Consider the following 72089-nt stretch of genomic DNA (forward strand, 5'->3'; position numbering starts at 1 on the left):
CGTCCGGCACCTTGGGTTTGGCCTGCTCCTGCTTGCAGGCACAGCTTCACAGTCAGCAATGCTGAGAATGAGGTTCTGCAGCATCAATGAACCTCCCCTTTAAGAACTGGAAAGAGCCTGTGGCAATGATGACTTGCTGTATTCTGCATACTATTGCAATGAAGAAAGGCTCGCTGCTTCTGGAAGCTGAAGGTGATGATGATGGAGAGGGGGTGCAAGGGCTTCCTTCCCCACAGCATGAAGAGGGTGCGTGGGAAGGAGAGGACATGGGATAGAACAGCCAAACAAAGGAAGGTACTATCGATAACCTGGCTTGTTCTCCTCTTCATCACAAAGTCCAAAACTGTCAGAGACTTCTGCCAGGTTCATTCATAAGACAGAAATCTACATTTCCCCAGCCATCATTGCAACCCCCAAAAGCTGAAAACATGCGCAGAAATGAACTCAGAACTCAATGTGCACAAGCCATGTTTATTTCACACAACATATTCCCCAAAAAGTGTCAACATTTCCAATCACCCTACCTGCACCTACTTTTTAACTGTGTCTACCCTTTGTATCAACTAGCTTAATTGTTATGAGGTACACCCTGAGTAAAACGAAATTGAGAGCTACTTGGCTGGGATGATCCCCTTGACGTCTTAGAGGCCTGAGATGATTCCTGTCTCAGAAGATCCAGATTTGAGCATTCCTTTCTTGCAGTGGCAAGGGGTGCCTGGCTATATCTGAAGCTTCATCATGTGGGCACTGGAGAAAGCCTTAAGGCAGCCGGCTCAATGCAACTCTCCAGAGTGACTGTGATAACTGCATTTATCCTTTGCAGCCCACTGGTGCTGGGCACAGACTCAGAAGAGCTTCTGGTCAGGGTCAGTACAGACCAAATACTCCCAACCAGGTCTTGTAATCCCTGAGTAATGCTTGTTTTCATGATTATTGAAACAATGGTAGCCACCACTCTGAAAGTCACCAATGTCCTTAGAAGCTGTTCCTGGCATCTTGATGCTGTAGAAATATTCTGGGCTATCACAGTCTCCAGAGTTTGGAGCAGGGAGGGAACGGCCAATCGTGGGGAGAAGCAGGTTAGCTTGGTAGGCAGGGGGAACCACTCCTGCTCCTTCTGGCCCACAAGCAGTGCTGGAAAGGCACTTATCCAGCAGTCCTTGCCGCTTTTCAGCTGCCGTGTTTCCCGAGGCCCGGGAAAACTGGTTGACCAGTGTTAAATTTAAAACGGAGGTTAAATCTGAGGTATGCAGCCTCATTAAAATATTTAAATGAGCGACCCGCTTCCTAGGAGCAGGTTGAATGCCCACCCCCCATACAACTCCGTTAAAACCAGAAGTGGGTGGGCTCACGGCAGGTACGGTTCGGTTTGAGATTTTTAACATTTTATCATCCCACCCAACCCAAATCCACCCATTTTTGGTGGTTAAAATTCCCCCCAATCAGTCTGATTCATGCGCTACTTCCCTCCAGGTGAGTGTCTCTATGCATGTAAGATGCAACTGGCGAGGAGGTGGCAGCAATTGAGTCTGCGATTCCAGCAGTTAACTCCCCAGTGGCAGTTACTAGATGGTCATTATTGTGGCTGGCCTTTTCCTGCAGTGACATTCCCTCTCAAAGTTGTTAAGTGCAAGACCATTGCTATACTTTGAAAATCATAAGTAGGCAGGAGAACCTGTGGGAGGAGGCAAGGCTGGTTGTTCAAGGCAAGTTTGCAACAGGAGGCTGGTAAAAGCTGGGAAGTGCTTTTCATAGGTTCTGTCAGCTTTATGTGCTTTCACAGAATCACAGAAACCCCACAGTGCAGATAGAGGCCATTTCGGCCCATCGAGCCTGCACCGACACATATCCCACCCGATCCCCGTAACCCCTACACCAACACATATCCCACCCTATCCTGTAACCCCACGTATTTAATCCCCCTAACACTAAGGGTCAATTTATCATAGCCAATCAACCTAACCTGCACATCTTTGGACTGTGGGAGGAAACCGGAGCACCCGGAGGAAACCCACGCAAACACGGGGAGAATGGTGGTGGTGGCATAGTGGCATAGTGGTTAGCACTGTGGCATAGTGGCAGCACGGTGGCATAGTGGTTAGCTCTGTTGCCTCACAGCGCCAGGGACCCGGGTTCGAATCCGGCCTCGGGCGACTGTCTGTGTGGAGTTTGCACATTCTCCCCGTGTTTGCGTGGGTTTCCTCCGGGTGCTCCGGTTTCCTCCCACAGTCCAAAGATGTGCAGGTTAGGTTGATTGGCTATGATAAATTGACCCTTAGTGTTAGGGGGATTAAATACGTGGGGTTACAGGATAGGGTGGGATATGTGTTGGTGTAGGGGTTACGGGGATCGGGTGGGATATGTGTCGGTGCAGGCTCGATGGGCCGAAATGGCCTCTATCTGCACTGTGGGGTTTCTGTGATTCTGTGAAAGCACATAAAGCTGACAGAACCTATGAAAAGCACTTCCCAGCTTTTACCAGCCTCCTGTTGCAAACTTGCCTTGAACAACCAGCCTTGCCTCCTCCCACAGGTTCTCCTGCCTACTTATGATTTTCAACACTTCTTCTTTGTGTGTGTTCAGGGTTTTCAGCACTGCTGCTCCTCCCCTGCTTGTATTTCTTTAGCACTGGTTGTAGGCCATCTTTGCCTTTGGAGGGAGAGAAGATAATGGCCCGGAATTTGCAGTTGTAATGACGGTGAAATGGTCAGCATTCACCATCATTACTGTGTAAAACTAACAGCAACTTCTGGTGTCCGCACATGCACAGTTAAATGCGGAAATCCAGAAGGTGCTGTCAGTGATACCCTGCTCCTCCATAGGGTGGGCTGTTAAAGTCTTCGCCGATGCAATCAACACAGAAGCAGTGATTTGACGTGAACTTCAACTTTTTACGCACTATTCTCGCTGTAAAAACCATTGAAAAGGTTACGGGCTAGAAATTCGGCTGGTTATCGTCTCCCGTTAGTACCTCCAGGGAGCGATAGCAGGGCGCTAACCACTTACCGCCCAGGCGGGGCGAGAATATCGCCTCCCGCTAAATTCGGCAGGTGGTTTGCGGCGGTGGTATGGCGTTGCACCCCGATTTCCTTCGCCCGGCGATTGCGACGTCATCGCCGTGCGCATCGCCCCAGACCCAAACTTCAGTTTCACCCACTGCAGCATCACCGGGCGACAACACCGGCTGCAGGAGGTGTTCATCGGGAGGCCGGGGGCTTCGGGGGCGATACTTAAAGGCGAGGTGGCCGAGATAGGAAAAAAAGTACTCAAATGTTTGTTCTCTGGTTTTTTTGGTGTTTTCCCCAGCGCTCGATCAGCCTGGCACTCTGCTGTAGTGCATCGGGATGATTGGGCCGGATCGTCGCTGCCGTCGGGGACCAGGTAAGTTGCTTTCCCTTGCAGAGCCTGCAGCGATGGCCCTTCCCTTTAAGGGAGGGAATGAGCCTTCCAACACGCCAGCGCTGCTCGGCCCAGTGTGCAGCGCTGCTCACCTACCACCCCGTCTGCTGCCTGTTGCGCTCCAGGAAGGAAGTGGAGTACTTGATTTAGCGCTCCATTTCCTTTGTGGGATGCAAAACCGAATTTTTTTTAAGTTGAGAAATATTAGCGCCTGCTGCTAATTTTTTCAACTTTTAAAAGTTAGCACCCCAAACGGGGCTATAATGAATTTCTCCCCCCTTAAACCTTGTTGAATGAGGTGTAACTGAATTTTTAACAGCAAACTAAATCATAATTACTGCTGAACAACCTCTCTGGCCCTGAAAAACTAACTTTACATATGTGGAGTCATAGGGGGAGAAATTCAGTTCTGAGCGCCACCTGTTAGCGCCTTAAGAGGGCGATAAGTGGGGCGCTAACCAACTAGCGCCCGGGTGCGGCGAGCCCTGCGCCTCTCGCGAAATTGAGCGGACATTTAGCGGCGGCACTAAACCCTACTGCCCGCTCTCCTGCGCATACAGATCTTGACGTCATTCCAGAGTGCAACGCTCTTGGGGCGCCCTGGACCGGAAATTCAGTGGCGCCCCCCTCCTTTCCACCTGTCGCTACCAACGACAGGTTGACTGGAACGCTTCCCAGTCGCTGTGGGGCTGGGGGGGCGCTATTTAAAGGGGGCTCTTCCTGTCTTCTGTGTGGTAGCCATTATTGGACCAGTCGTTCTGAGAGAGAGAGAGAGATATGCTGAGAGACAAAGGGAGAAAGAGAGACTTCTGCATTGAGTCAACGCTGTCTGAGGTAGTTTTGGCTTCTGCCCATAACTTTGTAGTTGCTTTGCTTTTTCACCGGCATAACTTTGATTGCCCACATATTATGGCGGCTGCAATGGATGGACACGTCGTGCCTCTCCATCACATTGAGAGGGCACAGAGACGCAGAGATAGAGTGGCAATCATGGCCAGACGGAGGAGGGCCAACAGGCGTCGGTACAGGAGACCTTACCATCCCAGGGTTTTTCGACAACAGTTCTCATACATCAATGTGTCTGAGGGGCAGTGTTTGCGAAGGCTGCGATTCAGCAAGGAGGTGGTCACTGAGCTCTGCCACCTCCTCCAGCCAGATCTGCAACCTCAACTGAGGAGAAGGACGTCTCTGTCAGTGGCAGTGAAGGTTACAGTGGCTCTCAAATTTTATGCCACCGGCTCCTTTCAATCTGCTACTGGGGACATTGCCAATATCTTCCAGTTCGCGGTGCATTGCTGCATCCGTCAAGTCACAAATGCCCTCTTTAAAAGGAGACGAGAGTACATCTCTTTCCCGATGACCCCCGATAAGCAGCAAGATCGTGCAGCGGGCTTTGCAAGAATAGTGGGCTTCCCCATGGAGCAGGGCGCCATTGACTGCACCCATGTGGCTTTGCGGGCACCGCAAGAGAATGCCGAGGATTTCCACAACCGAAAGGGCTTCCATTCCTTGAACGTCCAGTTGGTCTGTGACCACAGACAGCTGATACTCGCTGTCAATGCCCAATTTCCAGGCAGCAGCCACGATACCTTCATCCTGCGCCAGACTTCTGTGGCAGACCTTTTAGAGGCCCCGCTTCACCCAGGAGGCTGGCTTCTCGGGGACAAGGGCTATCCTCTGTGCACCTGGCTGATGACCCCGCTCCGTTTGCCCAGTACCCCTGCAGAAGAACGATACAACGAGAGCCATCAAGCTACCAGGAACATCATTGAGCACACAATCGGCGTGCTCAAGCAATGGTTCCGCTGTCTGGACCACTCTGGAGGAGCCCTGCAGTACTCGCCTGAGCGAGTCTCCCACTTCGTTGTTGTGTGCTGCATGCTGCATAACCTGGCAATCCTCAGGGCCCAGCCAATGCCAGCGGGCCTTGGAGCACCAGCAGAGGAGGAGGAGGAAACATAGAAACATAGAGATAGGAACAGGAGTAGGCCATTCGGCCCTTCGAGCCTGCTCCGCCATTCAATGAGATCATGGCTGATCTTCGTCTGAGATCATAGCTGATCTTACCAGTTCAGTACCCCGTCCCCGCCTTTTCTCCGTAACCCTTAATCCCCTTAGCCTTCAGAAATATATCCAATTCTCTCTTGAAAATATTTATTGAATTAGCCTTCACAGCCCTCTGTGGCAGGGAATTCCACAGGCTCACCACTCTTTGAGTGAAGAAATTCTTCCTCATCTCTGTTTTAAATGATTTGCCCGCTATTTTTAGACTGTGGCCCCTGGTTCTGTGCTCCCCTGCCATTGGAAACATTCTCTCTGAATTCAGCCTGTCCAGGCCTGCCATAATTTTATATGTTTCGATGAGATCCCCTCTCAATCTTCTAAACTCCAGTGAGTACAAGCCCAAACTATTCAATCTCTCCTCGTAGGTCATTCCCGCCATTCCAGGTATCAGCCTGGTGAATCGCCGCTGCACTCTTTCCATGGCAAGAACATCCTTCCGCAGATGGGGCGACCAAAACTGTACACAATACTCCAGATGCGGTCTCACCAGCACCTTGTACAGCTGTAGTAAGGTATCCCTATTCCTATACTCGAACCCCCTTGATATGAAGGCCAACATACCATTTGCCTTCTTAATCGCCTGTTGCACCTGCATGCTCTCCTTCAGTGACTGGTGCACAAGAACACCCAGGTCCCTCTGCACTTCCCCATCTCCCAATCTATTGCCATTTAGATAATAATCCACCCTCCTGTTTTTACCCCCAAAGTGGATAACCTCGCATTTATCCACATTATAGTGCATCTGCCACGTATCCGCCCATTCCCCCAACCTGTCCAAATCGCACTGTAGCCTCCTGACATCCTTATCAGAGCCCACCCCTCCTCCTAGTTTAGTGTCGTCAGCGAATTTGGAAATATTGCATCCAATTCCCTGATCCAGATCATTTATATATATTGTGAACAGCTGGGGTCCCAGGACAGATCCTTGCGGCACCCCGCTGGTCACTGCCTGCCACTCCGAAAACGAGCCGTTTATTCCAACTCTCTGTTTTCTATCCGCCAGCCAGTTCTCTATCCACGTTAATACTTTGCCCCCAATCCCATGAGCCTTAATTTTGCATGATAATCTTTTGTGTGGAACCTTATCGAAGGCTTTCTGGAAGTCAAGGTACACCACATCCACTGGCTCTCCCCCATCTATTTTACCAGTTACTTCCTCAAAAAATTCCAGCAGATTAGTCAAACACGATTTACCCTTTGTAAATCCATGTTGACTCTGTCCGATCCTTTCCCCATTTGTCAAGTGCTCCGCTATTTTATCCTTAATAATGGACTCTAGCATTTTGCCCACAACCGATGTAAGGCTTACTGGTCTATAATTCCCTGCTTTCTCTCTACCCCCCTTTTTAAATATTGGGGTAACATTAGCTACCCTCCAATCCACGGGTACTGTTCCCGAGTCAATGGAGTTCCGGAAGATGATCCTTAGAGCATCTGCTATCTCCAGGGCCACCTCCTTAAGTACCCTAGGATGTAGTTTATCAGGCCCCGGGGATTTGTCGGCCTTCAGTCCCCTCAACTTACCCAACACCATATCCCTAGAGATACTAATTTCTGTCAGCTCCTCCCTCTCATTAGTCCCTATGTTTGTCGCTATTCCTGGGAGGTTATTTGTGTCCTCCTTTGTGAATACAGAACCAAAGTATGAGTTTAATTGGTCTGCCATTTCCTTATTCTCCATTATATATTCTCCCGAATCGGACTGCAAGGGACCGACTTGGGATTTTACCAGTCTTTTCCTCCTGATATACCGATAAAAGCTTTTGCAGTCTGTCTTTATGTTTGCTGCAAGTTTACTTTCGTATTCTATTTTCCCCTTCCTGATTAATCCCTTTGTCCTCTTTTGCTGTATCCTGTACTGCCCCCAATCTTCCGGTCTGGTGCTTTTTTTTGCCAGTTGATATGCCCTTTTTTTTGATTTTATGCTGTCCCTAATTTCCCTCGTTATCCACGGTTGAGTCACCTTTTTAGGTTTATTTTTATGCCAAACCGGCATAAACATGTTCTGGAATTCTTCCATTCTATCTTTGAATGCTTGCCATTGTCTATCCACTGTCAATCCCCCCAGAAACACCACCCAATCAATCTTACCCAATTCCCGTCTCATACCCTCGTAATTCCCTTTATTTAAGTTCTGGACCTTAGTCTCTGATTCAATTTCCTCACTCTCCATCTCGACTGAGAGCTCGATCATATTATGATCGCTCTGACCCAAGGGGCCTCGTACAAGAAGATTGCTGATAAGTCCCTTCTCATTGCACAATACCCAGTCTAAAATGGCCTGATCTCGAGTCGGCTCCTCAACATATTGGTCCAGATAACCGTCCCGAAAACATTCCAGGAATTCCTCCTCCTCAGAATTTTTACTAATTTGGGTAGTCCAATCAATATGTAAATTAAAGTCACCCATGATGACAGCTGTGCTCTTATCGCACGCTTCTCTAATTTCCCTTTTTATGCCTTCCCTCACCTCCATATTACTATTTGGAGGCCTATATATCACACCCACTAACGTTTTCCTCCCCTTGCTATTTCTCATTTCTACCCATACAGATTCCGTTTCATCCGAGTTAATATCCTTCCTTTCCATTGCATTAATCCCCTCCTTTACCAGCAATGCTACCCCACCTCCCCTACCTTTTTGCCGATCCTTCCTAAATATTGTATATCCCTGGATGTTAAGTTCCCAGCCTTGCCCACCCTGCAGCCACGTTTCTGTAATCCCAATCAAATCATACTTGTTTACCTCTATTTCCACAACTAATTCATCCACCTTGTTCCTAATGCTTCTAGCATTAAGATACAAAGCCTTCAGGCTTGCTTTTTTCACACTCTCATTATGAATTAGTTTGGCCCTTTGTGTTTCTCTCCTTTGCTTATTGCTTCTCACCTTTCTACCATCTATTTCTAACTTCATATGACTTCCCTCTTTTCCACTACCTAGGTTCCCATCCCCCTGCCAAATTAGCTTAAATCCTCCCGAACCGCCCTAGAAAATATTACCCCGAGGACATCGGCTCCCTCACAGTTCAGGTGTAGACCGTCCCCTTGGTACAGGTCACTCCTCCCCAAGAACTGGTTCCAATGCCTCAAGAATTTAAATCCCTCTCCCTTGCACCACTGCTCAAGCCACGTATTTAGCTTATCTATCTTACTCTCTCTAAACTTATTAGCTCGTGGCACTGGTAGCAATCCAGAGATTACTACCTTTGAGGTCCTACTTTTCAATTTAGCTCCTAACTCCCTAAATTCAGCTTGTAGGACCTCCTCCCTCTTTTTACCTACATCGTTGGTACCTACATGTACCACGACAACTGGCTGATCCCCCTCCCCCTTCAGAATGCTCTGCACCCGCTCCGAGACATCCTTGACCCTTGCACCAGGGAGGCAACATACCATCTTGGAGTCTCGGTCTCGGCCACAGAAACTCCTATCTATCCCCCTTACAATTGAATCCCCTATCACTATAGCCCTATCCCTCTTTTTCCCGCCCTTCTGTGCAGCAGAGCCAGTCATGGTGCCCTGAACCTGGCTGCTGGTGCCTTCCCCTGATAAGTCATCTCCCCCAACAGTACCCAAAACGGTAAACCTGTTTTGGAGGGAGATGACCGCAGGTGACTCCTGCACTACCTTCCTGCCTTTACCCTGCCTTTTGGTCACCCATTTACTGTCTGAGCTAGCCTTTACCTGCGGTGTGACCAACTCACTGAATGTGCTATCCACAACATCCTCAGCATCGCGTATGCTCCAGAGTGAGTCCATTCGCAGCTCCAGCGCCGCCATGCGGTCTGCTAGGAGCTGCAGCTGGACACACTTCCTGCACACATAGTTGTCAGGGACAGTGTCCCTGATTTCCCACATGGCACAGGAGAAGCATGACACGGGTCCGAGCTGCCCTTCCATGACTTAACCCTTACAATACCCTTTTATTTACTACGATTTAGCTTAATTATTGAATTCTACTTAGAATAAGTTTGTGAAAGTACTCACCAACCAGTCACCTACCTGTTTTCTGGTGTTGTATTTTCACTGCCGCCTCCTGTCCTGGAACCTTTTCCACCTAGGTTAGGCTCCTGAAATAAAATAAATTGAACCTACCTTTTCAACTTCCCCTAACCCCTAAAAGGTTAGAGGAGGTGGAAGGGTGGGAGACACTACACTGTAGTGTTTCGGGTTTAGCAACAGCTCCACCTATATAAGAGTTACTGGCCTCCTGCTCTCCCGACTGCACCAGCTGTGAAAGAAAAAGCCCGCGAAAGGTGAGCTTTTAAACTCACCAGTTACTGGCCTCCTGCTCTCCCGACTGCCCCAGCAGTTACTGGCCTCCTGCTCTCCCGACTGCCCCAGCTGTGGTCTCGGGCCTCGCCTCTCTCTGGTTTTTATACCGGGCTCCGACTCACTGCTCCCGACTGGTCTCGGGCCTCGCTGGTCGCCGGGTTTTCTCCCGAGCTCCTCCTCGCTGCTCCCGCTGGTCCCGACTCCGCCTCCACCCGCTGCCGATGCCGCACTGGGGCCTACCTGAGCCTCTGGGGCCTCTTGTAGTCGCTCTGCCGCTCAGCTCCGCCTCCACCCGCTGCCGATGCCGCACTGGGGCCTACCTGAGCCTCTGGGGCCTCTTGTAGTCGCTCTGCCGCTCAGCTCCGCCTCCACCCGCTGCCGATGCCGCACTGGGGCCTACCTGAGCCTCTGGGGCCTCTTGTAGTCGCTCTGCCGCTCAGCTCCGCCTCCACCCGCTGCCGATGCCGCAGGAGGAGGAGGAGGAGCAGCAGCACCAAGACCGGAGGGAGGCACAAAGTGCAAGGACCGTCCGTCAAAGGCTTATCGCAAGTCGCTTCTAGACCCCCTCTGATGGAATGGCTTCTGCCATTCAAAGAACCAGAATGGAACCATGCCGCAACCCCTAAGCCGGTCAAGGCAACAATGAGTGCAAAGAGCAAACATGCACATTTTGAATTAACACACTTCTTTATTAACAAAACTGTGTATCCTTCCTGCATGACCAAGTAATAGAAAGAAAGACACAAAGGAACAGTCAATCACATAACTGGCTCTCACAACCTGGAGACAATGTCCAAAACAGTAACAAAGATATGACCACAATCCTCGGCCTTCAAAAAAACAATGAACCACATTTTGCCACACCTTCTACTTTTTGCCCTTTGAGGGTGATCTGCTTCCCTTGCGAAATTGCCCCCTTCCCACCCTGCAGCTCCTCCGCACTGGGACCCCAGTGGCTGCAGCAAGGCTGGGGGAAGGCTGCTGAGTGTCAGAAACTGAGACTGCAGATGCCCTTGAGGGACGGCCTGGACCAGCTCTGGGCCTGGAGGGCCCGGCTGCTGACTGCTCCAACTCTGCATGGGCGGCAGCAGTCTGCCCTACAGGCGGTGGCAACTGCAATGGAGAAGTGCCAGTGGTGGCAGCAGGAATGCTGTCATCTTGAGAGAGGACAGCAACTCCCTACTCGACCGACACACTGGCACTCCCACGGGGCAGCACTTCAGCATCCGGAGCAATCTGATGGAGCACAGATTGCTGGCCTGCTGCGGTGCGGTGAGAGCCCCGGGGAAATGTGCCTGATCCAGCGACGGTGGAAGCAGTCAGTGCTCGCGTGGCCTCAATCTGCGTCTGTGTGAGACCAACCAGTGACTGCATTGCAGCACTAAGCATTTGCGTGGCAGCCGCCTGTGCTACACTGAAGTGCTCCACACTCCTTGCCAGTGATTCAATGGATACGGGCACCTTTGACACTGCAGCCATGAACTCAGAGTGCCTGCGCTCCGCCTGGGCGCTCATTTCAGCAAGAATGCGCTCCTCCTCTGCGTCCAGTGCAGCAGGACTCAATGGCATACTCTCCCTCCGGGGAGAAGGCCCCCGAGCTTCCCTACCCCCATCGCGTTGCTGCAGCCCGCTGGGTCCTGGAGCTTCACCCTCATCAGACCATTGCCCTCTACTCCCCTCCAGGGAAGGCGTGTTCCCAGTGTGGGCATGGGCTTCCTCAGGAGAGGGTGGCGCTGATGCTCCGGCTTCCTCTTCCTCCTCGCCTTCAGCTTCACTCCCAGTGGCAGCTTCAGGGCCCGTTTCCTCACCTGGTGAATCACCATCTGAAAGCAGGGAGATACAAGAGTGGCTTTAGCATGAGGACAGGGTGGCAGCAAGGGAGGCATGAGTGCAGCGATTTAGTAATTTGGATTGAAAGTGTCAAAGGCTGGTGTTGTGAGGAACAAGTGGAAGGAGAGAGGGCAAAAAGGTGATGACCTTACCATTGCTGTCCAGAACGGGGTCGGCGTCTCCAGTGGCGATGGGACCAATCACCCGGCTTGCCACAATCCTCTGGATGCGCACCTCAAGATCGCTGAGGGGTTGCAGCTGAGGCCACCCGCTGTAAAGTCCGCGCCTCAATAATACACAGACTTCGGGAGAACAATTTAACAGGTACTTTACTGAATAGGAGGGTAACGTCAGACTGAAATACAGAAGCCTGCTAGGGCCTTTTATACAAGGGTGGTCACTGCCGGTAGTGCAGTCTAAAACCAGTTCTTCCCTTAAAGGTACATACACAACAATTCCTCCCCTTTTAGATAAACAGTACATAATATTCATTTAACAACTAAATAATAACTAATTACAATTTTCTGGGTATTATATACATCAACTGAAATAATCATTTATAAGTTCAGTCTTTGAGGAGGCTTCCTGATCCTGAGTGGATAGCGCCTTTCTCGAGTATCCTGTTCTTGCGGCGGAGTTGATTCTGGTTCATTGTCATTGGTTGGTTCGTCAGCTTCCAATACCACTGCTTCTGAGGTAGACGCAATCTGTACTTCGGGTTGATTACCAGGTGCACCTGCTCATGGTATGGGTTTGGCTTGTTCCTGTGACTCTAGAATCTGGTCAGCATGGCGCCTCACGATGCTCTCTCCAACGTCCACTGTGTACATTAGTGGTCCCTGCTGTGTGCATATCGTTCCTGGCTGCCATTTTTCTGTTCGGTAGTCGCGGGCCAAGACTGGTTGCCCTATCTTGAAGCTCCTGGTTGGCTTCTCATTTATGTGCTGGAACTGCTTATCCTCAACATCTCGTCTTATGTTTGGTTTGAGCAAATCCAGGCAACATCTTAGCCTTCGGTTTAAAAACAGTACGGCTGGAGCTTGGTTGGTGACTGCATGTGTCGCATTCCGGTAAGCAAACAAGAAATTATCCACCTTGTGCTGTAGTGGTATGTCGTCATTATACATTACCTTTATGGCCTTTTTAAAGGTCTGAACAAACCTCTCAGCCAATCCATTTGTGACTGGATGATATGGAGCAGATGTGTAATGTTTCACCCCATTATTCCTCAGAAACCTCTGGAAATCCTCAGACACCAACTGTGGCCCATTGTCGGAGCAAATCTGTTCTGGCAACCCATTCCTGGCGAAGATGGTCCTTAGGACTGCAATAGTTTTCTCCGTGGTGGTGGAGGACATTTTAATGACCTCTGGCCATTTCGAATGGGCATCCACAGCGATTAGAACATTGAGTCCATAAATGGACCAGCAAAATCAATGTGTACCCATTGCCATGGAGATGAGGGCCACTCCCATGGATGTAGCGGGGCCTGTGGTGGAGCGTTTTGGACCTTCTGGCATCCTATGCATCTCTTGGTCATATCCTCGATTTCTTTATCGATTCCCGGCCACCACACAAACGCCCTGGCTAGGCTGTTCATTTTTACCCCTCCCAGATGACCCTCATGAAGCTCATTGAGCACGCTATCTCTCAGCTTAGGTGGAATTACCACTCGGGATCCACACATCAAGGTCCCCCGGCACACTGACAGCTGTTCTCTCCTTGGCGAGAATGCTGGCAACAGTGAGTCGCCATATGCTGGCCATCCCTTCACCGTCAAATCATAGACCCGAGAGAGTGTCGGGTCATTTCGGGTTTCCTTCTCTATACTTGAGTTTGTAACAGGCAAACATTCGACTATGGTCACATGGAATATCTCAACAGGGTCCACTGCAGGTGCTTCTTCTACCGTAGGCAACAGTAGGCGCGACAGCCCATCAGCGTTTCCATGCTGTTTCGTACCCTTGTACTCTATGTCGTACTGATGTGCCCCTAGAAAAAGTGACCATCTTTGCAGCTGTTGCGCCGTCATCACCGGAACGCCCTTCTTTGGGTTAAAAATGGAGACCAGGGGCTGATGATCAGTCAGTAGGGTGAATTTCTGCCCGTGCAGATAGTGATTGAACTTCTTCACCCCCCACACCAAGCTGAGGGCCTCCCTGTCAATCTGGGCGCAGTTACGCTCGGCTGAGGCTAGCGAGCGCGATGCAAAGGCTATTGGCCTCTCTGAACCGTCAAGGAATTTGTGTGACAGCACCGCTCCAATGCCGTAAGGTGACGCATCACATGCCAACCGAATCGGTAGTGTTGGGTTGTAGTGGGCCAATATTTCTTTTGAAGTGATTAGGCATTTACATTCCTGAAAGGCACGCTTACACTCATCACTCTATTTCCATGTTACTCCAGTTTGCAGCAGGGCGTTCAGTGGGTGCAGAATTGTAGATAAATTCGGCAAGAACTTATGGTAATAGTTCACCAACCCGAGGAACGACCTCAGTTGTGACACATTTTCCGGTGCTGGAGCCTTGAATACAGCCTCAATCTTGTCCGGCGACTTATGCAACCCTTCCTCATCAATCATGTGGCCACAATACGAGATTTGTAACCTGAAGAACTCGCATTTGGGGCGGTTGGCTCGTAGCCCATATTCCTGTAATCTCGTGAGCACCTGCTCCAGGTTGGCAAGGTGTTCATTGTCATTTTCGCCCGTAACCAGATGTCGTCCAAATAACACTGGGTCCCCGGGATTCCTTGCAGGACTTGTTCCGTCGCCCTCTGCCAAATAGCCGGGGCTGATGCTACCCCGAATACCAGTCGATTGTACTGGTAAAGGCCTTTGTGAGTGTTTATCGTGAGGTATTTTCTAGATGCTTCTTCCACCTCCATTTGTAGATACGCTTGGGCCAGATCAATCTTTGTAAAACGTTTCCCTCCAGATAGTGAGGCGAAAATATCTTCTATCCGCAGAAGTGGATATTGTACTGTGTGCAGGACTGGGTTCACAGTCACCTTGAAGTCCCCACAGATACGAACCTTCTTCGGCTCCCCAGGCGTGCTGCTCAATGCTTTCTTCATTACAGGAACGATGGGTGTGGCCCACTCGCTCCAGTCCACCTTGGACAGCACACCCGAACGCTCCAGACTCTCCAGTTCAGCTTCAACGGCTGGGCGGATCGCGTATGGCACCGGTCTGGCCTTAAAACATTTTGGGTTTGCGTTATCTTCAATCTTTATGGTTGCCTTTGCTCCTTTTAGAGTCCCAAGTCCTTGTTGGAACACCTCTTCCGCGTCAGATAGAATTTGTGACAGACGTCCAGGAGCGGCGTCATCATCCTTTTTGTCCGTCACAGTTAGGGCCTGAATGGAATGCCAATCCAATTGTATTTTTCGGATCCATTCACGTCCCAATAATGGTGGTCCTCCATCTCGTAGTATATACATATATAGTTTCTGTGTTTCCTTGCCGTTATATTTAACTGGCACCCTTATTTTTCCTCTGGGGTAGACCTTTTGCCCCGTGTATGTCTTCAATACAATGGACGTGTCCTTTAAGGGTATGTGTGAGAATAGCTGCTCATAGTCTCGTCAATTCATGACAGTTAGGGCTGATCCTGTGTCCAATTCCATCTTTACTGGGAACCCTGCTATCATGAGGGTGACCCAAATGGTTCGGTGATCCTCCTTTGCGATCATGTTGTGTAACTTTAGACAACTTAGTCTCCTGCTCCCGGAGTCCTTATCACTCTCCTGATCTTCCGAACTACTGTCTGTCAGTTTCTTTACTTTCTTGTACTGTTCCTTAGTAGTTCTTGTCGTGTTGGTTTTCTTTCCCGACCTGCAGACTCTTGCTATATGTCCCATTTTTCCGCATTGCCTGCATACTTTGTCCTTAAACCAGCAGTCCTTCTGCTCATGGGTTGTTCTGCCGCAACGATAGCACTTTTCTGCTCCATACACCATTTCGTTAGCGCTGTATTCTTATGGTTTCTGTTGTATTTCCGCAGCTCCCCGTGCTGCTGCTTCGTAGGATACTGCCACGCTGAAAGCCTGTTCTAGCGTCAGGTCCTTTTTCGAAAGTAGTCGTTTCTGGGTTCCTTCACTCTGGAGCCCGCAGACAAACTTATCCCATAAGGTGTCTGCCAGTGCTGCTCCGAACTGGCAGTGCTTCGATAACTTGCGTAGTTCCGTAAGATAGTCAGCATTGCTCTCATCTTTGTGCTGGTTTCTTTTATGGAACTTGAATCTTTCTGCTATCAGCAGTGGTGTAGGGTTTAGGTGTTCCTGTAAGATATTAACAATCTCCTCAAAACTTTTCTCCATTGGTTTAGCTGGGGTAATTAAATTCCGCAATAGGCCGTACGTACTCGCGCCCATCAAATTCAATAATACCGACGCCCTCTTTCCATCGGCCACCTCATTTGCCTTGCAGTACACTTCAATTCTTTCCACATACGTGGTCCAGTCTTCTACATTGTTGTCGAAAGCAGTGATACTGCCGCTTTTTGGCATCTTGGGTGATTTAAAATGGTGCCTCCCGCGCTTTTTCTTCTTCCCCAATGGAATAAAATGGCGCCTCCCGCGCTTTTTCTTCTTCCCCAACGGGATAAAATGGCGTCTCCCGCGCTTTTCCTTCTTCCCCTTGCTGCCACGCTGCTCCTAGCATTCTACAGGGTAATGGCGGCGACCCGCGGCTTCGGCGCATCACACTTTCCTTCCCCCCATTTATTTTCTCTCCGCTGCCCGGTTCTTGAGCACCGACCGTGCCCTGTGCGCTCCACCCTCTCTCTCTTTTGTTTTCTTTTCCCGGCGACGCTGCGCGGCCCGTTTTGTAGAGCCGCTCGATCGAGCTTGAGCCCGCCGCAGTCCGGAAAGGTCAGCGCACTACCTGCTACCAGCATGATTTGCTGGAACACCTTAACTGGAGAGCCAAGCTCAGCTCTCCACAGCCTCTCCCGCAATTCTCCGAACACCGATGAATCCTTTGGGCGGTTGCCCGCGGTCGACGCCTGTTGCTCAGACTACGACCTCCAAGAAACCTCCTCTCAGGGTGAGATCCCTGTGAGATGATGCAACACTGCAGGTGAGTTCGAACTTACTCGTCGCCACTGTAAAGTCCGCGCCTCAATAATACATGGACTTCGGGAGAACAATTTAACAGGTACTTTACTGAACAGGAGGGTAACGTCAGACTGAAATACAGAAGCCTGCTAGGGCCTTTTATACAGGGGTGGTCACTGCTGGTACTGCAGTCCAAAACCAGTTCTTCCCTCAAAGGTACATACACAACACCCGCCACCGGTCCGTTGCTGCTGTCTCCTATTATGAGACAGCTTGGCCTGCAAGAAAAATGACGGCGTCTGAGTAAATATACAGCCATGGTCTTGCCTGAAATGCCTACCATAGTTGAATAGCCCTTACTGTATGCAGCCATGGTCTTGCCTGATGTGCCTGCCATAGTTGAATAGCCCTTACTGTATGCAGCCATGGTCTTGCCTGATGTGCCTCCCATAGTCGAATAGCCCTTACTGTATGCAGCCATGGTCTTGCCTGATGTGCCTCCCATAGTCGAATAGCCCTTACTGTATGCAGCCATGGTCTTGCCTGATGTGCCTCCCATAGTCGAATAGCCCTTACTGTATGCAGCCATGGTCTTGCCTGAAATGCCTGCCATAGTCGAATAGCCCTTACTGTATGCAGCCATGGTCTTGCCTGAAATGCCTGCCATAGTTGAATAGCCCTTACTGTATGCAGCCATGGTCTTGCCTGAAATGCCTGCCATAGTTGAATAGCCCTTACTGTATGCAAAGTGTGGAATGTGCATGTGTGTTTGATGAAAGGGCATAGGTGTTGGATGAGTGTTGGGTATTGGGGCTTTTAAGACCTTCTGGCCATAAAGTGAGGTTGAGATGGAGGGATGGAGAGGTTTCGAAAAAAAGGCACTCACCCTGACGACCCGAGTGAGGTCGTTGAACTTTTTCCTACATTGGAGATGGGTCCTAGGCACCATGCTGCTTGAGGAGACTCTCTGAGCCACCTCCCTCCACACTCTTCTGTACTCGCGTGGCAAAGGCCTCCTGCCACTCTTTGGGTACAGAATAGATCTTCTGCGCTCCACAGCGCCAACCAGAGCCTCCAAGGCCCGCTCGCAGGAGTGCTGTGCTCGCTCCCTGGCCCTCTCCATAGTCCTTAGCTGCAAGATTTAGCCACAGGTCTGCCCAGGCCGAGATTCAAGGCTCCAATGAGCAGGGTGTGGCTGCAGAGCAAGATCGACCCTCCCCTTTAAGAACTGACCGGCGCCAGTGTGTCTGTGTTCCATCGCTAACTGGCAGCACCTGCACTGCGCCCGCCCTCTGAGGTAGCGCCTCACTCCTCGGCCTTAGCGCCTTAAGAGAGGTGTGTAGCGCCTGATTTAGCGCTCCAATCACCTCCAGGGGCGATAAAAGCCAAGTTTGCTGTCGGAGGCAATAATTAGCGCCAGGCGCTAAACTTTGCGCACCGCCAATAATGGAGCCCCAAATGGGGCGATACCAAATTTTTCCCCCATAGAGTTATACAGCACAGACAGAGGCCATTCAGCCCATCGAGTCCGCACCAGCCATCAAGCCCTGTCTATTCTAATCCCATTTTCCAGCACTTGGATCGTAGCCTTGTATGCTATGGCGTTTCAAGTACTCATCTAAATGCTTCTTGAATTTTGTGAGGGTTCCTGCCTCGACCACCCTCTCAGGCAGTGAGTTCTAAATTCCAACCACCCTCTGGATGAAAAAGCTTTTCCTCAAATCCCCTCTAAACCTCCTGCCCCTTATCTTGAAACTATGCCTCCTGGTTATTGACCCCTCTACTAAGGGGAAAAGTTCCTTTTTATCTACCCTATCTACGCCCCTCATAATTTTGTACACCTCAATCAGGTTCCCCCCTCAGCCTTCTCTGCTCTAAGGAAAACTCCACCAGCCTGTCCAGTCTCTCTTCATAGCTGAAGCGCTCCAACCCAGGTAACATCCTGGTGAATCTCCTCTGCACCCTCTCCAATGCAATTACATCCTTCCTATAGTGTAGCGACTAAAACTGCACACAGTATTCCAGCTGTGGCCTAACTAACGTTTTGTACAGCTCCATCATAACCTCCCTGCTCTTATATTCTATGCCTCAGCTAATGAAGGCAAGTATCCCATATGCCCTTTTAACCACCTTATCTACCTGTCCTGCTGCCTTCAGGGATCTATGTGCATGCACACCAAGGTCCCTCTGATCCTCTGTCCTTCCTAGGGTCCTACCATTCATTGTGTATTCCCTTGCCTTGTTAGTCCTCCCAAAATCCATCACCTCACACTTTTCAGGGTTAAATTCCATTTGCCACTGTTCTGCCCATCTGACCAACCCATCTATATTGTCCTGTAGCCTGAGGCTTCCCTCCTCGCTATTTACCACTCCACCAATTTTCGTGTCATCTGCGAACTTACTGATCATACCTCCTACATTCATATCTAAATCATTAATGTACATTACAGACAGCAAAGGACCCAGCACCGATCCCCGCGGTACACCACTGGACACAGGCTTCCAGTCACAAAAACAACCTTCAACCATCACTCTCTGCCTCCTGCCACTAAACCAATTTTGGATCCAATGTGCCAAATTGCCCTCGATCCCATGGGCTCTTACCTTCTTGACCAGTCTCCCTTGCGGGACTTTGTCAGAAACCTTACTGAAGTCCATGTAGACTACATCAACTGCACTACCCTAATCCAAACACCTCGTCACCCCCTCGAAAAATTCAATCCAATTGGTTAGACATGATGTCCCCTTGACAAAGCCATGCTGACTATCCTTGATTAATCCTTGCCTCTAGGGCTTCCATGGTTTTTAGTCCTTTGTATCTGCCAAAAGCCACCCTTTTTTTCCGAATCCATTCTTGTATATCCCCTGACATCGAGGGTTCCCTGGGCTTGTTGGTCCCACCCTTGACCTTTACGGGAACATGTTGGCGCTGTACTCTCTCTATTTCCTTTCTGAAAGACTCCCACTGCTCTGATGTGGATTTTCCTTCAAGTATCTGATCCTAGTCCACTTTGGCCAGATCCTGCCTTATCATATTAAAATCAGCCTTCCCCCAATTTAGAACCCTTATTTCCGGTCTATCTTTATCCTTTTCCATGACTACCTTAAATCTCACCGAATTATGGTCACTGTCACCAAAATGCTCTCCGACTGACACTTCTATCACTTGCCCGGGTATGTTCCCTAGAATTAGGTCCCGTACTGCCCCCTCTCTTGTAGGACTTTCTACATGCTGGCTCAAAAAGCTCTCCTGGATGCACTTTAAGAATTCCACACCCTCTAAGCCTTTCACACACTGACTATCCCAGTTAATATTGGGGAAGTTGAAATCCCCTACTATTATTACCCTATTATTTCTACACTTCTCTGAGATTTGCCTACATATCTGTTCTTCTATCTTCCCCTGACTGTTTGGGGGCCTACAGTACACTCCCAGCAAAGTGCTTGCCCCCTTTTTGTTTTTAAGTTCTACCCATATGTCCTCATTAGAGGAACCTGTTAAGATATCATCTCTCCTTACAGCAGTAATTGACTCCTTGATTAATATTGCGACACCCCCTCCTCTTTTACACCCCCCTCTGTCTCGCCTGAAGATTCTAAACCCTGGAATATTCAGCTGCCAGTCCTGCCCCTCCCTCAACCATGTCTCTGTGTTAGCAACGATATCATACTCCCATGTGTTCATCAACACCTTCAATTCATCTGACTTACTCGCAAGACTCCTTGCATTAAAATAAATGCCATCCAGCCATGCCATACTCCCTTGCCATACTCCCTTGCCATACTCCCTTCTGAGGAGTTTCATTCCTCAGAATAACATTTTAAAATTCCATTATTTTTAAGACATTTTTGAAGTTTGTTTAATATGAAGGGCTAAATCCCTTATTGAGGGCTAAAGGAATAGTTAAGAACATAAAAACATAAGAAATAGGAGCTGGAGTAGGCCATTTGGCCCTTCGAGCCTGCTCCGCCATTCAACTACCTCAACTCCATCTTCCCACACTATCCCCATATCCCTCAATTTCCTTCGGTCCCAAAAATTAATCGACCTCTGTCTTGAATATACTCAGTGACTGAGTATCCATAGCTCTCTGGGGTAGAGAATTCCAAAGATTCACAACACTTTGAGTTTTTTAAAATTCGTTTATGGGGTGTGGGCATCGCTGGCAAGGCTAGCATTTATTGCCCATCCCTAATTCCCCTTGAGAAGGCGGTGGTGAGCTGCCTTCTTGAGCCGCTGCAGTCCGTGTGGTAAAGGTACTCACACAGTGCTGTTAAGGAGGGAGTTCCCTTTGAGTGAAGAAATTTCTCCTCATCTCAGTCCTAAATGACCTACCCCTTATCCTGTGACTGTGACCCTGTGTTCTAGATTCCCCAGCCAGGGGAAACATTTTCCCAGCATTAACCCTGTCAAGCCCCATAAGAATTTTATGGGGGAAAAATTTGGTATCGACCATTTTGGGGTGCTAATATCGCCTGGGCGCTAACTTTAGTGCCTGGCACTAATTAGCGCTGGTGACCGCGAAATTGAGTTTTAGCGCCCCAAGAGGGAGGTGGATTGTTAAATCAAGCACTACACACTTCTGTTAGGGCGCTAATGTCAGAGAGCAGGGTGCTACCTTCAGAGTGCTAATCAAGTTCTGACGCTGTCAATTAGAGAGTCCTCAGACAGACTGGCGCCTTCCAGTTCTTAAAGGGGAGGTTCAATCATGCTGCACTGCCTCACTCTGATCATTGCTACTTGTGAACTGGGCCTGCAAGGAGCTGCAAGCCTTCACTCAAAAAAGTCATGGCTGATCAGAGGCCCAGAGAGAGAACTCGCCGGTTCAGCAACCACATATTGGAGACTCTGGTCACGGCCGTGGAACGCCAACGGGCAGTGCTCTTCCCTGACACTGGCAGGAGGCCATTGCCACAGGCCTTTAGGAGGATGTGGACGGAGGTCGCCCAGCATGTGTTTGGACAGAGTGTGGTCCCCAGAATTCCCACCCAGTGCCGGATAAATTCAACGACTTCACTCGGGTGGTCAGGGTGAGTAGATGCTTCAAAAACCTCTACATGCCACCATCTCAACCTCACTCTGTGCACACAGTGTATAAACCACCACATTCCCAACACTCACCCACCAACTATGTGATACGCTTATCAATTACTTCATAAAAGGTGATGAGTCGAAGAAGAGATGATGAGTCGAAAGAAGAGATGAATAAGGCTTTTATTAGCTAAGAAGAGACCATGCTTCTTCGTGAGTGACTGAACAAGTCTGAACGAAACCCACACAGTGGTGGGTGGAGTCAGCTGAGGCATGCCTCCATACACAGCGCCACCCAGAGGTGGCAATATACAATACAGTGGTTTACCACATTCACCCCTTGTTTAATGTGAAGTCCGGCGGGGTGAAGGGTACTACAAGTTAAGTCTATCAGGAGGCCTTGTCTGACGTCCTGATCGTCGTGGTGGCGGCGGTGGTGTTGCAGCATCCGACGTCGGGTCTGGTGTCTGGGTGGTTGGCGAAGATTCCTGGGGCTTTGGCATGCCGTCTGCAGGGGTTGGGTTGGGAGGGGTGGTGGGGGATAACAGTGGTAAGGGGGATAACGGTGGTAAGGGGGATAACGGTGGTAATTCAGGGGTACCCGAGGGTGCGAGATCTCGTATGGAGACCGTGTCCTCCCGCCCGTCTGGGTATGTCACCCAGGCATACTGGGGGTTGGCATGTAGGAGGTGCACCCGCTCGACCAGGGGGTCCGTTTTATGCGTCCTCACGTGCGTCCGCAGTAGGACGGGCCCAGGAGAAGTCAACCATGCCGGTAGCGAGGTTCCCGATGTAGACTTCCGGGGGAAAACGAACATTTTCTCATGAGGGGTCGCATTAGTGGCAGTACAAAGCAGTGACCGAATGGAGTGAAGCGCTGCAGGGAGGACCTCCTGCCAGCGGGAGGTCGGAAGGCCCTTAGATTTTAGTGCTAAGAGGACTGCCTTCCAAACCGTCGCGTTCTCCCTTTCCACCTGGCCGTTCCCCCGGGGGTTGTAACTGGTGGTCCTGCTCGTGGCGATACCTCTTGTTAGCAGGTACTGCCGAAGTTCGTCGCTCATGAACGATGAGCCCCTGTCGCTATGTATATAGCTGGGGAACCCGAACAGAGCGAAGATGTCATTCAGACACTTGATGACCGTGGTACTGGTCATGTCTGGGCAAGGGATGGCAAAGGGGAAACGGGAGTACTCATCAACTATGTTGAGGAAGTACACATTGCGGTCAGCGGAGGGGAGGGGCCCTTTAAAATCGACGCTCAGGCGTTCGAAGGGGCGGGTGGCCTTGATCAGGCTTGCTCTGTCCGGCCTATAGAAGTGCGGTTTGCACTCGGCGCAGATTTGGCAGCTCTTGGTCATGGTCCTGACCTCCTCGATGGAGTAGGGCAGGTTACGGGATTTGATAAAATGGAAAAACCTGGTGACCCCCGGGTGGCAGAGGTCATTGTGGAGGGACTGCAGCCTATCACTCTGCGCGCTGGCGCATGTACCACGTGATAGGGCATCTGGGGGCTCATTGAGTTTCCCTGGCCGATACAAGATATCATAATTGTAGGTGGAGAGTTCGATTCTCCACCTCAAGATCTTGTCGTTCTTGATTTTACCCCTCTGCTTATTATTAAACATAAAAGCTACTGAACGCTGGTCAGTGAGCAGGGTAAATCGTTTCCCGGCCAGGTAATGCCTCCAGTGACGCACCGCTTCTACAATAGCCTGGGCCTCCTTTTCGACGGAGGAGTGTCTCGTCTCGGGGCCCTGGAGGGTCCTTGAGAAAAAGGCCACGGGTCTGCCCGCCTGGTTAAGGGTCGCGGCTAGGGCGAAGTCGGAGGCATCGCTCTCCACTTGGAAGGGGATGGACTCATCCACCGCGTGCATTGCGGCCTTCGCGATATCGTTCTTGATAAGAGTGAAGGCTGCACACGCCTCTGGTGTCAGGGGGAAGGAGGTGGCTTTGATGAGGGGCCTGGCTTTGTCTGCATAGAGGGGCACCCACTGGGCGTAGTAGGAGAAAAACCCCAGGCATCTCTTCAGTGCTTTTTGGCAGTGGGGAAGGGGTAGCTCCATTAGGGGGCGCATTCTGTCGGGGTCGGGCCCGATGACTCCGTTCTCCACCACGCAGCCGAGGATGGCCAGGCGCTTGGTGTGAAACATACATTTTTCCTTATTGTACGTTAGGTTCAGCCGTTGGGCCGTACGGAGGAAATTTGCTAGATTAACGTCGTGGTCCTGCTGGTCGTGGCCGCAGATGGTGACGTTATCCAAATAGGGGAAGGTTGCCCGCAGCGCGTTCTGGTCAACCATTCGGTCCATCTCCCTTTGGAAGACCGAAACCCCGTTGGTGACGCCGAAGGGGACCCTAAGGAAGTGGTAGAGGCGGCCGTTTGCCTCGAAGGCAGTATACTGGCGGTCCTCATGGCGGATGGGCAGCTGGTGGTACGCTGACTTAAGGTCGATGGTGGAGAATACTTTGTATTGCGCAATCTGATTGACCATATCAGATATGCGAGGGAGGGGGTACGCGTCCAGCTGGGTGTACCGGTTTATGGTTTGGCTGTAGTCGATTACCATGCGGCGTTTTGCAGTGGTTTTAACGACCACAACCTGGGCTCGCCAGGGGCTAGTGCTACCTTCGATAATGCCCTCCTTCAAGAGCCGCTCCACCTCAGAGCTGATAAAAGCTCTGTCCCCGGCACTGTACCGCCTGCTTTTGGTAGCGATGGGTTTACAGTCGCGGGTGAGGTTAGCGAACAGGGGAGGGGGGGGGACTTTTAATGTGGAAAGGCTGCAGGTGGTTTGCAGCGGGCGATTTAAAAGTTGTTGGTTGCAGACTGTGAGTGGGGGGAGGGGTCCACCGTATGCTAGTGTGACACTCTTAAGGTGGCACTGAAAATCCAACCCTAGCAGGACGGCAGCGCAAAGACGGGGCAGGACTAGCAGTTTAAATTTTTGATATTCAGTGCCCCCTACTGACAGGGTCACCACACAGTAGCCGCTGATGTCCATTGACTGGGACTTGGACGCCATAGAAATGCGATGGTGCGTTGGCAGAATCGTGAGGGAGTGGCTACGTACCGTGTCGGGGTGGACGAAACTCTCTGTGCTCCCGCTGTCGATCAGGCAACTGGTGGCGCGGCCGTTTACCGCGATATCCATCATGGAGCTGGATAGATGGTGAGGGTGGCCTTGATCCAGCGTCACGGAGGCCAGTATGTGGCTTAGTGAGTCACTATAGTCATCCGCCGAGACGGTGGTCGGTTCCGGTGACGAAATGGCGGTTGAGTGCGTTGGATACGATGGCGGCGGATGCCATGCGGCCGGGGGTACACAAAATGGCGGATAAGATGGCTGCTCCCACGGCCCGCACGCTGCGCTGCTGGCTGGCTTCCCCTTGCAGGCGTTAGCGTAATGGCCTTTCTTCCTGCAGCCCGAGCAGGTAGCTGTCTTAGCTGGGCAGTGCGCTCTGGGATGTTTTAACTGGCCACAGAAATAGCATTTTTGGGCCTGGTTACTGGGCATCGAAGCAGTTCTTACCGGAGGCTGCTGTCTCGGTTGGGTCGCTGCAGCGGTTGGTGCCGGGGGCGGCGGTCCCGTGTCCCACGGTTTCGATTGCCATGTCTCGGCGCCGTTACGGGGGTATGCCTCGAGGTTTCGGTGGGCCTCCTCTAACGAGAGCGCAAGGGCAATGGCCGTCTTCAGGTCGGGTTCCTTGCTTTCTAGCAGTCTCTGCCGGGTGTGGTCTGACTGGAGGCCCCTGACGAAGGCATCACAGGCGAGTCCCTGCGCGTGCTCCACAGCCGTTACCGCTTTACAATCGCAGTCTCTGCAGAGTGCCAGTAGCGCCCGTGCAAATGCCCCTACCGATTCTCCCGGTTGCTGCCTGCGGGATCCCAAGAGGTGTCGGGCGTAAATTGTGTTCACTGGGCGCGTATATTGCCCTTTTAGTAGCTCGAGGGCCGCCACGTACGTATTAGAGTCCCGGATTAGCATATATACTTGATGGCTCACCTGGGCGGTCAAAATTTTCAGTTTGTGATCCTCCTCTGTAACCTGTGAGATTGCGAGGAAGGATTCAAAGCAGCTCAGCCAGTGTTCAAACTTGGCTGATGCACCCACATCTTGAGGGTCGAGGTCCAGGCGTGGTGGTCTGAGGGCTCTCAGCAATGTCTGCTGTATCCGTTGCTGTTGTTGCTCCTCAGGTGTCGCCATTTAACTTTTAGCTAATAAAATTGATACGCTTATCAATTACTTCATAAAAGGTGATGAGTCGAAGAAGAGATGATGAGTCGAAAGAAGAGATGAATAAGGCTTTTATTAGCTAAGAAGAGACCATGCTTCTTCGTGAGTGACTGAACAAGTCTGAACGAAACCCACACAGTGGTGGGTGGAGTCAGCTGAGGCATGCCTCCATACACAGCGCCACCCAGAGGTGGCAATATACAATACAGTGGTTTACCACACTATGCCCACCTACTAAAAGTCACATCCACATCTCACGCCTTGCATACATTAACAGCTATTCAACTATGGTAGAAACATATGCCAATCACATGGCTGCACACTCACTTACACACTTTCCTTTTTCATGCAGGCCAAGCTTGCTCACAACAGGAGGGAGCAGGTATGAACGGGAGGAGGTGAGGCGGACCTGCACCCACTTACACACCTGAAGGAGCGAGTGGGCCGCATCACTGCTGCCCATGTCGTGGGCGCTGTGGCCATCAGAGACGTCGACCCCCTTGGGGACAACGATGGTATGTTCATCACCTCTCCCTCTTCTCTCGAACCACTTCCCCCTCACACCATAAGCCTTTCCTACTTTCTGATGTGCCAAATAACTGCCCGAATCCGAAGTTAAAGCTTAAGACTGAAGCCTTTTATTAAATAAGAATCATGGCAGAGTTAACAGAGTTCATCATCGACCGAGCCCTTAGTAGAACATACCAGAAGAGGGGCGGGGCCAGGGAGGAGCATTAGTGGTTCCCCCCAGTGGAACATTCCAGACATTACAAGTACAAGTACAAATATCAGAACACAGTTATTTCATCACATTCACCCCCTGCTATAGATTCAGTCTGTCAGGAGGTCTGATAATCCTCTGGGAACGACGTAACTCTTGCTGAGGCTCCTCCCGGAGTACTAACTCCGGTTCATTCGAATTCCCAGAATCATCAGTATTTTCCACACTGAGGGTTTGTGTCTCTGAAGGTCCAATACCACGATTGAAAACTCTACTCTCAGAGTCGAACTCTTTTCGAGCTCCAGCAGGTGCAAGATCTTTAATAGAGACCGTATCCTCTCGCCCATCCAAATATTGAATATACGCATACTGGGGATTAGCATGGAGGAGTTGTACTTCCTCCACCAGTGGATCAGTCTTGTGGCCTCTCACATGTCTGCGCAACAACACAGGGCCCGTGGTCGTCAACCATGTGGGTAACGATACTCCATTAGTAGCTTTTCTTGGAAAACTAAACATCCTTTCATGAGGGGTGGCATTCGTCGCTGTACACAAAAGAGACCTTATGGAATGCAGCACGTCTGGCAGGACATCCTGCCAGCGAGAGGTCGGCAGGCCTCGTGACTTCAGAGACAGTACGATAGCCTTCCACACTGTCGCATTTTCTTTCTCGGCCTGCCCATTACCACGAGGGTTATAGCTGGTAGTTCTACTCGTTGCAATCCCCTTCGATAGCAAAAACTGTCGTAATTCTTCGCTCATAAAGGAAGAACCCCTATCACTATGTATATAGTTAGGCATGCCGAACAAGGAAAACAGTTGGCAGAGGCATTTAATTACAACAGCACTAGTCACATCCGGACAGGGGATAACAAAAGGGAACCGAGAGTACTCGTCTATAATATTAAGAAAATAGACATTACGGTCGCTCGATGGAAGGGGACCTTTAAAATCGAGACTCAAACGCTCAAATGGTCGCGTTGCTTTAATAAGATGAGCTGGCTCGGACGGCTTATAGAAGCGGGGTTTGCATTCAGCACAAACATGACAGGTTCTGGTCATTGTCCGGACCTCCTCAATAGAGTAGGGTAGATTGTGGGACTTAATGAAGTGGTTCATTCTGGTAACCCCAGGGTGGCAGAGTGCGTCGTGGAGACTTTGAAGCTTATCTGTACCTAGACTAGCACATACTCCTCGTGACAAAGCATCCGATGGCTCATTAAATACTCCAGGCCTGTACTGAATATCATAGTCATATGTTGACAGTTCTATTCGCCATCTTAAAATCTTATCATTTTTGATCTTGCCTCTCTGCTTAGTGTTGAACATAAAGGCCACGGATCGCTGGTCAGTAATGAGCGTAAAACGTTGGCCAGCGAGATAATGTCTCCAATACCTGAGTGCTTCAATAATTGCCTGTGCCTCCTTTTCCACTGAAGAATGTCGAACTTCTGGTCCTTGCAATGTACGAGAGAAGAAAGCTACTGGTCTACCAGCTTGGTTAAGAGTTGCTGCCAACGCAAAATCAGATGCATCACTTTCCACTTGAAGTGGGATCTTCTCATCCACGGCACATACCACTGCCTTCTCAATGTCCCATTTGATATTAAGGAAAGCCTCCTGAGCTTCCGCCGATAGCGGAAAAGACGTCGACTTAATAAGAGGTCGGACTTTATCTGAGTAGCTAGCCACCCATTGGGCATAGTACGAGAAGAATCCCAGACACCTTCTTAAAGCTTTTACAGTGTGAGGTAAAGGTAATTCCTTAAGTGGGCGTAATCTTTCAGGGTCTGGCCCGATTACTCGAATCTCCACAACGCAACCAAGAATACACAAACGTGTAGTATTGAAGGTACACTTGTTTTCATTGTAGGTCAGGTTTAACCTCTTTGCAGTCTCTAGGAACTTCGCGAGATTTTGATCATGCTCCCGTTGGTCACGCCCACAGACGGTAACATTGTCCAGGTACGGGAATGTTGCTTCCAACGCGTATTCATCCACCATATGATCCATCTCCCGTTGGAAGACGGATACCCCATTCGTCACTCCAAAGGGCACCCGAAGGAATTGGAACAGGCGCCCATTAGCTTCGAAGGCCGTATAAGGTCGGTCTTCTATTTTGATGGGGAGTTGATGGTAGGCAGACTTTAAATCAATGGTGGAGAACACGCAGTACTGAGCTATCTGGTTCACAATCTCAGAAATACGAGGCAAAGGATAGGCGTCTAATTGGGTATACAAGTTTATAGTCTGGCTATAATCGACCACAAGTCTTTTCTTCTCATTAGTTTTAACGACCACCACCTGGGCACGCCATGGGCTACCACTGTGTTCGATGATTCTCTCCCGTTGAAGCCTTTCCACTTCCTCTTTAATAAATGTTTTATCTTCTGAACTATACCGTCGACTCTTAGTCTACAATTAGGAGCAAGGTTCGCAAACAAAGAAGGCGGACTTACGTTTAAAGTAGAAAGGCCGCAGACTGTGAGCGGAGGCTGAGATCCACCATACTTAAGGGTAACGCTCTCATGCTGACACTGGAAGTCCAAGCCTAATATTAAGTTCACACACAACTGAGGTAATATGAGGAGTTTAAAGTCTTTATACTCCGTATCCTTAGCGGTCAATGTGACTTTACAATATCCAGTTACCTCCGAAGTAAGGGATTTGGACGCCATCACAATTTCACTTCGAGTAGGATACACCTTCAATGAACAGGAGTTAACAAGGTTGGGGTGTATAAAACTTTCACTACTGCCACAGTCTATCAAACACCCAGTAGGACGACCATTAATCTTAATGTCCATCATAGATTTTGACAAGGAACACGGTATGGTCTGGTCAACCGTAGCCGAGGCCAGAGTAAAACGATAGGCGGCAGCAGAGAAGACATCGGGTACAGGATTACCCTTACACACTTTACTAAAATGTCCCCGTTTCTTACATTTAAAGCAGGTACCTCTCTGGCTGGGCAACTTTGCCTGGGGTGTTTAGATTGGCCACAAAAATAACACTTAGACCCATGTGGCACAGCCGCAACAATAGGATTAAGTGGGGGCTCCATTGGTGTTATGGATGCCTCCATACTCGGAACACACGAGGCTGAGAGAGATGCATGGGCTGATGCATACACTTCTGAATTCTTCTGGGCTACATCTAACGATCGAGCAGCAGCGGCAACCGTTTTTAAAACTAACGAGTCGTTCTCGAGGAGTCTCTGTCTAATATAATTAGATCGGAGGCCAGATATGAAAGAATCGCGCATGGCTTCTTCCTGATACACTATGGCAGAGACAGCCTTGTAGTTGCAACCCTTAGCCAAAGCCTTAAGTTCCTGCAGGAAATCGTCCAGAGATTCCTCGGGTAATTGCCTGCGAGTAGACAGGAGATACCTGGCGTATACTTCGTTAACCGACTTAAGGTACTGGGCTTTAAGAGCTGCGAGGGCCTCTTCATATGTAGTAATATCTTCAATTATAGAGTAAGTTTGATGACTTACCAAGTTGGTTAGAAGACCCAACTTGTTAACCGTCGGATCGGTCGATGATGCGATGAAGTGTTCAAAACATCGGAGCCAATGCGTAAATTTCTTCGACGCAACTGCCGAATGGGGATCCATCTTCCAAAAGTTGTTATTTAATAAAATTGATGTGCCAAATAACTGCCCGAATCCGAAGTTAAAGCTAAGGGGCTAGATTTTTAGTATAGACAGTTTTGGGGCGCTAACCTTAGCGCCCGCCCGAAGTTAGCGCCCGCCCCAAAGTAGCGCCCTGTTGCCGGAAATTCAGTGGCTTCGCCCTAAGAGGTTGGTGGAGCGCTAAAAGAGGCGTTCCACTACTATCTTTAGGCGCTAAGCCGGCGGTCCAGAGGGATAGCGCCCAGGCGGGGCGCAGCGCGGGTGCGGTCATTTTTGGACTGACAGCAGACCCCGTGGCGCCGACCAGCTCTTAAAGGGGGAAGGGACGAATTGGTCTGCTGCCACGCCCTGCGCACTGCAGCCTTGCAAAGAGGCCTCAACACTGCTGCTCAGCCCCAGGGAGTCATGGCAACGCCAGAGAAGGCCCGTCAGCGTGCCCTGCGCTTCTCAGAGGGTGATCTGGACATAATGGTCACAGCTCTGGAGGTGAGGCGCAAGATCTTGTTCCCAGAGAGTGGGAGGAATCCAACCCACCACGACTACACCAAAGCCTGGAAGCAGATCGCCCAGAGGGTGACGTTCACCGGCGATGCCCCCAGGACCCACAAACAATGTCGTAAAAAATACAACGATCTGACCAGGATTGTGAAGGTGAGTAGCCTTTCCAGTCTCCTCCTCATTCTTGCATGTACACCTGACATGATGGGCAAAGGGAGCTGAAAGTCCTATTGGCCAGCCCTCAGCCAGCAGCATTGGGACAGTCATGAGCATCACATGGCCATTCGGCACTCTACACTTTGTCCAAGCTATTCCACCATGGGAGGCAGTGCACACTACATCAGGGCTTCACTCTGTCCACGCTATTCCACCATGGGAGGCAGTGCACACCACATCAGGGCTTCACTCTGTCCACGCTATTCCACCATGGGAGGCAGTGCACACTACATCAGGGCTTCACTCTGTCCACGCTATTCCACCATGGGAGGCAGTGCACACTACATCAGGGCTTCACTCTGTCCAAGCTATTCCACCATGGGAGGCAGTGCACACTACATCAGGGCTTCACTCTGGCCACGCTATTCCACCATGGGAGGCAGTGCACACTACATCAGGGCTTCACTCTGTCCAAGCTATTCCACCATGGGAGGCAGTGCACACTACATCAGGGCTTCACTGCGCACTTACAGCCCGTCCTTTCTCTTGCAGGCTAAAGTAGCATTTAATCGCCAGGCGCGTGCCAGGGGTGGCCGCGCCAAGCTGCAGAAGCTCACTCGGCTGGAGGAGCGCGTGTGTGTGCTCATGGGAGCCCGTGTGATTGTCCCCACAGCGTGCGGAGTATCCGACCCTCCACTGCCCGGCAATGGTAAGGACCTCGCCTTTTGGCCCTCTCGCGTCGCACTGGCCCATCCGAGCTACCTCCTTTGCCACTGTCCCACCAATGCGCTGAATGCCACCAGTCCTAACTCCCTCGCTGACGCCGTCTCCTCACTCTGAAGCTACTCTTGTGCATTGCTGCTTTCAGCTGGTGACGACCAGGACCCTGAAGCTGCCAGTGACAGCACCTCCGACCAGGAGGAGGAGGAGGAGCAAGCCGGACCTTTGGGGGAACAGTCACGTCCCACAGGAGAGGAGGAAATGCTTGACACCTCCTCACTGGACGAGTGCCTGGAGGAACTGTTGCAGGGCAATGCAGCTTCTGGGACCAGTGGCGTCCAGCCACCCAGGAGCCGTGCGCGTGGCCCGCGGCCTTCCCCCCAAAGGGGGGAAGGATCAGAGGGGAGTGCTGCTGATCGGCACACTCGCCGCCACCAACGCGGCAAGGGTCCCCTAGTTCGGCCCCCTCCTCCCCAGCGGGAGAGTCGCGACTCCAGTCCGGACACCTTCACCTCGGAGGAGGTGTGGAAGCTGGATAAGATGGCCGAGGATTCGGACCGGCGCCACACGGAGCTCATGAGCGTGGTGGGGCGCATGCCTGAGGCCATCGAGTCGCTGGCGACCAGTGTGCGCGAGTTCAGGGCAGCAACTGCCGCGAGTGGCCGCATGCTGACTGATGCCATCAAGACCCTGGCGGCTGTGATGCGCGCGCACACCAGGACCACAGGGGCACTCACTGCTGCCACACGCGCTGTCTCAGGCAGGCATCGCCAGGGCAGCCGCCGCGCTGGACCATCCCAGCAAGCCACCCCTCGGCTGATTGTTGCGGATCCTGCAGTGCGGGCCCGGCCGAGTGCCACCGTGCCACAGCACCAGCCAGCGCATCCCAGACGCCAGCTGGCCCACATTGCGCCATCCGTCGCCGCCATTCCCCCACTGGGGCGTCAAGGGCAAGCGGCTGCAGCTGATGGTGGCCAGGCTCAGGTGCGCCACTCAGCAGACGGCCCCTCGAGGCCCAAACGCCGTGTAGGCCGCCCCCCAGCGGCATCTGGCGGAAGGGCATCTGAGCCTCAGGCGCCTTCCCCCAGCCTCGCAGCAGCCACTGGGCAGAGCTTGCGAAGGAGCAGCAGGCCGGGCAGGGGAGGCAAAAGGCTGGGCAAGGTCTCGCCCTCGCGGGCCACTCAATAGAGGGTGTGGGCAGCTTTCCTTTTATATGGCGGTGGCCATCTTTATTTTGCCCATGGTTGTGTTGTTGGAGGGCTTATTTTTTGCGTTAGGCCGACGTTGAGGCCCGGTTTGAAGAAAGGTGGAGTGACTCCTCCCCAGTTTGTGGGAGTGAGTCGTTTGTTGGGCTTTTTGTGGGGCCCGTTTATTGTTTTTGGGGATTCATGTGGGAAGGGCTTTTCATTTTTGTGTAATAAAAAATTATCTTTATTCATGCAGTCTCCATGGTTGTTCTTCTTAGTGTTTGTTGGCTTCGCCGGCTGAGGGCTTGCGGAGCGGCTGCATCCATCTTCCCTCATGGCCCCTGGCCATTCCCTGACAGGGGGCTTAGAAGTACCGTGTAATAAGGTGGCGTCGTGCGGCCCTTGGCCCTGGTCGCTCCCTCCTGGGAACGTACTCCTGCTCCTCCTCCTCCTCCTCCTCATGCTCCTCCTGCTCCTCCTCCTGAGGTGCTGGTCCAACGTCAGGTGGCAGTGCCTGAGTCCTGCGGATAGCCAGGTTGTGTAGCATGCAGCAAACCACCACAAATTGGGAGACCCGGTCCGGCGAATACTGGAGAGCTCCTCCGGAGCGATCAAGGCAGCGGAACCGCTGCTTGAGGACCCCAATAGTTAGCTCGATGATGTTGCGGGTGGTTTGATGGCTCTCGTTGTAGGCCTCTTCAGCAGCGGTCCTGGGCGCGCGGAGCGGGGTCATGAGCCAGGTGCACAAAGGATAGCCTTTGTCCCCGAGTAGCCATCCTCTTGGGGGAGGCTGTGCCTGGAACATGTCATGCACAGTACTCTGCCGCAGGATAAAGGCATCGTGGCTGCTGCCTGGGAAGCTGGCATTGACTGCCATGATGCGCTGCTTGTGGTCACAGACCAGCTGCACATTCAGAGAATGGTAGCCCTTCCTGTTGCGATACTGCTCGCCATGCTCCAGAGGGGCCCGCAAAGCCACATGCGTACAGTCAATGGCGCCCTGCACCAAGGGGAATTCCCCGAGTCTGGAAAGTCCCAATGCGCGCTGATGCTGGCTCTCCAGGGCCATGGGGAAGGAGATGAATTGGCTTCTCCTTCTGAACAGTGCTTCGGTCACCTGGCGGATGCAGCGATGCGCGCCGTACTGGGAGATGTTTGCTATGTCCCCAGCAACGTATTGGAAGGAGCCGGTGGCATAGAAGTTCAATGCCACCGTCACCTTCACTTCCACCGACAGAGACGTCCTGCACCTGAGCTTTGGCCGCAGATCTCGGCGAAGCAGGTGGCAGATCTCTGCAATCACCTCCTTTCGGAATCGGAGCCTTTTAACACATCGCGCGGCACTCATGTTTAGGTAGGAGCGCTGCTGGCGGTATAGCCTGACTGGGTAAGGCCTACGTGGCCGACGCCTGTAGCCCCCTCTGCCTCTAGCCAGGGCTGCCCCTCTCACAATGCGTCTGCGAGCCCTACGGACATGGAGCTGCAGCTTCGCGTTGGCACCCCATGCAACCCCCATCAAATCCTGGGAAACACTCTAATTTCCAAAAGGCCACTTGCAGCGCTCTGGCCTGAGTCCAAAAATACCTGGCTCTTGCTGCTTGAAACCAGTTAGCTATCCTCCTTGTTGTGTCTCCAGAAATGCATTGCACAAGAGTGTTTTCTGAAAAAAGGCTGGCCTTTATACTGGAGAGTACGTCCCCTTTAATTTGCGCCCCCCGGGGCCCGCGCTGGTTGTGTTGCGTTCCTTTTTCCAAGCGCTCCGGCCGCACAATGGGGCGGTCCGACTGAAGTTTGGAATCGGGGCGCACAAAGGGCGTTGCACGAGGATGTGACGTCATTTTCTGCGCGCGCATCTGGGCGGGCGCTAAACTTTGCGCCGGCGCTAACGGGCAACTTAATTTGGGGCGGGGCGCAAACTGCGCTGCGCCCGGGCGCTACACGCATAGCGCCCGAAAATCACTTCTCTTAAGGCGCTAACTGCTGGCGCAAGCGACTGAAAATCTAGCCCACTGTCTCCATTCCTTGCTCTCTTCCTGCTCCCCTCCCCTGACCCTAACCCCACTCTTGTGCCTTTATGCTTTCAGATAATCAGCCACCAGCTGACCAGCCTGTTCCTCAGCCTCCTGGTGCAGCGATGCGGGAGAGGAGGAGGAAAAACAAGCCAAAGCCTCACTACCTGTGTCTCCCGAAGGCGTTAGATCCGATAATGGAGTGACGCGGTCACTGGAGGGGAGCCTAGCACATGGGTCTGATGTGGGTGAAGCCCCGGCACCCAGCGGGCTGCAGCAACACCATGGGAAAAGGGAAACTCGGGGGCATTCTCCCCAGAGGGTGAGTTAGTGCACGAGTTCTGCTGCACAGGACTCAGATGAGGACCTCAATGTGGAGGGGATGACCAGGCAGGCGATGGGCATGCACACAGAGCTCATGGGTGCAAAGGCAAGGGTGCCCGAGAACATGGATGCACTGGCAAGGAGCGTGGAGGAGTCCGCCTCCAACATTGCACTTAGCTCTGTTCACACCATCGAGCCCATCCTTGGCAATTTGCAAAGGATGGTCGACTCACAGAGAGACCTTGGGGACCCAGACCTCATGCCGTGTGTCATGGGTATGGTGGCAGCAGCTATTGCAGCACAGGCCGAAGCAATGACTGAGTGCTGTAATGGAGTCAGTGGTTGCTGACATCCAATCTGAGAGTGCTCGTGACTGCTGCCTTCATCGCTGGGTCGTACACAGTCCACCGGGGATCTCACGATGCCGAAGCAGGCCAGCAATCTGTGCTCGTGCAGATTGCTCCGGATGCCGAGTTTCTGCCCCAGGGGAGTGGCAGTGTGTCGGTCGAGCAGGAAGGTGCTGTCCTCTCTCAGGATGACAGCATTCCTGCTCCCACCACTGCCACACCACCATTGCACTTGTCACAGCCTGTAACACAGCCATCTCAGACTGCCGCCGCCCATACTGAGGTGGTGCAGTCTGCAGCTGGGTCTTCCAGCCCAGAGCTGGTCCAGGGCGTCCCGCTAGGTCATTTGCAGTCTCTGGCTCCCAGACTCAGCAGCCTTCCACCAGCCTTGCTGCAGCCACTGGGGCCACATTACGGAGGAGCAGTAGGGTTGGGAGGGGGGAAACTCAAAAGTGGATGGAAATCATCGAAGAACGGGGAGCAAAGAATACTTTAGTAGCAAATTGGGGTAGTGTGTGTTAATAAATTGATGTGTTTGTAAATATATTCTTGTGTTTGTGAACAAACAGTTATGCTTGTAAATAAATATTTGTCATTGGTAACAAATAGTTCAGTTTGATAAGAGTTGTGTTTGTTGATAAATGGTTGTGTTTGTTTATGAATAGATGTGTTTCATAATAGAGAGTTGTGTTCGATAATAAATTGTTAATTTGACGTTGCACATTTTGTGATGTTTCTCATTTGACGCAGTGATGGGGCTGCGAGCTGGATATAATGATATGTTTGTGCTGCGCAAACGCCATGTGATATATCATTTATTGGAAGCGGTGTCCAATGAGGTGATCACGAACGGCCCTTGCAGAAGCAAGATTGAGCGGCTCCCTCCTCCGTTGCTGTTGCTCCTCCTCCTCTTCATCTGCCTCCTCCGCCTCCTCCTCACACTCTTCCTCCTCCTGAAGTGGACCTGCAATCCCTGCTGCCAATGGCTGAGCCCTCAGAATGGCCAGGGTGTGCAGCATGCAGCACACAATGATGAAAAGGGAGACTCGATCAGGGGAGTACTGCAGGGCTCCTCCAGAGCGGCCAAGGCAGCAGAACCATTGCTTTAGCACCCCCATAGTGTGTTTGATCAGGTTCCTGCTGGCAGTATGGCTGTCATTGTATGCGTGCTGAGCAGGAGTGATGGCGTTGCGGAGGGGTGTCATCAGCCAGGTGGCGAGTGGATAACCCTTGTCTCCGAGCAGCCAGCTGCGAGCTTCATGTGGTGGGTGGAACAGTGCTGGGACATCAGTCTGTCGCAGGACGAATGCATGGTGGCTGCTGCCAGGATAGCGGGCATTGACGGCACACCAACTGAACGTTCAGAGAGTGGTAGTATTTGCAGTTGCGGAACACCCCTGCATGGCAATGAGGTGCCCGCAATGCCACGTGGTTGCAGTCAATGGCGGCCTGAACCATGGGGATGCCCGCTATCCTCCGAAAGCCACATGAGCGTTCATCCTGTTTCTCTCTGGTGATGGGGAATGAGATGTACTCCCTTCTCCTTCTGTAGAGAGTGTCTGTTACCTCCCGGATGCAGCAATGGACGGCGAACTGCAAAATGTTTGCAATATCCCCTGTTGAGGCCTGGAAGGAGATACTGGAGCGGAAATTGAGAGCGATTGTGACCTTAACTGCCACTGAGAGAGACGTCCTGGTCCTGAGCTGAGGTTGGAGCTCTGGCTGTCGGAGGTGGGAGAGTTCTGTGACCACTTCATTGCTGAAGCGGATCTTTCTAATGCACTGCTCCTCTGTGAGATGAATGTAGAAGTACTCCCAGAAAACCCTGGGTGGGTAAGGCCTCCTGTTGTGAGGTCTGTCGGCTCTCCTCCTACCTCTGGCCACATTTGACAATCTTTGTCTCTGCACCCGCTGCCTCTGACGTAGTTGCCGGTGGGCAAGGTGGAGTGCCAGTACAACCCCCATAAATGAGAGAAAAGGGGAGGTAGAATTGTTCAGCGCAATACAAGTGAAGAAACTGTTAGAGCAGCAACAAAGCAAAAATGGAGTAAATGTGAATGCAGCCAAAATGCTACCTGACAAGCCAGTAATGAATCTGACCTCCCAATGAACCGATAAGTGATCCCCTTAAATAGCGCCCCAGGTGCGGCAATCCCAGGTACCAATGCTTGCTATTTCTGTCGTTCACAGCGCCAAGCGATAAGTCATGGGAAGCGATTGAATTTCACATCCAGGACGCCAATGGGGCATTGCACACTCATTGACGTCACATTCTGAGCGGCGCTAGAAGGCCAGGTGCTAAGTGTTAGCGCTGGCACTAAATGCCGACTGAATTGTGCAAGCGGTGTTGGAATCACCGCGCCCGGGCGATAAGCCCTTAGTGCCCCGCCCAGACACTAACAGGAGGCGCTAAGGTAACAAATTTTAAGCACTGATCCTTGTGGTACCCTGCTAGTTACAGCCTGCCAACCTGAAAAGGTCCCGTTTATTCCTTCTCTCTGTTTTCTGTCCATTAACCAATCCTCAATCCATGCTAATATATTACCCCCAATACCAAAAGTCCTAATTTTGCGTAATAACCTCTTGTGTGGCACCTTATCAAATGCTTTTTCAAAATCCAAATACACTACATCCACTGGTTCCCCCTTATCGATCCTACTAGTTACATCTTCAAAAAACTCTAACAGATTTGACAAACATGATTTCCCTTTCATAAATCCATGCTGACTCTGCCTAATCATATGATTTTCTAAGTGCCCTGTTACCACGTCCCTAATAATAGATTCTAGCATTTTGCCTACTACTGATGACAGACTAACAGGCTGATAGTTCCCTGTTTTTTCTCTTCCTCCTTTCTTAAATAGCGGGGTTATTTCCAATCCTTGGGGACTGTTCTAGAATCTAGAGAATTCAGGAAGATTAATACCAGTGCATCCACTAGCTCTGCAGCTACCTCTTTTAAAACTCTAGGATGCAGGTCGTCAGTGTTGTGTATGTACCTTTAAGGGAATAACTAGTCTCAGACTGCAGTACCGGCAGTGACCACCCCTGTATAAAAGGCCCTAGCAGGCTTCTGTAGTTTCAGTTTCCAGGTTGTCGCCATTCAGTAAAGACTTGTTATAATCAACTCCTGCAGTCCGTGTCTCAATTATACACGGACATAATACTGGCGACGAGTAAGAAACGAACTTACCTGCAACTCGGCAGCACCTCAGACGACGTTATTGAAGGTCGAAGCCAGAAGAAAGAAAAAAAAAAAATAATCCAAAGAAACTCGAGAAACGGGTGTCGACCGTGGGCAACCACCCTCCAAATCATCGAATTGAAAAGTGCAGGAGAGACTGTCGAGAGCCAGGCTTGGTCTCCAGTCTGTGGTTTCCCAGCTAATCGGGCTGGTGGCAGGTAGTGCACTGATCCTTCCTGGGCTGCGGCGGGCTAGAGCTCGATCGGGTGGCTCTGCAACGGGGCCGGACAGCGAGTCGGGAAGCAAAGAGAGAGAGAGGGTGGAGCACACAGGGCGCGGCCGGCGCTTCGCAGCCCGGTAGCGTTCGTACCTAAGAAGAGGGAGGGAAGTGTCCCAGAGGGTCCGCTCCACGACGGGAATGGTTCTTCAATTAACGGAGCAAATATTGAAGCGCGATAGAAAAATAAAAATACCACGGAGAGCGGCGTTGGCAGCAGCGATCGGGGAGGCGCGAAGACCACAGGGCGTCGCCATTACAGGATAGTAAAATAAATATAATCGCCAGCAACAGTGTTGGCAGCAGCGGCAGCGGCGGGAAAGCGCGGGAGGCGCCATCTTAACTCAGCGGGGAAGAAGGAAAAGCGCGGGAGGCGCCATTTTGATCCATCGGGGACGAAGGCAAAGCGCGGGAGGCGCCATCTTAGATTTTCAAGATGCCAAAGACTGGCGATATCACTGCCTTCGACAATGCAATAGACGGCTGGACCACGTATGTGGAAAGAGTCGAGGTATATTGCGAGGCAAACGAAATAGCCGATGAGAAAAAGGCATCGGTATTGCTAAATTTAATGGGCGCAAGAACGTACGGCCTATTGCGGGACCTGATTACTCCAGCCAAACTGAAGGCGAAGAGTTTTAACGAAATTGTTGCTATCCTACAGGAATACCTAAATCCTACACCGCTGCTGATAGCAGAAAGATTTAAATTCCACAGGAGAAATCAGCATAAAAATGAGAGCAATGCTGATTACCTTACGGAACTACGCAAGCTATCAAAGCACTGCCAGTTCGGAGCAGGACTGGCAGATACCTTACGGGACAAATTTGTCTGTGGACTCCTGAGTGAAGGAACCCAGAAGAGGTTACTCTCAGAGAAAGAGCTGACGCTAGATAAGGCTTGCAGCGTGGCAGTATCGTACGAAGCAGCAGCAAGGGGAGCTGCGGAAATACAACAAAAGCCACAGGAATACAGCACCCACGAAATGACACGGGGATTTGCGAAATGTTATCGCTGCGGCAGAACAAACCATGACCAGAAGGACTGCTGGTCCAAGGACAAAATATGCAGGCAATGCAGAAAGATGGGACACATTGCACGAGTTTGCAGGTCTGGGAAGAAGGCCAACGACAACAAAAAGGCTACTAAGGAACCGTACAGGAAAGTACAAAAGATGACGGACAGTAGTTCCGAAGACCAGATGAGCGATAGTGAATCCGGGAACAAGAGACTAAGCTGTCTCAAACTTCACAACGTAATCGCAAAAGAGGATCACCGAACCATTTGGGTCACCCTCACGATAGCAGGGTCCCAAGTCAAAATGGAACTGGATACAGGATCAGCTCTAACCGTCATCAATCGACGAGACTACGAGCGGCTATTCTCACACATACCTTTGAGAGAGGCATCCATTGTCTTGAGGACATATACTGGGCAAAAAGTATACCCCAGAGGAAAAATAAGGGTGCCTGTCGAATACAACGGCAAGAAAATACGGAAATTGTATCTCTACATTCTGCAAGATGGTGGACCACCGTTATTGGGACATGAATGGATCAGAAAGATAAGTTTAGACTGGCACTCCATTCAGGCACTGACGGTGGCTGGTAAAAAGGATGACGACGTCACTCCTGGACGATTGTCAACAATCTTAGCTGACGCCAAAGAGGTATTTCAACAAGAACTGGGCACTCTTAAAGGCGTAACCGCCTCGATAAAAATAGAGGAGAATGCAATTCCCAAGTTTTTCAAAGCAAGACCGGTACCATATGCAATTCGCCCAGCCGTCGAGGCAGAGCTGGAGAATCTGGAGAAGGCAGGCGTGTTATCTAAGGGCAGCACGGTGGCATAGTGGTTAGCACTGTTGCCTCACAGCGCCAGGGACCCGGGTTCGAATCTGGCCTCGGGTGACTGTCTGTGTGGAGTTTGCACATTCTCCCCGTGTCTGCGTGGGTTTTCTCCGGGCGCTCCGGTTTCCTCCCACAGTCCAAAGATGTGCGGGTTAGGTTGATTGCTTATGATAAATTGACCCTTAGTGTTAGGAGGGATTAAATACATGGGGTTATAGGGATAGGGTGGGATATGTGTTGGTGTAGGGGTTACGGAGATCGGGTGGGATATGTGTCAGTGCAGGCTCGATGGGCCAAAATGGCCTCTATCTGCACTGTGGGGTTTCTGTGATTCTGTGATAGACTGGAGTGAGTGGGCGACACCCATCGTTCCTGTCATGAAGAAAACGTTAAACAATACGTCTGAGGAGCCAAGGAAGGTTCGCATCTGTGGGGGCTTCAAGGTGACGGTGAACCCAGTCCTTCACACAGTACAATATCCTCTTCCAAGGATAGAAGATATCTTCGCCTCACTATCTGGAGGGAAGCGTTTTACAAAAATTGACCTAGCACAAGCATATTTGCAGATGGAGGTTGAAGAATCCTCTAGGAAGTATCTCACGATAAACACTCACAAAGGTCTTTACCAGTATAATCGACTGGTATTCAGAGTAGCATCAGCTCCGGCGATATGGCAAAGAGCGATGGAACAAGTCCTGCAAGGGATTCCGGGGACTCAGTGTTACTTGGACGACATCCTAGTGACAGGTGAAGATGACAGTGAACACCTTGCCAGCCTAGAGCAGGTGCTCACTAGACTAAGAGAACATGGGCTACGAGCCAATCGCCCCAAGTGCGAGTTTTTTAAGAAACAGATATCGTATTGTGGCCACGTGATTGATGAAGAGGGGTTGCATAAGTCCCCTGACAAAATTGAAGCGGTAGTTAAGGCTCCAGCGCCTGAAAATGTGTCGCAATTGAGGTCATTCCTCGGATTGGTGAATTACTACCATAAGTTTTTGCCGAATTTGTCCACAATTCTGCATCCACTGAACGCCCTACTACGAACGGGAGTAGCATGGAAATGGAGCGATGAATGTAAGCGGGCCTTTCAGAAGAGTAAGGACCTAATCACTTCAAGAGAAGTATTGGCTCACTACAACCCATCACTACCGATAAGATTGGTGTGTGATGCGTCTCCCTACGGTGTTGGGGCGGTACTGTCACATAAATTCCTTGATGGTTCAGAGAGGCCGATAGCTTTTGCGTCACGCTCGTTAACTTCAGCCGAGCGTAACTACGCCCAGATTGACAGAGAGGCCCTCAGCCTGGTGTGGGGGGTGAAGAAGTTCAATCACTACCTGCACGGTCAGAAATTTACTCTACTAACTGATCATCAACCTCTCGTCTCCATTTTCAACCCTCACAAGGGCGTACCGATAATTACGGCACAACGGCTACAGAGGTGGTCCCTTTTCCTAGGGGCACACCAATATGACATCGAGTACAAAGGAACTAAACAGCATGGGAATGCTGATGGATTGTCGCGCCTACCATTGCCGACGGTGGAAGAAGAACTGGCAGTGGATCCAGTGGAGTTATTCCACTCGACTATATTCGAATGTCTCCCTGTGACGAATGCAAACATAGAAAAGGAAACACGAAATGACCCGACACGCTCCTGGGTCTATGATTTAACGGTGAAGGGATGGCCAGCACATGGCGAACCACTGCTGCCAGCATTCTCGCCGAGAAGAGAACAGCTGTCAGTGTGCAGAGGAACCTTGATGTGTGGATCCAGAGTAGTAATTCCACCCAAATTGAAGGATAGAGTGCTCAATGAGCTTCATGAGGGTCATCTGGGAGGGGTAAAAATGAAGAACTTAGCCAGAGCATTTGTGTGGTGGCCGGGAATCGATAGAGAAATCGAAGAGATGACCAAGAGCTGTACAGGATGCCAGAAGGTCCAAAACGCCCCACCACAAGCCCCTCTACATCCATGGGAGTGGCCCTCATCTCCATGGCAAAGGGTGCACATTGATTTTGCTGGTCCCTTTATGGACTCGATGTTTTTAATTGCGGTGGATGCACATTCAAAGTGGCCAGAGGTAATAAAAATGTCCTCAACCACCACAGAAAAAACTATCACAGTTTTACGAACCATATTCGCCAGGAATGGGCTGCCTGAACAGATTTGCTCTGACAATGGACCACAGTTTGTGTCTGAAGAGTTCCGGAGGTTCTTAAAGAACAATGGTGTTAAGCATTACACATCCGCCCCATATCATCCAGCCACTAATGGATTGGCCGAGAGGTTTGTTCAAACATTCAAGAAGACTATCAAGGCAATGTGTAATGAAGATATACCCCTACAACACAAGGTGGATAACTTCTTGTTTGCCTACCGGAATGCGACACATGCGGTTACCAACCAAACTCCAGCCATGATGTTCTTCAATCGAAGACTACGATGCCGCTTGGATTTGGTTAAGCCAAACGTCAGAAGAGATGTGGAGAACAGGCAGTTTCAGAATATGAATGAAATGCCGACCAGGAGTTTTAAGATAGGTCAACCAGTTTTGGCCCGGGACTACCGCACAGAGAAATGGCAGCCAGGAACGATCTGTACATGGCAAGGACCTCTAATGTATACTGTGGGCGTTGGAGAGAGCATTGTAAGATGCCATGCTGACCAGATTCTAGAGTCACTGGAAAACGTCAACTCCACACCACGATCTGATACACCTGGCGATGAAACCGAAGTACCAATTGCATTTACCGCAGAATCGGTGATATTGGAAGCAGACGAACCAAACAACGACATTGATCCCGACTCAACCTTGCCAGAAGAACCTGATATCCCAAAGAGGCATTATCCAGACAGAATCAGGAAGCCTCCTCAAAGACTGAACTTATAATTGCTTAACTTCAACCAATGTATCTAGCAACCGTAATTGTAATTAGTTATTATTTAGTTGTTAAATGAATGTTATGTACTGTTTATCTAAAAGGGGAGGAATTGTTGTGTATGTACCTTTAAGGGAATAACTGGTCTCAGACTGCAGTACCGGCAGTGACCACCCCTGTATAAAAGGCCCTAGCAGGCTTCTGTAGTTTCAGTTTCCAGGTTGTCTCCATTCAGTAAAGACTTGTTATAATCAACTCCTGCAGTCCGTGTCTCAATTATACACGGACATAATAGTCAGGTCCTGGGGATTTGTCACCACTTAGTCCCATTAATTTCTCCAGTGCTATGGGGGAAAAATTCAGTTGTTTGCGCCTCTCATTAGCGCCTTAAGAGGACGCAAATGGGGCGCAAAGCAACTAGCGCCCGGGCGCGGCGATGTTTGCACCGCTCGCAAAATTAACTAGACATTTTGCGGCGGCGCTAAACACAACCGCCATGATCTCCTGCGCCGGCAGATCATGACGTCAGTTGAGTGCGCAATGCCCCGGTAGCGTCCCGGACCGGATATTGAGTGGCACCTCCTGCCTTACCGCCTGCCGCTAGCAACGACAGGTTGAGGGGAGCCTTTTGTAGTCAGAAAAGGACTAGGGGAGCGCTATTTAAAGGCAGCCGCTTCCTGCCTTTTTTTGTTGGTGACATTTTTGCACCATGCATTCTGAGAGAGAGAGAGACGTCTGGAGAGATTCAACGCTGTGTGAAGGAGTTTTGGGTACTGAGCAGCACTTTGCAGGTTCATTTTGATATGCACTTCCTTGCTTCGCCCGTGCTCTGAGGTAGCGCCTCGCTCCTCAGACTTTGCGCCTTAAGAGAGGTGTGTAGCGCCTGATTTAGTGCTCCAATCACCTCCAGGGGTGATAAAAGCCAAGTTTGCCGTCGGAGGCGATAATTAGCGGCAGGCGCTAAACTTTGTGCACAGCCGATAATGGCGCCCCAAACGGGGCGATACTGAATTTTTTCCCCTATATCTTTACTCATACTGATTTCTTTAAGTTCCTCAGTCTCTCTAGACCCTTGGTTCCCCATTATTTCTAGAATGTTTTTGTGTCTTCTACTGTGAAGACAGATAGAAAAGGGCTGGCTTTTCCCAGCTGAGGCGGGTTAGCATCAGGAGAGGTAGTTGATGGGTTCCAGTCCCACTCCCGGCTGCAGCCACTCTGCTGATAGAATTTTGCGATAATTGGGCTTGTTAAGCCCTCGGTGTGCGTTGCCCGGCCCAATCACTAGGTTGAGCTCCTGTGATGATGCGTTTGCTGCCGATGTATTTAAGGGGGCCATGTCCACATTTGCTGTCACTTCTACTTCCACACTCCTGAGTGCTGCTTGAGAGTAAAATACTGCACAGAGACAGAGGGCAGCACCACGCTTCAACGATGGCTCCCTCCATGTTCTTGTGGAGTGAGTCAGAGGATGCAGGGAGGCTCTGTTCCCTGGGAATGGAAGGAGGAGACCTCCTCAGCACACCAAGGCAGCCTGGCTGCAAATAGCTGAGGAGGTCATTGCAAGGTCTGTTGTTGCTCGCACCTGGCTGCAATGGAGGAAGACGTTCAATGATCTTCTGCGTTCAGGAAAAGTGAGTATAAAAGCACACTTACCTTCATTCTGCTGTGCCTGTCATCACATCCCCATCACTCTGCATTGCCAACCCTACTCCTGCACATCCTAACTCACCCCAACATCCCTTGCACCATCACCCATCCCTGTCCCCCTACCTATAGAATCACATCCCCATCTTCCTATGCCCCCCTCACACTCACCCTCAACATTATGCAATGACAACAACTAACAACTCAAAAGGAGGCAACTTGGTATTGGCACCCACTCCATCATAGTCTCCCTCTAAACATCTATGTTATCCATTCTTTACACTCATTCCATCACTATCACTAAAACTGTACTTCTTTCCCTCATTGCAGGAAAAGAGAGCCCACAATAAGAGTGAGAGGGAGAGAACAGGAGGAGGAGCACCATCACTCGCAGATCTCACCAACGCTGAGGAGGCAGCTCTGGAGATCGCAGGAGAGGTTGAGCAGCCTGAAGTGGGGGACGGAGAGAGGGGCTCATTAGAACAACCTGTTGACTGAATTATTTTCCAGACATCTTATTTTGCAATCATGAATGACTCGATTCGGATCTGATTTCAATAGAAATTGAGTGCTAATCACGTGCACAATGGGATGTGTCCGCAATCTACATGTCACATGTCTAATTCATGTCTTTACTCTCCCACAGCACCATCAAGAGCCCGGCCCCCCAATGTCCAGGAGAATGAGCAGAAGCACTCCTCAGAGGAACCTCTAGTCTCTGAGGGAGCAACGTCAGCAGAAATGAGCGCACCCTGCACCAGCGCAGCGACGTACACCTTGGTGGGTCCTATGCGAGATAGCATAGTTTTGTCACCTGGTGTATCACAAGTCAGAAGTGAGCAAGATCAGATGGTGGAGACAGGGACAGCAGTGGAGACTCCTCGTCAGAGGCCGCAGGCGTCTCCTAGCTCTGCTAAGCTGCATGTAGATGCTGAGCCTTAGGGCCACCCAGGAAGCAGGCGATCCTGGAGCTTCAGGAACAAGTTCAGGAAGCTCTGACAGGGTTTTCAAACATGGTGACTTTGAATGTGCAGAGAAAGGAGGAGTCCATCTCAAATATGAGCACCCCATGGCGCACGCACTGGCATCTGTAGGTACCACCATGGAAAGGATGGCAACCTCCATGGAGAACATAAATCACCAGACTCAGGAGAACATGGTAACACTTCTAAATAGATGGTCATCTATGGAGGATAGATGGGCATCTATTGAGGAGAGAAACCAGAGGTTCATGGACGTCCCCGTTATGAGGAATGTCAGCACAGAAACGGGTCCTCATGGCCCCACTGATGTGCAGCAAGGTGCTCTCCAGCTACTTGCCAACAGAGAAGTGCGGGTGGCCCATGAGAGGAATGATGGTGGGAGGCATGGAAGTGGAGGCTCCTCTCCAAGCGCTCAAACTGCCATCCCCTTGCCAATCCCTCGGTCAGAGCCTCCCCGAACGGTGATGGCCGAGTCTGTCCCTGCACAGCCGCAGGAGGAGCAGACTTTGGCGGGGCCCTCAAAGGCTCCAAAACCCAGAGGACGACCACCAAAGGTGTCTAAGCAGGCACAACAGGGAAGTGAGCAACCTGCCTCTACATCTGGTGAAGCCACAGGGGTAGCACCTTGTAGAAGCATGTGTAAAAGAAAGCTCACACAAAAATAGTCACTAGGGTAGTCACTTGGGTGTTTTCCTATAAATGAATGCTAAGTCTCAGTTCTTTTATTTTGTTGTAATAAAGTAATGTTTTGTGAATGATTGGTTGTTGCCATATGGCTGGTCACAAGTTGAGGTGGCACAGACAAGGGTAAGGGCACCATTATTGTCCAGCAATGGTGGTGACAGTGCATGGATTGAACAGTTCAATGTAGAGATGCTCTGTGGTGTGGTAGTGTGGTAATGCCAACCTTCATGTGTATGTGGCAGCCACATGTCTGTGCTGCATAAAGTTACGTGAATTTGGCATTGATTAGGCCATTCCTGGCATCAGGGCTCACGTGCTGGTCACACTGGGGCAGCCGCCTCCTCCAAGTCTTCCTCTTGCTGACCCACATTCTGCTCCTCCTCCTCCTCCTCCTCTGAAGAGGCTGTGCGCGCTGCACCTTCTTCCTCATGCAGCGCTAATCCTCGCTGCAGTGCGATGTTGTGGAGGACGCAGCAGAGAACAACGATTCTGGAGACCCTGGCTGGTGCGTACTGAAGGGCTCCACCAGATCTGTCCAGGCATCTGAAGCACATTTTGAGCATCCCCATTGTTTGCTCTTTGAGACTTCTGGAGGAAATGTGGCTTTGATTGTAATGCTCCTCAGACTTGTTTCAGGGCCTCCTCAACGGTGTCATTAGCCACGTCTTCAGGGGATAGCCCTTGTCTCCAAGGAGCCAGCTGGAAATTTTGTTTGGTGGTGCGAAGAGCTGAGGGACAGTGGACTGGCGCAGGATGTAAGGGTCATGGCAGCTGCCAGGTAATCTCGTGCACACATGCATGATGCTCTTCCTGTGGTTGCAGACCAGCTGCACGTTAAGGGAGTGGAAGCCCTTGCGGTTGACAAATACAGCTGGGTTCTGATGGGATGCCCCGATGACCACATGTGTGCAGTTGATGACGCCCTGCACCCGTGGGAAGCCAGCCAGATTGACAAAGCCTAGCACCCGCTCGGTAACACTGGCTTCAACAGTGGAAAAGTGGATGTAATTTGCGGACTTGTGAAAGAGGGAATCGGTGACCTGCGTGATGCATCAGTGGGCGGCTGACAGAGAGATGCCACTAATGTCTGCTGCTGATCCCTGGAAGGAGCCTGACACAGAGAAGTTGAGGGCGGTGGTAAGTTTGACAGCCACTGGCAAGGCGTGTCCACCTGCTCCTCTGGGCTGCAGCGCCTGATCGAGCATTGTGCAAATGTCTGCGACTACCTCTCACGAAAGTCTCAGCCTCTTTTGGCACTGCTGCTCAGTCATGTTGAGGAAGCTGTGTTGGGGTTATCTCCTGCGGTGCGGTGCAGCCCTGCGCTGATGGCCTCTGCCCTGTGCAGCATCAGGTGGTTGAGGAGAAGGTTGGCGCTCATGTTGTTGGTGATGCTGGTGCGCCTGGTTCTGCTGCTGCTGCGGCTGACCCTCCTCAGATTCTGAGCACCAGGATGAGAGAGTATAAATCGTTCCCATTCTGCTGTTACATATGGCAGTTGAGGATGAGATCTTAGAAGCAGTCAGTCGATGGGGAGAGAAGTTATTCCAAGGAGGTGACAGTGCATATAAAGTTTGCAACACACACTTACAGCCTCAATACAGATCAAATGTGTCTTCTAAATCCTGAAATCAGCAACCTCTGACATTTGACAGTGAACAGATGTGAGAGGTTAGCTTTTATACTGAAGTTGCAGCTGTGAACTATTCAGCTCGTTGGAACTCCCGACATACTTACCTGACATGATCTGTGAACGATGTGAAACCCATTGAAAATGTGGCAAAATAGAAAAAGGCTGGCAAAATAGCAGTTAACAAGCACTTAAGTTAAGTATCTTAAATGCCTCCCCCACCGCTTGGTGTCGGGTCTGTTCTGAAATCGCAGACCCGACACTTTGGAAACTCACATGGAGGCGGGTTCGCGACGGGTTCACAACCCGCCGTCAATCATTTCAAATTTATCAGCTGACCTGCCTCCGAACCCGCTCTCTGAGCGCCAGCAAAATCGCGGCCAAAGTGTTTGTTTAATTTTAATTTCTCCTGTCTCTGTCTCTAATGGGCCCACATTTACTTTCATGAATCTCTTCCTAATTACATACCTGTAGAAACGGTTACAATCTGTTTTTATGTCTCTCGCTAATTTACTCTCATATTCTTTTTTCTCTTTCCTTATTAATTTCTTGGTCCTCCTTTGTTGAATTCTAAAATCCTCCCAGCCCTCAGGCTTACTATTCTTTTTGGCAACATTACAAGCCTCTTCCTTCTATCTACTACTATCTTTAACTTCTCTTGTTAGCTATGGTTTGACCACTTTTCCTGTGGGGTTTTTGTGTCTTAAAGGAATAAAAAGTTGAAGTAAATTATGAAGTCACAATTAGACTTGGGGGGGAAAAATTCAGTTGTTTGCGCCTCCCATTAGCGCCTTAAGAGGGCGCTAATGGGGCGCAAAGCAACTAGCGCCTGTGTGCGGTGATGTTTGCGCCGTTCACGAAATGAACTAAACATTTTGCAGCGGCGCTAAATACTACCACCACGATCTTCTGTGCCGGCAGATTGTGACGTCAGTCTAGAGTGCAACGCCCCGGTAGCACCCCGGACCGGTTATTGAGTGCCGCCCCCTGTCTTACCGCCTGCCGCTAGCAATGACAGGTTGAGGGGAGCGTTTTGCAGTCTGGAAGGGACTGGGGGAGCACTATTTAAAGGCGACCGCTTCCTGCCTTTTTTTGTCGGTGAAATGTTTGCACCACGCATTCTGTGTGAGAGAGAGAGACTGCAGGATATATTCAAAGCTGTGTTGAGGAGTTTTGGGTGCTGAGCAGTGCTTTACAGGTTCTTTCTGATTTGATCTTCTTTGCATCGATTTAGAAGAGAAGATGGGGGCTGCACTCTGAGCTCATTCCCTGGGCCTCTCCATTGTTCTTTCCAACAGATTTGATGTACAGGTCTCTCCAGGCCAAGATTCAAGGCTGCAATGAGCAGCATGTGGATGGAGAGCAAGATCGACCCTCCCCTTTAAGAACTGGCCGGCGCAAGTGTGTCTGTGTTCCATTGCTGACTGACATCACATGAGCTTCGCCAGCGCTCTGAGGTAGCGCCTAGCTCTTCGGCCTTTGTGCCTTAAGACAGGTGTGTAGCGCTTGATTTAGCGCTCCAATCACCTCCAGGGGTGATAAAAGCCAAGTTTGCAATCGGAGGCAATAATTAGTGCCGGGTGCTAATCTTTGCGCCCGGCCGATAATTGCACCCCAAATGGGGTGATACTGAATTTCTCCCCCTTGGTTTTTTATGGAAAATCAGGATACATAAAAGTAAGGCATCAATTTCGTGCACCAAATACAGCATGATGTAATAATGGTGTCTTGTGCTTATATTTAATAACAACAAAGTAAGATTGAGATAACATGATGGGGAGATGACTAGGTCCTGAATCTTTCAAAAGCAAATCAGTTCTCAAAGTTGGATGTAAGTGGTATTACTGGGAAAGGTAAAGTATTTTTTTCCATCAGCACTTTCAGTCCCATGTACTAAGATAAAAATGCCAGCATTCATCTCAGCAATCCATACACTAACATGGAGTCTTGATTTCAGTTCGCTCATTGAGAATTTCATGGTTGCTGCCAATGGAAAGGGCAAGCAAAAGGACCGGATTCTCTTATTTGTTTTTACAGCTGTACTAATTTTTATTTGTTGCAGATTAAGCCAATAATGGAGTCATTGTCTGCAAGTTAAAAAAAATTAGTACAGGTACTTTGTTTCATTTGTCTAAACACCATCCATAATAGAAATAGTGATATCAGTCAGGGTCTTCAGACTCAATTTTTAAGTAGTTAGTAATTTTTCAGCAGCCTGTATTGATACTGGTTTCAAGTTTCTGTTGTGTTTGCAGTTTGCACCAAATCCATGTACTTGAGAAAAAGTTGAATGACTCAGGGTATCGTGACTTTAATAGCTGATACTGTATATACTATATTAACAAAGAATCATATCAAAATATTACAAAAATGTAAATATTTGCAATATAGCCTTTTCCAGCAGAGTTCATATACACATTTACCCTCTGTACACAACATATCATTTTCTAAATCATATTTGTTCAGATTGAATTCAGCAATCATTATCTGCTCAACCAAAGTTATAAAACAGAAGTTATAACAGCTATTTATAGAAGTGGCTAAGATCGTTTCACTGCCCCAAATGGAATTCATTAAACAAAAATGTGAAAACAGGCTACATGTCCATGACAACTATGAATACATATATTATTCATATATAATGGAAATGTGCTCAAGTAAAATGAAAATATGGTATGATTATTATACAGAAGTTCTCAGAGATAACATTATTAACAATTGTCTACACTGATATTCATGTTTAAAGAAGGATGTTCACCACCTGGGGCCTATATAAAAATCAACGATAAAGGATTAGAAGTAATTAAAAGATTGTTTTCTGTTCACTTTTAAAATTAGTGATTGCCATTGGCATTATCAGGAGAACTGAGCCTAAAAGGAAAAATATTCTAAATAAAAAGACATTTGGTCATAAGTAAACATTACATAGGATTACATAGGATATACAACAACAACAACACTTGTATTTATATAGCACCTTTAAAGTAGTAAAACTGCACAGAAACAGGCCATTTAGTCCAACTAGTCCATGCCAGAGTTTATGCTCCACTTGAGACTCCTCCCGCCTTTCCTCATCTAACCCTATTAGCATGACCCTTTATTCCCTTCTTCCTCAGATGTTTGTTCAGCCTCCCCTTAACTGCATCTATACTATTTGCTTCAACCTCTCCCTGTGGTTGCAAGTTCCACATTCTCACCACTTTCTGGGTAAAGAAGTTTCTTCTGAATTCCCTATTTGATTTCTTGGTAACTATCTTATATTGATGGCCTCTAGTTTTGCTCTTCCCCACAAGTGGAAACATTCTCTCTGTATCTACTCTATCAAAACCTTTCATAATTTTAAAGACCTCTATTAGGTCACCCCTCAGCCTTCTCTTTTCAAGAGAAAAGAGACCCAGCCTGTTCATCCTTTCCTGATAGGTATACTCTCGCATTTCTGGTACCATTCTTGTAAATCTTCTCTGCACCCTCTCCAGCGCCTCTACATCCTTTTCATAATATGGCGACCAGAATTGTACACAGTACTCCTAGTGTGGTCTAACCAAGGTTCAATACAAGTTTAGCATAATTTCCCTACTTTTCAATTCTATCCTTCTAGAGATAAACCCTAGTGTTTGGTTTGCTTTTTTTATGGCCTTATTAACCTGTGTCACTACTTTTTGTGATTTGAGTATTTGTACTCAGAGATCCCTTTGCCCTTCTACCCCATTTAGATTCATATTTTCCAAGTAATATGTGACCTCCCTATTTTTCTTACCAAAATATAATACCTCACATTTATCTGTGTTGAAATTCATTTGCCAATCTGCATGTTTATTAATGTCCTCCTGTAATTTGTTGCAGTCCTCCTCAGTATCGACTCTTCCTTCAACCACGCCCCCACCCCCACCCCCACCCCCACCCCCACACCCCCCAGTTTGGTGTCATCTGCAAATGAAGCAAGTGGTTTTGATTCCAAAGTCTAAATCATTAATATAAATTGTGAACAACAGCAGTCCCAGCACTGATCCTTCTGGAACAACACTTCCCACCCTCTGCCACCCGAATAGCTACCCTTTACCCCTACTCTCTGCTTTCTGTCTTGAAGCCAGCTAGCTATGACCTCCCATTCTCTGACCTTATTCATTAGTCTATTGTGTGGTACCTTATTGAATGCCTTTTGAAAATCTAGATAAATTACATCTACTACATTACCCTTGTCTACTCTCTGTTACCTCTTTAAAAGATTCAATGAGGTTGGTCAAGCAAGACTTTCCCTTTCGAAATCCATGTTGACTATTCATTATTATATTTTTGGTTTCTAGATTTGCTTCTAGTTTCTCCTTTAGTAGGGATTCCATAAATTTTCCTATCACCTATGTTAAGTTGACTGGTCTATAGCTCCATGGACATGTTCTATCTCCCTTCTTAAATATAGGTATTACATTAGCTATCTGCCAGTCCTCTGACACTACACCTTTTTCTAATGAATTATTAAATATGTGTAGTAATGCCTCTGCTATCTCTTCCCTAGATTCTTTTAAAATGTGTGGCTGTAATCCATCCGGACCAGGGGTTTTATCCTCTTTTAGTTTCATTAGTTTATTTAATATATCTCCTCTTTTTATTTTAAATGCAGTTATCACATTTCTAATCTAATGTAATGTCCACCTGTTCTGTCTCCCTGGTAAATACTGAAGCCAAGTAGTTATTTAATATTTCTGCCATCTATCGCTGCCTGTGGTATTGTCCTGTCCATCCCTTAGTGGCCCTAATCCCATCCCGACCTTCCTTTTTTTATTGATGTGCCTGTAAAATATTTTACTATTTTGTTTTAAGTTCCTTGATAATGTAATTTCATAGTTGCTCTTGGCCTTCCTAATTGTTTTTTTTTACTTCTCTCCTAATCGTTTCGTATTCTCCCTTATCATGCACTCCTCTGCTGTCTATGTACTTAATATATGCCGCTTTCCTTAGCCTCAATTTTTCCCTTACGCCTTTATTCATCCACGATGTCTCATTCGTGTTTAACATGTTAATGTTAATTGTAATACTTTGTAATTGTTTTTAAAAATGATACTAGTGACAAGCCACCACTCACCCCAAAAAAGCACTTTTTTTTAAATTGGCTTATTTCCAGGACTCTCCACAAATCTTAGCAGCCTGGTGGCCATATTATCGTGGTGAGAGCTGCTGGTGGACTCAAAATGGTGGCGTTAGTAATGTAAGATGTACCTGACTAAGTAGCACTGCTGAACTGAAATAAATATGTTGTTTCAGATCACTAGAAATAGCATTTTTAACTTATCTGGAAGATTTATAAATTGGTGAACAGCAGAACGTGACTTGCTACATGGAAATGATCAGAAACTGGTTTTGAAAGTCAAGTTTCAGGCAGGGCATTTTGAGATGTTTACTTACTGAGCAATGAGCCAAAGTCTTCAGTTACTGCAGCTGAGAAAATATTTCATATTTGAGAATTATAAGGGATGAATTGCAGAGACTGATTTTCTATTTTACAAGGCAATGTAACCATCCATGACTTATTACTTACACAGGCTCTAAAAACATTTCCATGATGTATGTATGCAAGACTTAGTGCAAAGCCATGATTGATGTAAATAGATTTGTAGATTTACAACTTGAAACTGTTCAAAAGGGCTATGTTTTGTTTCAAATCATATTGAATTTGTCATTCTTGCGAACCACCAGTTTGTACATGCTAATTGAGAGTTACACAGATAGGAAGCCCAGAGGTTTCAAGTGAACTATTTTCTGTAATTGGAACACAGTAAACCCTTTTTATTATTTTTTTCAAAATTGTCTTACAGTTTCTTACCTGAGGTACAACTATAAAGTGAACCTTTGGTCCTTACTGATTGAAAGAAATCATTTATGGGCACTTTGGTACATAGGCCAATAACATGAAGACAGACTTGAGCAATATTTACCTACAAATGTTAAATATCAATAATAATCAATCAATACACTAACTTGTTGATATGAACATGCTTGTGTTTAACATTACTTGGTTTAAGATAATGGTTTTACATTGATATGCCATTAATCAGTAGCAAAGTACAATGATAACATTGCTTCCTTTAAAATTCATATAAAAACAAAGAAAGAGAAATCATTAAAAAAAACTTGCAATTTAAAATTAGTAACTCTCCAGAAAGCCACATTTAAATGGAGGAGAAAACTTCCATTTAACTTCTAACCACTTTGCTAACCAAAAGTTTAAAATTTAACAAACATCAAAAAAGATTTATAATTTTTTTCATTCAGAGAATGCAAAATGAAGAACACAAAAACATCTGGCATAAAAGAAAATATATAAAGTTCTCTAGACTATTCAGCAAAAATGCAGCTCCTTATTCACATTCATTCAATGAATAAGAGTCATTTATTGTCTGCTGTAATCGAACATACACATATGTACATATATATCGTTTAAACATTACAAAAAGAAACATTGATCCAACAACAACTTGTATTTATATAGCACCTTTAATGTAGTATAACATAGTAAAATATCCCAAGGCGCTACATAGGAGTATTTTAAGACAAAAAATTTGACACCGAGTCACATAAGGAGAAATTAGGGCAGGTTACCAAAAGCTTGGTCAAAGAGGTAGGTTTTAAGGAGCATCTTAAAGGAGGAACAAGAGGCAGCGAGGCAGAGAGGTTTAGGTAGGGAATTCCAGAGCTTAGGGCCTAGACAACAGAATACTATGGAACTTAGACATATTTCACCTAGGTGTACAAACCTTTGTAGTTAAATATAGTTAAATCTTAGTCTTCAATATTTGTGTCCATATGCAGAGTATCTGTTTTTATACAACACCTGCATCAGTATGAATTCTGTGTTTCATCACGTAGGCTAAGAAACCTGTTTTCAGAGCCAAATCACTTCTGCAGTAATGTTACTTCATAGTTTTGAGGGCACTAATGGCATGATCTTCAAAAAAATTCAACATCCAAGTGGTATGAGTGGATCCTAAAGGCAGCTGTGGTGGTGAGAGGCATAATATACTAAAATGACAATAAATACAGTCGGAAATCACATTTGCAGCTTAGCTACTGTTCTGAAATCATTCAATGAGCCATGCCTGTTTCATGCCTCAGATATATCAGCCCCTAGGCAGTAATCCACACATATTTCTTCTGCAAGAGCAGCAACTTCATAACACACTGATTAATTTGGTTTCTAACATCAAATCTTCACAGTGCTTTGTCAAAATGTACATTTTCCCAAATACAGTACACTAAAAGCTACTAGGAACTGCACTGATGATTCTCCTTCTAACTTTTCCCTTCCTGTGAGAAAGTGCCTGATATATACTCACATATCGTCATAATAATATGCTTAATATAGTTAATTTCCATTGTGGAGAAATCAATCGTAGAGGAACCCTCATTCTCATGGGAGTGAAATTAAACATTGGCAATGGCGCAAAACAGACAGTACTGGATTGGTCACCTGTTATACACCCTGCCTGACTTCAATGGAAAGGAACCTGCGCGGGAAGTATAATGAGTGGCCGATCATTTTGCGCTCCTGTCAAAGTTGAATTTTACCACCCCATTATATCTTAGACCAGAAGTGTCCACGTTTTTCCTCTTTGTGGGTCACATGGCATACTATGGAGACTTGCGGGCCATATATAAAGTTTAAATGAATGTTCCCATTATTTTTGCATATATGTCATACTATGGATATGATCAGATCTAGGTGTTGCTTAAATTATGATTTCGTCAATGAAGCAATATTATTAAGCACAAACCTTGAAGCCCATGAAATTCAAAAAGAACAAAAAACTGCAAGAAATAAAAGCACAAATAGAGCCGAGTTGCCTGGGCTCTGTGGGCTGTATGCCAAGGCCCATGAGCCACTTGCAGCCCAGAGTATAGTGCGAGAAACTTTAAGATAGACTTAAGCAGAAGTTTAGTGGAATGTTGACCTTGATTGCAAGGGATAGGGAGTATAAAAGTAAGGAAGTTTTGATGCAACCTTATAGGGCGCTGGTGAGACTGCACCTGGAGTACTGAGTACTGTGTACAGTTTTGGTTTCCATATTTAAGGAAGGATATACTTGCATTGGAGGCAGTGCAGAGAACGTTGATTCCTGGGATGAAGGGGTTGACGTATGACGAAAGGTTGAGCAGGTTGGGCCTATACTCATTGGAGTTTAGAAGAAGGAGAGGTGATCTTATTGAAACATATAAGATTCTGAGGGGGATTGACAGGGTGGATGCTGAGAGGATGTTTCCCCTAGTGGAGGTATCTAGAACTAGGGGGCATAGTTTCAGAATAAGGGGCCGCCCATTTAAGATGAAGATGAGGAGGAATTATTTCTCTCAGAGGGTCGTGAATCTTTGGAATTCTCTACCCCAGAGAGCTGTGGAGGCGGAGTCATTGGATATATTCAAGAGAGCGGGAAAGTGGTGTTGAGGCCAAGATTGGATCAGCCACGATCTTATTGAATGGCAGAGCAGGCTCGAGAGGCCGATTGGCCTACTCCTGCTCCTGTTTCTTATGTTTCTTATGTTCTTATGTTTACAATGAATAAGTATGTGTGTTCAATTAATTGTTGCACAGGCAGCTGTCTATTAGTGACAATTTGAAAAAAGCACATACCTTAACCACTGTAGAAAGAGTTACATGTCTACGATAATACACTTAATTTCTGTTTTTCTCATATGCTGACGACTGGTGAGAGGTCGAGCCATGAACCCAGCCTTTGGCAGCTTGAAGCCCCTCTTACATGGGCAGAGGTTCCTCTCTAACAAGGCTGAGCTCGGGTTGCCAACTCTTGACATTTAATTATTAGATTGCAAACTACTTCTAAACCCATTGGAATGTAAGAACTGAAAGGCAAAGTTGCAAAAGCAGTGTTTTTTTAAGAGAGCCAGAGGTAGCAGTCTTCCTGCAGAACAGAATGCATGTCATGGATAATGTCGGAAATCATCAATGCAGTTTTGGGAGATACACTTTATGGCATAATGCAGTCAGACTTTCGTCTTGTAGCTTTTGGGTATAAAGGATCTCCTAGGCAAAGCGCAAAGAGGAAAGTCGGGTGGGGGGCGGGATTGCATGGCCCAACTGTAGCTTGATTAATTTTCTGTCCATTAATTTAAATAGATGGAAAAATTGGACTGCCACTATTACGAGTCACACCTGGTCTTTAGCATGCTTCAAGACTGTTACACATTGAGAGGATAACATGATGTCATCTCAACCCCAAGATGTGCTGTTGGCCTGGACTACACTTCAGCTTCTGCGTTTCTTCACAGAGCAAAGAAATAAAATAGTCTCAGTGCCACTATTTTCCCACATTCAATTTACTAATTTCTGTTCTTGATATTTTTTTGCTAACAGTGATAGGCAGCTACAAGTTGAATATCACATGATTGGACCAGTGGGACATTGGAATTTATTTTACTGGCTGATACATGGAATTTTTATAGTTTTGTGATATAGTCCCCACCAGTTATAGCACTCTGTACAATACCACAGATGGCTCATTTCCTCACTTTGGTTTGTTATGCCGCCTAATAAAACAAAAATTTAAGCTAAGTCTTAAACAATATTCCCTTGTTGCATGGGAAACTTGGCATCTTGCTTTCTATGTGAGTGAATGAGGGGAACTGAAGGAGAAGCTTTAATTGCAAACTGCTGCCAATAGGTAAACTCTTGGCATAGAATTATTTAAATTGGGAAAATGAACGTAGCTTTCGGATATCACCTTAACATGTGAAATCCTCTATTAGCAACTAATTAAAAAAATCTGAGGCATGAAAGCTGCCCCTGTTCACGCATTTGCCAATTACTGTGTCCACAGTTTCTTAAAACACCTTCAGTATTAGCCAACACTACTTAGAGGTGATTCATTATAATAGGTAATTACAACTTAACACAGTGCAAACTACCCACTGACTACCTGTTTCTGCCTGAAATAGCAGTCTCAGTTAACACGCTGTAAGTGGCAATTTTGTAAATAACAATAATGGTGATGGCAAATGGTTAGCGCTACTTGCCTGACTTAAATGATTGCCTGATTTAAACATGGGCAGCTTCAGTAGTGGGCACTGTATTGTAGTATTTTTCTATGCTGTGGGGAGCCAGGAACTCCAGTGCAGTACGAGAGAGTGCTGCATGGTCGGAGGTGCCGTCTTTTGGATGAGACGTTAAACCGAGGCCCCGTCTGCTCTCTCAGGTGGACGAAGAAGAGCAGGGGAGTTATCCCCGGTGTCCTGGCCAATATTTATCCCTCACCCAACATAACAAAAACAGATTATCTGGTCATTATCACATTGCTGTTTGTGGGAACTTGCTGTGCGCAAATTGGCTGCCGTGTTTCCCACATTACAACAGTGACTCCACTTCTAAAGTACGTCATTGGCTGTAAGAACATAAGAAATAGGAGCAGGAGATGGCCAATCGGCCCCTCGAGCCTGCGCCACCATTCAATAAGATCATGGCTGATCTGATCCTAACCTCAAATCTACTATCACTCTCCATCCCACCCGAACCCATGTGATCTCCCGGGAGAGGCGAAAAACCAGATTTAAAAAACCAATGGCCAATTTAGGAGAAAAAATCTGGGAAATTCCTCTCCGACCCATCTAGGCGATCGAAACTCATCCAGGAGATCACTCTGTCCCTTTATTTTCTACAGTACTTATCTTCTGTAAAGGCGATCTCCACCCCAGCCAGGAACAGGAATAGAACCATCTCCTGAAATCTAACACAGAATTAGAACACCAGAAGTAGGAGCAGAACCAGGCTATACGGCCCCTGGGCCCGCTCCGTTACCCACAGGGCCATGACCATTCCGAACCTAGACTCATGTCCAATTTCCTGCCCGCTCCCCGTAACCCTTAATTCCCTTTACTTCTAGGAAACTATCTATTTCTGTTTTAAATTTATTTAATGATGTAGCTTCCACAGCTTCCTGGGGCAGCAAATTCCACAAACCACAGACTGTAAAGCACTTTGAGACATCCGGTGGTCGTGAAAGGCACTATATAAATGCTAGTCTTTCTTTCTTTCTTTAACTGACCCAATACACGCTCAACGGTTAACAAATGTTTTGTGCAATATAAGATGCGGTCTAATACAATCATTGTTGAACTCACATTGGTTGGTGATGATCCCATGAATTCTAATTTATTTATTTTCCAGTGTGGAGATTTTAATGTATACTGTTTAAGGTGATTGATGTTAGTGCTGGGCAATGAAACATGGGTGGGTTGGGGGTCGAGTGGGAGATTAAAGAGTTAAAAAAAACGGAATCCCGACCCCAACTCGCCTCCAACCTGCCAATTCTGGCTTTGACGGAGGTGGGATGGGGGCAGGCAGCCAACCCGCTCCCAGGGGGTGGGTTGCCCATTTAAGTATTATAATGAAACTGGCCTTCCTCATGGTGATCCACCATTCCATGTGTAACTCTGGCTGGTCGGGTTTCCATGGCCTCAAGGAACCCGCCAGCTAAAGGGAGGCGATGACTCCTGGATCCAGGAGGTAAGAGCCTTTACACTTACCTGCTCGATCCAGTGTCCCTCCCTCACCAATCACCCTACGATCAGACACCCCCCGACACTTCCAATCTCCCACTAACCTGCCCCGCCCCTCAAACTAGGCCTCCGATCTCCCCATGACATTTCCCCCGCCCCCCCCGAGGTCTCCGATCCACCCTTTGGCCTCTGACCTCCCCCCTTCAGCCCCCGATCACCTTCCCAGCCCCATTACTCCTCTAGTCCTCAACCAATTCCCCCCATTTACCACCCCTCGATGCTCCTCAGACCCCCAACCATGCCCCCCCGCCCAATGCTCCTCTGGCTCTGATCCTCCTCCGGTCCCCAACCACCTGCCCCAATGCTGCTCCAGCCCCCAACCATCCCCTGCCCCGATGGCTCTCTGGCCCCGATCCTCCTCCGGCCCCCGACCGCACCCCTACTCCCCCGATCCTCCTCCGGCCCTGATGCACCCCTCCCTCCCCGATCATCCTCCGGCCCCGAATTATCCCCCCCCCCAATCCCTCCCTCCTCTCTGTGGCCTAGTACTGCAGGCCTACCCACCCGGCAGCCAGCCAGCCTCTCCATTAAGGTCATCAACCTGAAACGTTTACTCTGTTTCTCTTTCCACAACGCTGCATGACCCGCTGAGTATTTCCAGCATTTTCTTTTTTTTAATTTCTGCCCCTCCATTTGGCTGACTGCAGGCGTGAAAAAGAGCTTTGTAATGTTAATCAGGCCGTGTTGTTAAATTCAGCAGAAAATCCGTTCTCCCAGGTTTCCCGACTGCTTTCCAGCACACGTGCTCCCAGCCCGTCTCCAGTTTAAAATTCCAGCCATTATTTCCACTTTTGGCACCTGATTTGTGTTGAATTACACTATGAAAGGAAAGAAAGACTTGCATTTATATAGTGCCTTTCATGACCACCGGACGTCCCAAACGCTTTACGGTCAATTAAGTACTTTTTGAAGTGTAGTCACTGTTGTAATGTAGGAAAGGTGGCAGCCAATTTGTGCACAGCAAGCTCCCACAAGCAGCAATGTGATAATGACCAGATAATCTGTTTTAGTAATGTTGACTGAGGGATAAATATTGCCAGGACCCTGAGGATAACTGTTCTGTTCTTCTTCAAAATAGTGCCATGGAATTTTTTACGTCCACCTGAGAGGGCAGGCAGGGCCTCAGTTTAACGTCTCATCTGAAAGATGGCACCTCCGACAGTGCAGCACTCCCTCAGTACTGCACTGGAGTGTCAGCCTAGACTTTTGTGCTCAAGTATCGGGAGTGGGACTTGAACCTTAAGAACTGGGCTTAACCTTAAATTACAGAAATGAAAGGACACCACGTTAACCCAAGGTGATACTAACTCCCTGGATAATGAAGTATAATTAAAACAAATTTGAAGCAATATAAAACAACAATAGCAATGCCGTTACTCCAACAAAAACACCAACAGGATCTGGACATAGTTAATTTCTCAATAAGTTGTATGCTTTAATCAGATCTTTCATAATATGGGACAGAGTGGAGATGGTACAGATTGTACCGGAATTCTGTTGGACTCATTACTTCCTCTATACACCTCTGTATCAAATTCCTGACATGTTAATGTAATTTTTAAAAATTACTATTTGAATTAGTCAAGACTGTACGTATACATGCTAATACAAATGATAACATCTAGAGGAAAAATTCAGTTGGTTTGCGCATCCCATTAGCGCCTTAAGAGGGCGCTAATGGAGCGCAAAGCAACTAGCGCCCGGGCGCGGCGATATCTGCGCCTCTCGCGGAATTGACCGGGCATTTTGCGGCGGCGCTAAACAATACCGCTCGATCTCCTGCGCACGCAGATCTTGGCGTCATTTGCACGTGCAACGCCCTTGTGGCGCCCCAGACCGGAAATTGAGTGGCGCCCCCCTCCTTTCCGCCTGGCGCAACCAACGACAGGTAGACTGGAACGCTTCCCAGTCGCTGTGGGGCTGGGGGGGGCGGGGGGGGCGCTATTTAAAAGGGGCCTCTTCCTGGCTTTTTATGTGGTAGACATTTTTGCACCACTCGTTCTGAGAGAGAGAGAGAGATTTTGAGAGAGAGAAAGAGAGACTTCTGCATTGAGTCAACGCTATGTGAAGTAGTTTTGGCTTCTGACCATAACTTTGCAGGTACTTTGGTTTTTGACCTTCATTACTTTGATTGCCAAGCGACTATGGGGGCTGCACTATTTGGGGGCGTCATCCTGCGCCAGCAGATTCAGAGGCCACAGAGACACAGAGAGAGAGTGGCAATCATGGTCAGACAGAGGAGGGAAAACAGGCCTCTGTACAGGAGCCCTTACCCTCCAAGGGTATTTCACCAACAATTCTCATACATTAATTTGTCTGAGGAGCAGCGTTTGCAAAGGCTGCACTTCAGCAAGGAGGTGGTCACTGAGCTCTGCCACCTGCTGCAGCCAGATCTGCAGCCTCAACTCAGGAGCAGGACGTCTCTGTCAGTGGCAGTGAAGGTCACAGTGGCTCTCAACTTTTATGCCACCGGCTCATTTCAATCAGCTACTGGGGACATCGCCAATATCTCTCAGTTCGCGGTCCATTGCTGCATCCGTCAGGTCACAAATGCCCTCTATAAAAGGAGACGAGAGTACATCTCTTTCCCCATGACTCCGGACAAGCAGCATGAATGCGCTATGGGCTTTGCGAGGATAGCGGGCTTCCCCTTGGTGCAGGGCGCCATTGCCTGCACGCATGTGGCTTTGCATGCTCCACATGAGAATGCCGAGGATTTCCGCAACCGAAGGGGGCTCCATTCCTTAAACGTGCTGATACTCGCTGTCAATGCCTGCTATCCTGGCAGCAGCCATGATGCATACATCCTGCGCCAGACTACTGTGGCAGAACTTTTCCAGGCACCACATCACCCAGGTGGTTGGCTTCTTGGGGACAAGGGATATCCACTGTGCACCTGGCTGATGACACCGCTCCATACGCCCAACACCCCTGCTGAGCTGCGGTACAACAAGAGCCATCAAGCTAACAGGAACATCATTGAGCACACAATCGGTGTGCTCAAGCAACGGTTCCGCTGTCTGGACCAATCTGGAGGAGCCCTGCAGTACTCGCCTGAGCGAGTCTCTCACTTCGTTGTTGTGTGCTGCATGCTGCATAACCTGGCAATCCTCAGGACCCAGCCAATGCCACCAGGCCTTGCAGCACCACTGGAGGAGGAGGAAGAGGAGGAGGAAGAGGAGGAGTATGATCATCAGCAGCACCAAGGCGGGAGGGAGGCCCACAATGTAGAAACTGGAAGGGCCGTCCGTCAACGGCCGATAGCAAGCCGCTTCTCGGCCCCTGCTGAGGAAATGGCTTCTGCCATTGAGAACAACATGAATGAAACCAACCTGGAAGCCCTAAGCCGGCCAAGGCAACAATGATTGCAAAGACCAAACATGTACATTTGAATACAAAAACTTATTTATTTTACAAACTCTGTGTGTGTCATTTCCTCATGACAAACTAATAGAAAGAAACACAAAAAAACAGTTATTAACATAACTGGTTCTCACAACCTGGAGATAATGTCCAAAACACTAAACAAAAATTTGACCACGAACCTCGGCCTTTAATAAAAAAGTGACCAACATTTTGTCACACCTCCTACTTTTTGCCCTTCGAGGGTGATCTCCTTCTCTTGCGCACTTCCCCCCTTCCCACCCTACTGCTCCTCTGTAATGGGACCCCAGTGGCTGCAGCAAGGCTGGTGGAAGGCTGCTGATTGTCAGAACCTGAGACTGCAGATGCCCTTGAAGGATGGCCTTGACCAGCTCTGGGCCTGGAGGGCCCGGCTGCAGACTGCTCCAACTCTGCATGGGCGGCAGCAGTCTGTCCTACAGGCGGTGGCAAGTGCAGTGGAGAAGTGACAGTGGTGGCATCTTGAGAGAGGACAGCAACTCCCTGCTCGACCGACGCACTGGCACTCCCACGGGGCAGCACTTCAGCATCCGGAGCAATTTGCTGGAGCACAGATTGTTGGCCTGCTGCGGCGTGGTGAGAGCCCCGGGGAAATGTGTCCAAACCAGCGAGGATGGCAGCAGTCAGTGCTCGCGTGGCCTCAATCTGAGTCTGCATGAGAGCAGTCAGAGATGGGGTCATGGCAGCCAGTGACTGAATTGCAGCATTAAACATTAGCGTGGCATCTGCCTGTGCTACAGCGAAGTGCTCCACACTCCTTGCCAGTGATTCAATGCATTCGGGCACCCTTCCCACTGCACCCATGAGCTCAGTGTGCATGTCCACCGCCTGGGTGTTCATTTCAGCGGTCAGCAGCTCCTCCTCTGCATCCACTGCAGTAGGACTCGCTGGCATACTCTCCCTCAGGGGAGAAGGCCCCCGAACTTCCCTACCCCCATCGTGTTGCTGCAGCCCGCTGGGTCCTGGAGCTTCACCCCCATCAGACCCTTCCGCCCTGCTCCCCTCCAGGGAAGGTGTGTTCCCAGTGTGGGCATGGGCTTCCTCGGGAGAGGGTAGCGCTGATGCTCTGGCTTCATCTTCCTTCTTGCCTGCAGCTTCACTCCCACTGGCAGCTTGAGGGCCCGTCTCCTCAGCTGGTGAATCACCATCTGAAAGCAGGGAGGTACAAGAGTGGCTTTAGCGTGAGGACAGGGTGGCAGTAAGGGAGGAATGATTGCAGAGATTTCATAAATTGGATTGAAAGTGCCAAAGGCTGGTGTTCTGAGGGACAAGAAGAAGGAGAGAGGACAAAAAGGTGATGACTTTACCATTGTTGTCCAGAACGGGGTCGGCGCCTCCAGGGGCGACGGGACCGATCACCCAGCTTGCCACAATCCTGTGGACGCGCTCCTCAAGATCGCTGAGGGCTTGCAGCTGAGGCCGTCCTCCGCCCGTCCGTTGCTGCTGTCTCCTATTATGAGATAGCTTGGCCTGCAAGAAAAAGGACGGTGTCTGAGTAAATATACAGCCATGGTCTTGCCTGATGTGCCTCCCATAATTGAATAGCCCTTACTGTATGCAGCCATGGTCTTGCCTGACGTGCCTCCCATAATTGAATAGCCCTTACTGTATGCAGCCATGGTCTTGCCTGATGTGCCTCCCATAATTGAATAGCCTTTACTGTATGCAGTCATGGTCTTGCCTGATGTGCCTCCCAGAGGCAAATATCCCTTACTGTATGCAAAGTGTGGAATGCGCATGTGTTTTTCATGAGAGGGCCATAGGTGTTGGATGAGTGTTGGGCATTGGGGTTTTAAGACCCTCTGGCCATAAAGTGAGGTTGAGATGGAGGGATGGAGAGGTATTGAAAAAAAGCCACTCACCCTGACGACCCGAGTGAGGTCGTTGAACTTTTTTCTACATTGTATATGGGACCTGGGCACCATGCTCCTGGAGGAGACGTGCTGAGCCACCTCCCTCCACACTCTTCTGTAATCGCGCGGCAAAGGCCTCCTGCCACTCTCTGGGTGCAGTATTGATCTTCTGCGCTCCACCGTACCAACCAGAGCCTCCAAGGCCTGCTCGCTGAAGCGCTGTGCTCGCTCCCTGGCCCTCTCCATAGTCCTTGGCTGCAGGATTTAGGCACAGGTCTGTCCAGGCCGAGATTCAAGGCTCCAATGAGCAGGGTGTGGCTGGAGAGCAAGATCGACCCTTCCCTTTAAGAACTGTCCGCTGCCAGTGTGTCTGTGTTCCATGGCTAACTGACATCACCTGCGCTGCGCCCGCGCTCTGAGTTAGCGCCTCGCTCCTCGGCCTTTGCACCTTAAGAGAGGTGTGTAGCGCCTGATTTAGCGCTCCAATCACCTCCAGGGGCGATAAAAGCCAAGTTTGCAGTCAGAGGCGATAATTAGTGCCAGACACTAAACTTTGCGCACGGCCGATAATTGCGCCCCAAACAGGGCGAAACTGAATTTTCCCCCCCTATTATTTATTAGCACGTCAATTTTTAAATTCTGAATCTTCCCTCTTGAAAACATCACTTGCTTTTGATCTTACACAGAATCACACAGAATCCCCACAAGGCAGAACTTCAGGTACAGATTCCCTTATACCACATCAGTATGTTTCCATTAAAAATAGTGCCGTTTTAAAATGATCTACAAAACCTGTGCAGGAAAAGGTTTTCACAATACATGCATAACATTTGCTGACTCTAAGCAATGCCTGCACCTTCACCACACTAAAGTGGTTGAAACCTTTTCTTCCCACAGTATGCAATCAAAAGCTATTTTTACAAGGCTTTCCTGGTGGCATGGAGCCTCTCTAAGGGTGACACAATTTGTAAAATCGGGCTTGCAGGTTATCACACGCAAGTTGTGACTGTTGTACTTGGCAGCCAGGAAAAAGGCCAGCATTTTGATGCTGAGCTATTGGCCAGCACAAGCCTCATTAAGGCTCAAAAAAGTTATATTTCCCCTCGCTGGATTTTACAACTTTCTCACCACTTTGTTGCCTACAGCACTGCTCTCCTATTAGAAACTGATGCTGCATTAGTTGGATGGTCAGGCTGTAGGAGTCAGTTTTTTTAAGGAAATATTAATTTAAAATAATTAGGGGGAAAAATTCGGTTGCTTTGCGCCTCCCGTTAGCGCCCAACTAGTGCCCGGGTGCGGCGCCGCCAATGCCTCCTGCGAAATTCAGTGGGAGGTTAGCGGCAGCGCTAACCATTAGCGCCCCGCAGCGCTGCGCCGCCAAGTGATGATGTCATCGCCGTGCGCAGCACCCCACTCGCGATCTTCAGTAGTGCTCCCTGACTTACGTTATGTTTGACGGGGTCAGGGGATCTTACCTGTGGCGGGGCGGCGCTATTTAAAGGCGAGGTGCCGGGCGCCCATTTTTGTTGCTGGCCGCCTGCCAGCACCTGCCTCCACTCTCGTCCCCGGCCTCCTGACACACCCCCGCGGAGTGCTGACTGCGTTCCGTGAGCCCGGCACTTCACTTGAGTGCCGGGCTCTTTTGCTGGCACTCCAATCCCCGATGGCCGAGCTGCGCTAGGCCCCTCCCCTTTAAGAAGGAGAGGAAGGCCTGTAATACCGCGTTGTGCCGCGATATTCCCTCAAAACGCCCCAAGAGGGAGGAGGGTCGCTTCCAGTAGCGTCCCGCTTCTCTCTTGGGGTGCTACCACTCAATTTCAGCCGCGGGGGTGCTAATTTTTCCGGGGCGCTAAATGTAGCGCTCCGGTGAAGTTAGCGTCCCAAATGGGGTGTGACTCAATTTCTCCCCCGTAATTTGTAAGTTTGTTTGTTTTTAGTTTATTATATTGCTTTATCTGCATTTCTATTGGTGCATATATTTTTCTTGTTTAGGTCTGATTTTTTTGCATTCCAAAAATTTATTTCCAGCACCTTTTCTGACATCCATCTTACATCCAGCTGTTATTTTGCTTGTAGCAAAAAGAATAGACAGGATGGGAATACCTTTGGGAGTTCTAACAGCATTCCTAGATTTGGAGGAAGATTCTTGCAGGGACAGGGGAGACAGGTGTGAGTGCACCTCACATGTTATGTACTCACATATCTTTATCTCAGGGTTTACATTTTTATAGCTGACACAGCACAGAAACGGACCTTATGAAAGTCACAAATGACATCCTACATGACTGTAACAGTGGTAAACTATCTCTCATCATCCTTTTTGACTTGTCTGCAGTCTTTGACATGGTTGACCACACCATCTCCCTCCAATACCTCTACTCCGTTATCCAGCTGGGTGGGACTGCCCTCGCCTGGTTCCATTCCTATCTATCCCATCGTAGCCAGAGAATCACCTGCAATGGCTTCTCTTATAGAATTATAAAATGGTTACAGCACAGAAAGAGGCCATTTGGCCTACTGAGCCCATGCCAGCTCTCTGCAAGAGCACTTCAGCTAGTCCCACTCCCCCGCTCTTTCCCTGTAGCCCTGCAAATCTTTTTCCTTCAGGTACTTATGCAATTCCCTTTTGAAAGCCACAATTGAATCTACCTCCACCACCCTTTCAGGAAGTGCATTTCAGATCCTAACCACTTGCTGCATAAAAAAGTTTTTCCTCATGTCACCTTTGGTTCTTTTGCCAATCACCTTAAATCTGTGCCCTCTGGGTCTCGATCCTTCTGCCAATGGGAACAGTTTCTCTCTATCTACTCTGTCTAGACCCCTCATGATTTTGAATACTTCTATCAACTCTCCTCTCAACCTTCTCTGTTATAAGGAGAACAGTCTATCCATGTAACTGAAGTCCCTCATCGCTGGAATCATTCTCGTAAATCTTTTCTGCACCCTCTCTAAGGCCTTCACATCCTTCCTAAAGTGCGGTGCCCAGAATTGGACACAATACTCCAGTTGAGGCCGAGCCAGTGTTTTATAAAGGTTCATCATAACTTCCTTGCTTTTGTACTCTATGTCTGTATTTATGAAGCCCAGTATCCCTTACGCTTTTTTAACTGCTTTCTCAACCTGCCCTGCCACCTTCAATGCTTTGTGCACATATACCCCCAGGTCTCTCTGTTCATGCACCCCCTTTAGGATTGTACCCTTTAGTTTATATTGCCTCTCCTCGTTCTTCCTACCAAAATGTATCACTTCATACTTTTCTACGTTAAATTTCATCCGCCATGTGTCCACCCATTTCACCAGCCTGCCTATGTCTTCTTAAAGTCTATCACTATCCACCTGACTGTTCACTATACATCCAAGTTTTGTGTCATCTGCAAATTTTGAAATTGTGCCTTGTGCTCCCAAGTCCAAGTCATTAATATATATCAAGAAAAGCAGTGGTCCTAGTTTCGACCCCTAGGGAACACCACTTCCTCCAGTCCAAAAAACAACCGTTCACCACTACTCTCTGTTTCCTGTCACTTAGCCAATTTCATATCCATACTGTCCCTTTTGTTCCATGGGCTCCAACTTTGCTGGCAAGCCTTTTATGTGGTACTTTCTCAAATGCCTTTGGGAAGTCCATATTCACCACGTCAACTGCATTGCCTTCATCAACCCTCTCTGTTACCTCATCAAAAACCACGATGAAGTTAGTTAAGAAGTCTGTGGAGAGCATTGCGATCCCGAGCAACCACATCTGCAGTAAATGTCCGCAACTCGAGGGACTTCAGCTCAGAATTGTTGAGCTGGAGTACGAGCTGCAGACATTGCGATGCATCAGGGAGGGGGAGAGTTCCCTTTGTTCCAGGAGGCAGTCACATCCTTTAGGTTAAGTAGTACTTGAGTTCGTCAGTGGCCAGGGACAGGAGGGTGTGACTGCGAGTCAGGAAGGTAGTGATGGAGGAGCCTCAGCCCTGGACCTTGTCCAGGGGGTCATCCAAGTGGGGGGAGAAGGAAGGAATGTGGTAGTAGTAGGAGACATTATAGTCAGGGGGATAGATACTGTTCTCTGCAGCCGCGGAAGAGAGTCCCAAAGGCTGAGTTGCCTGGCAGGGTTAGGGATATCTCCTCATGGCTGGAGAAGAATTTGCAGTGGGAGGGGAAGGATCCAGTTGCCGTGGTCCATGTAGGAACCAACAACATAGGTAGAACTAAGAATGAGGTACTGCTGAGGGAGTTTGAGGAGCTAGGGTCTAAATTAATAAGCAGAACCACAAGGGTAATAATCTCTGGATTACTACCTGAGCCACGTGCAAATTGGCATAGGGTCAAGCAGATCAGAGAGTTAAATGCCTGGCTCAAAGAGTGGTGAGGGAAAAAGGGGTTTCAATTCATGGGGCACTGACACCAGTACTTGGGGAAAGAGGGAACTGTTCCGTCGGGAAGGGCTCCACTTAAACCGGGCTGGGACCAGCGTCCTGGCGAATCGAATAACTAGGGCAGTAGATAGGGCTTTAAACTAATAAAAAGGGGGGGGGAGGGGTCAGGTGAGGGGAAATTTAGAAATCTAAAGAGAATGGTCAAGGCAATAGAGCAGGGTAGCGATTTGGGTAAAAATAAGCTGAGTGTGACAGGAAGGGACAGAGAGTTTAATGGTAGCAGTGTAGCAGAGAATAAGATCAAAGCAGGGAATAATGGTAAAAAAAATTAAATTAAAGGCTCTTTATCTGAATGCATGAAGCATTCGTAATAAGATAGATGAACTAATGGCACAAATAAAGATAAATGAGTTTGATCTAATAGCCATTACAGAGACATGGTTGCAAGGTGACCAAGGTTGGGAACTAAATGTTCCAGGGTACTTGACATTTCAAAAAGACAGGCAAAATGGAAAAGGAGGGGGAGTAGCGCTGATAATAAAGGATGACATAAGGACAGTAGTGAGAAAGGATCTTGGCTCAGAAGGTCAGGAGTTACAATCAGTATGGGTGGAGATAAGGAATAACAAGGGGCAGAAAACACTGGTAGGAGTAGTATACAGGCCCCCTAAGAGTAGCTATACTGTTGGACAGAATATTAATCAAGAAATAGTAGGAGCTTGCAACAAAGGTAATGCAATAATCTTGGGGGACTTTAATCTTCATATAGACAGGACAAATCAAATTGGCAAAGGTAGTCTGGAGGACGAGATCATGGAATGCATTTGGGACAGTTTCCTAGAACAATATGTCACGGAACCAATGAGGGAACAGGCTATTTTAGATCTTTTATTGTGTAATGAGGCAGGGTTAATTAGCAATCTCATAGTAAAGGATCCTCTGGGGCAGAGTGATTATAATATGATAGAAGTTCACCTTAATTTTGAAAGTGACTTGCCCAAGTCAGAAACTAGAATCTTAAACTTAAATAAAGCCAATTACATAGTATGAGGGGCGAGTTGGCTAATGTAGATTGGAAAAATAGATTAAAAGAAATATTTCATAATTCTCAACAAAAATACATTCCATTGAGAAACAAAAACTCTACAGGAAAAGTGATCCAACCATGGCTAACTAAAGAAGTTAAGGATAGCATTAGATTGAAAGAAGAATCTTATAATGTTGCAAAGAATAATAGTAAGTCTGAGGATTGGGAGAGTTTCAGAAACCAGCAAAGATTGACCAAAAATTGATAAAAAGGGAAAAAATAGAATATAAGAGAAAACTAGCAAGAAATATAAAAGCAGATTGTAAGGCCTAGAAATTCAGTTGGTAGCGCCAGCCACTAGCACCTTAAGAGGGCGATAAGTGGGGTGCGAAGCGGCTAGTGCCCGGGTGCGGCGCAATCTGCGCCTCTCGCGAACTTGAGTGAAGAATTAGCGGCGGAGCAAAACCACAACGCCTGCTCAGCTGCGCGCGCAGATCCTGGCATCATTTCATGGTGCAACGCCCTTGGTGCGCCCTGAACCGGAACTTCAGTGGCACCCCCCTTCTTTCCGCCTGGCGCTCGCAGCGGCTGGTTGAGTGGAACGGTTCCCAGTCGCTGTGGGGATGGGGGGGTGCTATTTAAAAGGGACTCTTCCTGCATTCTTTGTAATGGCCATTTTGGACCACTCCTTCTGTGAGAGAGAGAGAGATTTGCAGAGAGACAAAGGGAGAGAGCTTTCTGCTTTGACTCAGCGCTCGCACAGGTACTTCTGGCTTCAGCCCAGAGCTTTGCAGTTGGATTGATTTTTCAGTGCCACAGCCTTGAGTGGCCACATATAATGGGGGCTGCAATGGGTGGAAACGTTGGGTTTCTCCATTGCATTGAAAGGGCTCAGAGACGCCGAGAGAGAGTGCCAATCATGGCCAGACGGAGGAGGGCCAACAAGCGTCGGCACAGGAGGCCTTACCCTCCCAGGGTATACCGCCAGCACTTCTCCTACCTCAACATGTCTGAGGAGCAGTGCATTCGGAGGCTTCGATTCAGAAGGGAGGTGGTCACTGAGATCTGCCACCTGCTTCAGAGAGATCTGCAGCCTCAGCTGAGGAGCAGGACATCTCTGTCGGTGGCAGTGAAGGTGACAGTGGCTCTGAACTTCTATGCCACTGGCTCCTTCCAATCCGCTACGTCCCCCAGCTTGCGGTGCATTGCTGCATCTGCCAGGTCATGAATGCCCTCTTCAAAAGGAGACGTCAGTAC

The sequence above is a fragment of the Somniosus microcephalus genome, chromosome 10 (genome assembly GCF_052327205.1).
Source record: "Somniosus microcephalus isolate GS21.2 chromosome 10, FLI_Smic_1.0, whole genome shotgun sequence".
Taxonomy (NCBI): domain Eukaryota; kingdom Metazoa; phylum Chordata; class Chondrichthyes; order Squaliformes; family Somniosidae; genus Somniosus; species Somniosus microcephalus.